The following is a 72089-nucleotide window of genomic DNA, read 5'->3' as shown; positions in this document are numbered from 1 at the left end:
AGAAAGATGTGAGACTAACCTGTTAATCTCGTAGTGAAGATACACTGGCGGACTGATGGTGCTGCCTTTTCAAATGAACACCCTCTATGGTATCCACACGAACGTCTTCTATCCTTCTAGAGTGCTAGCTCTTTTGAGGATGGATAGATTATGTGCTCTATGTTCTACAATCTTTTAGACTGAGTTTTCTCAAAACTTTTTCAACCAACCTACTCAATCTGTAGAAGGAGTATTTATAGGCCTCAGTCTTTTTATTTTCCCATAACTCTTTTCCTAAAAGAGTTGTGCTTAGAACCCACTATCACAATCTCACAGATACTCAAATATCTTTATGTGATAGAGTCCTTTATCTGTAACACTTACAGATAGACTGCAGATCTTTTAAATATTATTATCTCATAATAATAAATTATTATTATTAATAATAATAACACTTATTATTATTAATTATATTAATAATTAATATTAATAATAATATTAATAATAATAACATTTTATTATTATTAATTATACTAATGGGCTTTTAGCCCATTAATATAGCACATCAACAACGTTCTTGTGTGTGACCCAATAGGCTCATATTAATTGGCAATAGGCCCAGTCCAACAAGGCCTATAAGTCATAAGTGGCCTCTAGCAAGACATTATGACTACCCAACTAATATGAGGATCAATAGTCCGATAAAGCCTATTAAATAGAACATGTATTAATCCCTTTGTCTCACGATATCTAGTTTGAACATAAGTCATGGTCAATGTCAAACTTATAATGTTCAAACTTATGATTTCTCGATCTCTAAGTAGACTGATAAATTCAAATTATATTGATCACACTATCAATTCATTTGAGCACGGCCATGCATTTCTCAGTCTCACTTATCGAGGGGCCCAGAAGATATCTCTCTCATAGAGAGGGACAAATCCTATCTTGATTGTTCATTTTCCTCTACATAATTTCTATTATGCTCAATCATAACCTTTATGATTGTCCGATTAAAGACAACGTTTGATTATGTCAAAACATAACAGTCCTTATGTTGGAAACTATGACAATCTCAAGTCAAAGGATTAAGACATAACTACTTTGAGATTCACTTATGACAATGACCCATGTAGTGATCTCAATGCGGGTCCATCCAATACTTTGTTCTCTAACAAGTATTTATGATTATTGATTTATATCAACATATACATAATCATCTCATGATTATCAATCAATAATCATACTAGTTATATTTTATTATTATCAACATAATAATAAGTAACCAGGGATGATAATCATTATTATGTAACATGCAAACAAATAATAATGATAAAAACCTCTTTTATTTATAACAAAAATGACATACAAAAAGGTACAAGATTATGGCCTAGGGCATATACACTAACAATCTCCCACTTGCACTAGGCCTAATTATACAAGTATCTAATACCCGTAGACCTAGTGTGCTGATCATGCTTGACCTGTGAAAGAGGCTTGGTCAGTGGATTTGCAATGTTGTCATTTGTGTCTACTTTGCATATTTTGATATCTCCTCTGAATAAGGTGATATCGCCTGAGTATAATTTTAGATCTCTAGTGAGATCTGGGCTCCTTTGCCTATGCTATGGCACCGTTATTACCATAATAAAGGTCCACAGGATTTGCAATGCTGAGAACCATTCCCACCTCTGAGATGGATTCCTTCAACCAGACTGCCTTTTTAGCTGCATCTGATGCTGCTATATACTCAGCTTTTATTGTAGAATCTGCTATATACTCAGCTTTTTAGCTGCATCCGGCGGCCAAACCTGCATGCAAACCTCTACCACGTTCGGCGGCCGAACATGGGCTTCGAAGGCAGCAAAACCATGCAACTTTCGACGGCCGAACCTCTCTTTCGGCGGCCGAACCTGGCCAACGCGCCCTTGGTCTTTTCTCTTCAAAACTCAAATCCTTTCATTCAAAACCATAAAACACTTAAAAACCTTTTAGAAAACCTTTCTCTTTTACCCTTCTAGGAACCTCCGACATCCTCGAATTCCAGATTCCAACGGAAATCCCGCCGGAAAGTAAGAATTTTGATGCCGGCGTCTAGCCGAGTATTACAAGAACTCAGGTTCGGCAGCCGAAGGAACTTTCGGCCGTCGAAGGAACTTTCGGCCGTCGAACCTGCCTGTGGTAGCATGTTTCGGCTGCCGAACCCTGCCCCCGAAAGTTGGACTTTCGGCTCTGGATGGGAGTTTCGGCTGCCGAACCTACCGCCGAATATGCATGAGTTTTGGATCTGGAGGGAACTTTCGGCTGCCGAAGGTGCCGCCGAAGGTGCCCTGTCTAGCCTTCCTTTGCTTGTTTTGCATGAATATTTTGGGGTATTTTAGGGGGTTTTTGGGGAGTTGTTTAGAGTCATGTTAGTCTTTGTTTGATCCCTCATTTGAGTCCACCTGTGTAGGTTCGGACCCGAGGAACCGAGGCCCCCAGCAATGAGATTAGCTTCTCCAGAGTCAGTCTGAGGTGGGTAGAACAGAACTATGCTTTTAAATTAATGAAACTTTTAGCATGATCATGCATCACAAATGCCATATTATTATAGGTTGTTTGTATTAGAATTCATGAATATGTTGCATTGCATAATATGATGATGATGTGGATGGATATTGGATGATCCTTAGCCCTCAATATGAGATGAGATGACATGATATGATATGATACGGTATGAAAGTCCAGTGGGACCCATTCTACGTTCGCTGGCACAGTATAAAAGAAAGACCAGGACCCATTCTACGTTCTGGCACCTTGGAATGTTATGTTTAAGTGAAAGACCAGGACCCATTCTACGTTCTGGCATGATTAGATATGTAGAGGGCTATAGGTGACAAGTCCATCCTTGATGTGACTTGCTGTGATGTGATGCATTTCATGATGGCATGTTTTACTTAACAATTTTTAGTTCTGCTCACTGGGCTCTAGTAGCTCACCCCATTCTCTTAATCTCCCAGGTTTGCAGGTGCGGGCTAGACCAGGAAGTCACCAGGATTAGAAGTCATGTTTTATGTAATAGCTAGATGTGGACATGTATTGTAAAATGTTATAATATGATGTAATGTAAAGAATTGTATTGAGGATAGAGTTGTGCTTGGCCCTAGTGTATGTTAATCCCCTTTTGGTACATGATCTTTTTAATGAAATGTTTTAATGATATTTATATAAACCAAGCTTAATATATGATATGTCACCCCATTGGAGCATTTGATGAGGGCTCCAGTGTGGGGTTTATGTTGTTGAGTTGTGCATGCACAGGGTAAGCTTGGTGAATGAAAAAAAAAGTTTAAAATTTTTTATGTATATGTATGATCATGTATGGGATTTAACAGGTATACAGGAGGTATGTTAGGGTTGCTACGGGTCCCGGCGGCCTTAAGTCGATCTGGATCCTAGCGCCGGTAGCGGTCCGGTTTTCGGGTCGTTACATTTGCAGCTGGAGGGCCATGTTTTCAAGTTCTTAGTTTGACAAAGAGGTTCGAGGCATGGTTCCAGTTGAGCTCAGTGAGGGGTTTAATAATGCAGGTGACGGGTTTACTGGTGTTATTGGGTTGGAAAATGAGAACAGTGGACTCTCCTAGGTCGAGCTCAGATCATTTTGAGTGATTCTTGTATGGTTTTCACCAAGGTTTGCTATGTGTATCTCAGTGGGTGAATAAGAATGAGAACTCTGGTGATGATAAGATATCCTTCGTTCTCACAGACGGCACCAATTAATGTCTAAGATCTGAGAATGGGTCTAGGCTCATGTATTTTTTGGAAAGCTTAGTTTCTATTTCTCCCTCGTTCCCCTTTTATTTTCCTTCTTTTTGTCTTTTTAGGTGTGTAACCGCCATCCTGTGCCCGTATCCCTCTGCCATATTCACGCTAGCAGCATGTACGAACATACTGTGTCCTTTCCTCTTGTCAGACGACTATTTAATTTCATTCGGCGCCACTTGGACATGATCTCGGGCATCGCGGGCTCTGTCTTTCCACATAGGCTAATGAACATTTAGGTTAAAATGACTTGGGCCAGTTCAAGTCCTCTTCGCCTTGCAAGGATAGGCCCTGAACTGGTGAATGGGTCTATCACCGCTTATTGAGCCCTCGTTTAGCCAGGGCCCAATTCTTTTTTATTAAGTTACCTCAGGTCATGCATCCAGAGCCCCCGCGGTCATCAATTATGTTACAAATTAAGATAATTTATCTAGCCAATATGTGTTATGGTATTTAACATGGGATAAGTTGTGCTCTACACTATAAAAATGGATATTTTATGGATTATAATTTTGATATATTCTCTCCATTTGAAATTAAGAATTTTGTGAGAATTCAATTCAATTAAATTCTTTTCTTGTAAAATTCTTGTTTGAAATAAATTTTTTTTTATCATGTATGAAAATAAAATCACGAATGATTTTATAAGAATTTATTTAAATTTTTTTAATGTAAAATCATTCATGCCAAATGATAGGATTGTGATTTGTGAGTGTGAGAGAAGCTCACCATTGGTTAGATTTCATTTGTTTTGCCAGTCAGGTGATTTTTTTCCGGATTGATCTGTTCCAGTTTAGAATTGGACTCCATAGTGTTGATTTATTACATTAGGCTTTTTAGTTGGGCCTTAGTCGGGGACCGGAAACCCCAGACTTACTAGCTTTTAAAGGCATTAAATCAGCCCGCATCCTATCGAGAATTAACTAATTTTTTTTTTTAAGATTTTAAAATTAAGGCTCCATTTATCTGATGAAAAATATTTTTTAATTATTTAAAATATTTAAAAAAATTAGTTTTTATTTTTTAAAAAACTATATTTTTTAACAAGATAATTTTTTTTATTATTTAATTTTAATTTAAAAAATAAATTTATTAATAAATTTATATATAAAAGTTTTAATAAAAATTAAAAAAAGTGAAAAATAACTTTTTATTTTCAAAATGAGTATAATTTTTTTTATGAGGAAAATATTTTTAATTAATTAAATTTTTTGAGCATTCTCAAATGTATAAAAATATGAAAAATATTTTTTTAAAAAATATTTAACGTGAAACAAATGAAACTTTAATCAATAAAAAAATATTTTTTAATTAAAAAAATTAAGTTATTTAAGAGAAATAATTTTCTTCTTATAAAAAAAAAGTCTTTTTATAAAACAAATTTATAAAAAGTCATATTCAGTTAATATCTTTATATATAAATTTATTAAGATATCTAAAAAATTAAATAATAAAAAATAAATTATTTTATTAAAAATATTTTTTTAAAAAATATTTTCTATATATAAATTATTTTCGCAAACTGGCTTAAAATTGATAAATTAATCTCTCAATTCTCATGTAAGAGATTAATCACTAACTGTTATTTTCAAAACTCCAATTTTCTTGAAGTAAATCACTTTGTCTAATAGAAAAATCAATTTTAGAGTCTAACAAAAATTTACAATCATTCAAAATTAAATTCCTATATAAGATAATTTGGTAAAAATGCTTCTCATTCTTTTTTATCTCTCAAAGCATAAGTCATTAAAGTCTAACGAACAAAGACACAAAAGAGAACTTCTACGAGAAAAAAGTCACGAAAGAGAACTTATATGAGATAAAACTCGAATAAGATTTCAAAACTAACGTCGTTGTTATGATTTCAAAAAACCATAATAATTAGTAAACATACATTGAACATTACCTTCCGAAACAACTGAATCAATAAAATTTGAAGAAAAGCCAACCATAGAAACAGACCCATGACTCTTCCGAAAGGCCTCCTCTTAATTCTTGTCTATTGACTGGAAAGCAACCATCAAAATGTAAAAAATTATGAAAAAATTCTATATAAAAACTAAACTAAGAGCTTTTGTTTCCATAAAAAATAAAATGTTCAACTTGTAACTAGAAATCAAATCCTTGAATACAATAACTGTCCAAGGATTGCCGTCATAAATCTGCTAAAGAGGTCTGCATATTCTGAAAATTGATTGGATTGTATGTGAAAAATATCCCCACGATACAGAAATCATAAGTGACGATCGAAATATTTTTGGAGTTCTTAATAGAAACAACATCTTTTTTTTATTCGATATTTAATTGAGGCAAATCATTTTTCATGTAGAATGGAAAAAAGAAGTTAGATTTAAAAAAGAGATAAAAACGAAAGTAAATCATAAAAAGACCACAAAGAAAAATTTAAGTTGAAAGTTATTCTATCAGAGCATTTTAATAATTAATTAAATATTATATCTATTAATATAAATTAATAAATTTAATTAAGTATTTTAATTTTCATAAATTAAATTTTCGACATTGGTTAAATTATATTTACATACATCCTTATGGTGTTCTATATTTTTTTTTATAAAAATAAACTTTATTAAATTATTAAATAATATTAAAAATTGAATAAAAATAAGTGCAGTGTTGTAAATTATTTGAATATTTTATTAGGATTCAAGTCTAACAATTTAACAACATATTAAATATTTTATTTATTTATTTTTTTTAATAAAAATTTAAATTTTATATTAATATAGGCTTATTTAATTCTTAATAAAAATATATGAATTTAATTAAAATTATATTCAAATAATTAAATTGATTGTGACATTGTAAATTAATTCAATTGATTGTGACTCATCGATTCACGACGAATCACACAGATACGAAAATCTGACCAAATCGCTTTGATTATTGATGGGTCAATTTGCTATCGGGTTTAATTAAAGCTTGATCCATTACTGCCCGGGTCAACCGAGTCAACTTGATGGGTCATTTTAATTTTCACAATTAGGGATGGCAGCCGGGTGGGTTTTCACGGGTACCCGATCCGCCCAAACCCTATTAGGACGGATTTAGGTTTTTACAAAACGGATTTGGGCGGATTCGGGTTTGAAAAATTTTACCCGTCTCCGATTCGGGTAGGGTTCGGGATTAGGTGATCGGATACCCGTTACGCGAACCCGATTAATTATACTAACAAAACTAGCTCTAATTCCTAATTTATTTTTTCATTTTACTATTTCCTTTCTTCGTCTACGTCTCTCTCTCTCCCTCGCTTTCCTTCCCATAGTTCTCAATCACGCCTCTCCCCCACTTCACTGACGACTGCCGGCAGCCCAGTCATCACCGACGACGTCTCCTTTCTCTCCCCAGTCGACGATAAATCTTCTCTCTTCCCCGTCAGCAATATCTCCTTCTCTCTCTCCAGCGGCGACATCTCCGACTTTCCAGTTGAAGACAACTCTTCCCTCTGCCCGGTCGGCGTCGTCATATCTCCTTCTCTCTCCCCAGTCGGGTGAAATCTACTCTTTTCGATTTTCGATTTACGCTTCTCTCCCCGCACTTCACTGACGCTAGAGACAATCCTTCTCTCCTCAATCGGCGACATCTGCTTTGACTATAACTCTCTTCAGGTTTTAAGATATTTTATGTGTATGTTCTTAAAGAATTTTATAATTTATGAACTATTAATCTGATTATTTGGATATGTTAAAAAATCTAATTATTTGCTATTTGATTAATGTAATACTGTTGATTTTTAAAATTTATGGACAATTAATCTAATTATTTGATTATAAATCATTATTTGCTGGGTTGCTGAGTTGCTGGTTCTTGTCATTGAACATTTCTCCTCCTACTGGGTTGTGCAACTGTTAGATAGTTTATTTGGTTTTATCATTGAATTGAATTAAAAAAAAATATTTGCTGAGTTGCTGGTTTGTATCGTAAAATTAAAATATTAAACGGATTTGGAATGGGTTCGGGAATTGTATATATAATCGGGTTCGGGTTTGGGTACTCTCAATTTTGTGGGTATCTTACCCGTTTACATCCCTATTCACAATATCTCTAATTTTCAGTAATTTTGCGGACGGACGTAGGTATTTAATCAATTTGATTTAAAATTAAATTAAATTAAATTGAATAAATTAAAAATTAAAATTTTAATATTTATATAAATTGAATTGAATTAATTTTAATTAGAAATTAAATTTGAATCGATTTAATTTGGTTCGATTTGATCAGTTTAAATTTTGAATATATTTTTTGTTTTTTATATTTTATTTTAATATTTTAAAATTTAATTGAAATATTAATATTTTAAAAATTTAATTAAAATATTTTAATTTTAATATGATCCAATCTTTTTATATTATTGAAAATAATATATTATTATTATTAATCAGTTTGATTTGATTTATTTTTTTATTAAAATCGAATTAAATTAAAATAACTGAAATTTTTAAAATTAAAAATCAAACGGAACTTAAATGAATAACCATCAACTACTAAGGGAAGAATGGAAAATAAAATATGAGTTGACATAGTATTAATTATTTGCATATGGATATTTAATTTTATTTCAAAAATTATTATAAAAATTCAATTTAATTTAATTTTATTAAATATAAATAAGAAATTTATTAAAATATATAATTTATATAGTGAAAAATTAAGTTTTATTTGTAACAATTTTATTTGTATTAAGATAATAATTTTACTATAGAAATAAGACCCAATACATTTATGCAAATTCCTTGATAATCTATGATTTCAGACAAGGTGCTTCTGAGACTGCTGCTTTGCTTCCAAGCTCAACTCAAAGCTGCTGCAATTGCTATCCTTATATCTATACCACTTAGCAAACGTTAAGAAATAGCCAAAGTTGACAACTCCTAAAGCAGCAATCATGTAATAAAATCTATCCAATTTCCCCTTATTAAGATCCTCAGCCAACCAATCCTCACCTGGAGATCTTGCTGTGATATGATGCACAATTGAAACAAGAAAACCACTGACATAACTCGAACCTGCAATTCCAAGAAATAAGAAAGAACCAGCAACACTTCTCATATTTTCTGGGAACTGCTTGTAATAAAATTCCATCTGGCCAATGGAGTTAAAGGCCTCGGTTAGCCCTGCAAGCGTCAGCTGAGGGGCGAGCCACAAAGCAGACATGGATGATATGGCTCCTCCTTTAGGTGCAGTGCCTAGTGTTAACGTTGTAAGAGCCAAATGCCTTCTTCTCTCTTCAACAACAGCAGAAACAAGCATGGTGATGATTGAGAGAACAATTCCGATACCCATTCTCTGGAGGATTGTTATTCCACCTTCTTTTCCGGTGAGCTTCCGACAAGAGGGAACTAGGATTCTGTCGTAAATGGGTATCCAGATTGTGAGGCTGAGCATTGAAAAGACTATAAATGAAGCAGCAGGGACCTGAAAGCCAGTGTTGCCAAGTCTTCTGTCTGATTGAAGAGCTTGGAAAACAACATATGTTTGTTGCTGAATTATTGCCACAAAGTAAATTATGGCTGATGCCCATATTGGGATCACTCTTAGGACACATTTTGCTTCTTCCACTTGTTGGATACTGCAAAGTTTCCATGGGTTGGCAGCTGAGCCATTGAAATTGATTTGGTCTTCACTAGTTGTAATTGCAGACTTGGAAAGCCACCTGTTGGAATATTTAGATATTAGCAAAGACAAGTATGGACAGAGTTTTACCCATCAGGACTCCAAAACCATTTACTCTGAGAAGCTCTATACTTCGTCAAGAAGTCAGTCACCCAAAATTCTTGTATATCGGATTTGAAAAAACATTAAAACGTCCAAGTGTGTATGAGTTTCCTTTTACCTGAATTGATTGGTGTAGAGAAGCCTGGAATTGATAGAATTGGCCGGAATATAATCGAAAAGGGAAAGAGCAGGGTTGTCAGGAAGATCTAGCCTTCGCTTCTTAGCAGCAGCAACTAGTACTTGCAGCAAACTAGTGATAGGGCTACCTTCTGGTTTCACTTTGACATAAAGTTTTGAACCCAAGAAGAAAAGTGCACAGGACATGAACATTAAACAAGCCGGAATGGCTAACCCAATAGTCCAGCTTATATTTGATTGGATATAGACAATGAAGGTAGCAGATATCATCATAGCAAATGTGAAGGTGAAATAATACCAATTGAAGAAGCTATTGATGCCTTGCTTCCCAGATTCAGTAGCTGGATTGAACTGGTCAGCTCCAAAGGCTAAGTTACAGGGCCTGATGCCTCCAGCTCCAAGGACTAGAAACCCAAATCCACTTAGTAGAAAGGCAAATTGGCAAGCTGTTGGTTCAACACATGTGCCACTTTGTTTTGCATCACATTTTGGTGGGTGTAATTTGGAGATTGCTGCTGTGAGAGTTAGTACTGTCATCCCCTTGAAAATGAAAAAAAGGTTGAAGAAATTCTCAATTAGGCATATTTTCCCCATCTAATAGAAAAACAAAATTTCTAATACTATGATTGGATTTATAAGTTTGAATCCATGTATTGGTATTTAATCAACTTGTTTGTTTGAGATATTCAAAAGAATATCGAAAATCAAATCTTTAAACTAAAATAATTGAAACGACAAATACTATCTTTTTAAATTTAGCATAGTTTAATCTAGCGATTTCACATATATCTCGTTTGATCCAAGTTCGAGTCTATCACTCTTCCAATCTAGTGGTTTAAGATAATCGCTCACGCTCATAACTATATTAGAGGGTGACATATTTACGAGAGGTCAAATATGGGTGGAGAGACTTTGATACCATATTAAATTTGGGTCATGTTTAACTCACTAAAAAACTAACTCAAGAGCGAGAAGTGCATAAGACCCTTGTAAGTAAGGATACATTACCTTGTCCCAAACTGAGGTGGGATTCAACAAAATGACTAAAGAAAAAGTGATAAAAGGATGAAATTAAAGAAAAGTACCAAAAGAGAACAGATGGAAGCAAAGGCCAAACTCTTGTATCTTCCAAAGTAAGAATCTGAAAGAAAAGCACCAACTAATGGTGCAACATTACTAGTTCCATTGAAGACATTAATAAGCAAAGTAGCTGTTATATTCTTCATATTAAACACACTTGTGAGATAAACCAATAGATTTGCCAGTGTCCCAATTGTTCCCAGCTTCTCAAAAGTCTCATTTCCTGTCAAAGTTTAACAAATTTTCAAAATCTCTTACAAACAAGAACATGGGTATGAGAAAATTTCAATAAAATACCTATAATAAATGGCATGGCTTTAATTCCTCTGTACTTGATCCCATCTTCAGCAGTTGATGGAGCTGATTTTTCTTCCTTGTCTTCCATGGATGTTGTGAAAATTCAAAGTTTAGGACAGAACTTTGATAGTGAAGATGTTGTTGTGAAGATTGTAATATATATAAAAGAAGAGTCCTGAATTCATGGGTTACTTCCTGTCTGGTTCCTGCTAAATGAGAAAGCTACACTCTCATTCTCAAATAATAATTGCTTTAAAAGTCATACTTTTTATAGAAAGATTACTATCCCCTAAATTTTTAAGAAATTTACTAATTTATCCCTATTTTAAAGTCACTTAATTCAAGTGATTCTTATACTTTATACTGTTTAGAATCTATAATTTTAACTATATGTATTATTAATTAGTATCTATAGTTTTAAATATTTATTGTATACAGTGATAAATTTGTGACTCGACGAGTTCGACAAGAAAGGAGATGGAGAAAAAAAATATCATCAAAGATGGCTCGTCCACAGGTATTAATACTCTGACCATATTAGGATGTTCTGACAAACGTTCTCTCGAATTGGACGGTGACATACTGTGATATAGATGGACTATCTGAATATAATATATTAAGTTTATTACAACAAATGACTATGACAGCTAATGCATATAAAACCCAGTCTTTTGCTTCAGATAGAGCAATAGCTGAGATTATTATAGCAGGTTTTACGGGACAGTTAAAAGGTTGGTGGGATTACCACTTAATTGATTAAGAACAGTTAGACATATTAAATTCAATTCAGGTAAATAGTGAAGGAGAACCAATATTAAATGAATTAGGGGAAACTATTCAATATGCAGCATCAACATTAATTTTAACTATTTCATTACATTTTATAGGAGGTCCGTCCCATTTAAAAGATAAAAATGCTGAATTATTAAGTAATTTAAAATGTAAAAAATTAAGGAATTTTCAGTATTATAAAACCACATTTTTTACTAGATTAATTTTAAGGGAAGACTCAAACCAAGACTTTTGGAAGGAAAAGTTTTTAGCTGGACTTCCTTATTTTCTAGGAGAAAATGTAAGAAACAATATAAAACAACAATATGGAAATTCGATACCTTATAATAAACTAACATATGGACAATTGGTAAGTATAATCTAAAAAGAAGGTTTACAGTTTTGTTATGATTTAAAATTGCAAAGAACATTAAAGTATGAGATGCATAAAATTAGACAAGAATTAGGGTCTTTTTGTAAACAGTTTGATTATGGAATAGATCAAGATAAAAAATGTAATGGTCAATGTTCAAAGGATAAACCTAGAAAATACCATAAAAAGAACTAATATTATAAAAAACGATATATTAATAAACCAAGCAAAGAAGAACTTTATAATAAAAAGAAAAGTTATAAACCTTACAAGAAATATAGGAAGAAGAGCCTAGTAAATAAAATCCAGAATAAAAAATCATTTAAAGATTTAACATGTTATAATTGTGGACAAAAAAGTCATACATCTAAATTTTGTAAGTTTAATAAAAAACTAAATGAGTTAAGATTAGATGAAGAGATAGTAAATAAAATTCAGGAATTATATATAGACTCAAAAAATTCAACATCAGAACTAATAGGAAGTGAGAACCAGATAGATGAGTTAGGGACTAGCTCGTCGGAAAAATCAATAAGTGTACTAACTAAAAAAAAAAACTATAAAACTATAAAACCCAAGCCCATCAAACCTAAAATCAAGCCCATCAAATCTAAAGAAATGGATATAGGAATCAAGCCCATCAGATCTAAGGAAAGAGGTGATTGACTTAATTCCTGTATCCATTTCTTTAGATCTGATGGGCTTGATTTTAGGTTTGATGGGCTTGGGTTTTGTGGTTTTATAGTTTTTTTTATATATATATATATATATATATATGTATATATGTATGTATATATTTGATGCGATATAACAACTGTCCAAAATAAGTCATGAGCTGCCGCCATAAGATAGGGTCACATGGCAAGTGTCTGATAAACTGATACGCAGTCCTACCCGTAGAAAGGAAGACTCAGACACCATAACACCTAGTTCTTCATCAAGACTCGCCCTCTCTTGAATAAGATGAAACTTCATAGAAAATTACCATTAGCAGACACAATCTAGTTGTAATAGACTCCGGTATTGGAATTCCTATCGTCCGGTGGAATCTCGGATGTCGGAAGCCTCTAGTAGGGTAGAAACATGTTTTCATAAAATGTTTTAAAGTATTTCACGGTTTTTAGTATGAAAATTTAATGAGTTTTTGCATGAAAAGTCTTTGGAGGAAAACCCAGGTTCGGCCGCCGAAAGTCAAGTTCGGCCGCCGAACATGCATGCGTTTTGGAGGCACGTTAGGCCCCCGAAAGCATGAGTGAGGGAAGCCCAGGTTCGGCCGCCGAAAGTCAAGTTCGGCCGCCGAACATGGCATGCATGCGGAGGCACTTTCGGCCCCCGAACGTGGCCTGGCCAGCCACCTATAAAAGGGTCCCTTAGGTCCGCACGGGCGAGCTTTTTCTCCCCCGTTGTCGGCCATGGTGAGTCTCCGCCACCCCTCCCTCGATCTTGAGTGTTTTCCTTAGATCTTCCATGATTTTCACGGGTTTTAACTTCTGTTTTGAAGATCTGTGAGTAAAGAGCAAGTTTTGGGTACTTGGAGGTTCAAAGAGCTCAATCTCTCCATCTCCAAGCTAGGATCGCCTTCCCTCTCGTTTCTTCAAGAGGTAAGCTCGGACCCACCCCTTGTTATGTGTTTTAAACAAGCATTAAGTTGTTTTATGGGTAGAGATGCATATTTAGGCTTGTTGATGAGTTTATGGGTTTTGATGTTTTGATGAACAATGTATGTTGATTTTTGTGTGTTTGAAGTGTTGTAGTTGGGGAATTTGCTAGTTTGAGACCCCTAGGTGTAATGTATGGTATGTATGCATGTTTTAGAACTAGTTTATGCATGATTGGTGAGTTTGGAGGCTAAAATGCACAAAGGAGCCAAGTTTCTGCCCTTTGGCAGAAACCAGGTTCGGCAGCCGAAGGCACTTTCGGCCGCCGAACATGGTTAGTGAGGCAGGCCTTTCGGCTGCCGAAGTTGCCCCCGAAAAGAGACTTTCGTCTCTGTCTGGGACTTTCGGCCGCCGAAGGTGCCGCCGAACATGCATGAGTTTCGCCTCTGTCTGGGAGTTTCGACCGCCGAAGGTGCCGCCGAACCTGCCTGACTTTCGACTCTGGAGGGACTTTCGGCCGCCGAACCTGCCGCCGAAAGTGCCCTGTCCAGCCATTTCTTGCATGTTTTTATGTAATTGTTTTATGATGTTTTAGGGGGTTTTTGGGGAGTATATTAGAGTTATGTTTATGTATGTTTGGTCCCTCATTGGAGTCCACCTGTGTAGGTTCGGACCCGAGGAACCGAGGACCCCAGCAGTGAGTCAGCTGCTACAGAGTTGTCAGAGCTAGCCAGAGGTGAGTGGAATAAACCTTAAGTTTTAAAATAAATGAAATATGAGTTTTGAGCATGATCCATGCATCATGAATGCCATGAGATATAGTAGGTTGTTTGCATTAGTATTCACGAATATGTTGCATTGCATTTATGATGTTGATGTGGATTGGTTATTGGATGATCCTTTAGTCCTCATATGGCATGATGATGTTACGGCATGATATGGTATGGAAGTCCAGGTTGTACCCATTCTACGTCCCTGGCACGATGTAAGAGGAAGTCCAGGTTGTACCCATTCTACGTCCCTGGCACAGTTGGACTGTATGATATGTTATGTTAAGAGAAAGACCGGTTGTACCCATTCTACGTCCCGACACAGTTGGACTATGTAGAGGACTATTGGTGACAATACCATCCGAGATGTGATTTGTTGTGATGTGTTGCATTACATAATGGCATGAGATTTTTAAATATATGATTTCACTATTCTGCTCACTGGGCTTTGTAGCTCACCCCTCTCCCCTAACCCCAGATGTGCAGGTACAGGGTAGACCAGGAGGTTAGCCAGAGTTTTGAAGTATGTTTATGTAATAGTTAGATTGTGGACATGACAATTGTACTATGATGTAATGTATGAGATTTCAGTATGTTATGTAGTGAGGTATATTGAGGTTATAGATGTGCTTGACCCTATGAGTATTGTAATCCCTTTTGATACATGATCTATAGAAATGTTTTATAATGTTCATGAAAGCCAACTCATCTCATGTTGTATCGCCCGTTGGGGCATTGATGAGATCCCACAGAGGGATCATGATTATGATCATGACTTTGTACATGTATGTTCAGATTGAGTTGGATGTTTAAAAAAAAAGTTTAAAATTTTTATGCATGTTGTTGATCGTGTATGGGATTATACAGGTTTACAGGTTATATGTCAGCCTTGCTACGGGTCCCGGCGGCCTTAAGTCGACCCGGATCCTAGCGCAGGTAGCGGTCCGATTTTCGGGTCGTTACAGAATGGTATCAGAGCCCTAGGTTCATAGGATCGGACCTAGAGTGTCGGACTCATAGATGTTTTAGAAGGTCAAGCACAATAGGAAGATCATGTCCACTAGGATAAGATGATGAGTCCTGTCTTGTATTATGATGTGAAATGCCATGATTATATGCATGTGCATTAATGATATGCTATGCTATGTGATGTATGTGATGAGGGTTCATGTGTGCCCACATGAACCATATGATGCTAATGCTTGCTTGATGTGTGCTGTTTCTCAGAAAACAGGATGAGAGGAACTCGTCGATCTGCACGATTGACTGGAGTACCACCTGAGGATGAGGGCACGAGCGCCCGTCCTCCTACATTGCCTAGGGCAATGTCTTGTAGAGCCAATAGAGAGAGAGTGTCAAGGGACCCTAGAAGGTCTTTTGATGCTAGCAGAAGGGGGACAGATAGAGGAGGAAGTTCTTCAGATGTGAGGGAGGTTATGGAAGAGGATCAGAGGAGGGATGGGAACCTGGATGTGAGCATGGAGGAAGAAGGGACAGGGGAATCTCAGGGAGGCGTTCAGGCCTCGGGGTATGGTTTTCCACCCCATTATCCACCCTTCCCACAGGGTTCAGGGTATCCGGTGGGAGGTACATCGGATTACTCCAGCTTTAACCCCTACCCTACCTACATGCCTTATCCACCTTTCTATCCACCTTACACACAGTACCCAGCATATCCACCCTCACCCTTCTATCCAAACCCGGCAAACCCCACCTCAGGGGAATGCTGCACCTCCACCTCCACCACCTACAGAACCAGCAGCCCCAGTTACTCAACCTCCTAGACCTAGCTCAGCTGATGGGAGCAAGGTAAAGATGACATATTACCTCAAGCTAGATGCTCCCAAATACAAGTCAGGGGATGACCCCTTTGAATATCTGAGAGTGGTGAAGACAATAACTGATGAGCTAGGGGCAAGTTGTAACGACCCCAAAAAGGACCGTCACCGGCGCTAGGATTCAGGTCGGCTTAAGGCCGCCAGAACCCGTAGCAACCCTGCTATACTCTCTGTGTACCTGTAAACCTCATACATGATCATACATTTTCTGTGAAAATAAAACTCTTTGCTGAACCAAGGCTTAACCTGTGCATGCACTATCTCTGTACTCTGTACTCATGTACTCTGTACTCTGTATCCCTGACTAGAGCTTGCTCTAGATGGGTTCACTCATACCTGTTAAGCCTGGTTTTCACATACAGGAAAACATATATACATATACAGATCATGTACAACACATACATCACTAGGTCAAGCAACAACTATTACATCTCTTTAATATTACATGTCCACTCTAAGCTATTACAGATCTCTTTACTTTTCCTGTACTCTGCTGGACTGTCCCTGTACACTGTACACTGAACCTGCAAAACTGGGGTTAAGGGAATGGGATGAGCTCTATAGCCCAGTGAGTAGAACAGTAAAACATCTCAGTAAAATATGATCTCATGGAATGCACCATATCACAGACAAGCCACATCAAGAGTAAACCTGTCACCACATAGTCCCAGTAACTCTGTGCCAGGGCGTAGAATCGAGCACCTGGTCTTCCTGTCATATATGTATATGTGTATATAACACCTGTGAACTTACCATTGCCAGGGCGTAGTCAAAGGCTCCTGGACTTTGCTATATACCTGCCAGGGCGTAGTCAAAGGCTCCTGGTCTTTGCTATACGTGCCAGGGCGTAGTCAAAGGCTCCTGGTCTTCCTGTCTGAGACTATTGGATCATTCAGCATTTACTCACATCATCAAATAACAATGCAATGCAACATATTCGTGACTACTAATGCAATCAACCTATGGCATAAACATGATGCATGAGATATGCTAAAAACAGTTTGTGGTTCAATTAAAAGTCATAAGTTTAGTTCCACTCACCTCTGGCTATCTGGACTGACTGACTCTGCAAGCTCTGAAACTCTGGAGCAGTACTCACTGCTGCTCTCTCTGGTTCCTCTGGTCTGTACCTATACAGATGGACTCAAATGAGGGACCAAACTAACTTATCAATACCTCTATTAAACTCCCCAAGAATCCCCTGAAACTCACTCAACTAACCATGCAAAGCATGCAAAAGAAAAGCTGGACAGAACACTTTCGGCGGCAGGTTCGGCGGCCGAATGTCCTCTCCAGAGACGAAACTCAAGCACCTTCGGCGGCCGAATCCCCCAAACAGAGCCGAACATGCAAAAACACTCGGGGGCAAGCTGTGGCAACTAAGTCACCATGCAGGAGGTTCGGCGGCCGAATGAACTTTCGGCTGCTGAACCTGAGTTCATCCAGAACTCAGTTTCAACGGCAAACCATCTCCTTCTTTCCTTCAACTTCTCAAACCATGCAACCGTCACCTCCTCAACATATATATACTCATGTATATGATCACAGGGGTCCAAAACTAGCTAATAACCCCAAACAACAAACAAACATAACACATAAACATATATACATGCATAACTCATCAAAAACACTACTTCTCACTTAAACATGCATCTCTCTCCCTTAACTTCCATAAAACCTTCAGACAACACATAAACAGGTTTTTTAGATCTTCCCTTACCTCTATAAACAGGAAGATGCATGTACTGAACAAGGGAAACAGATCAACTCTTCTTTACCCTCACAAACTCTTCAAAGCTCACTTTTCTTCAAACCCTTCAAAACTTGGTAAATGAGCAAACTCCTGCATGAGCTGCTCAAAACGCTTGCAGATGAGTCATAGAAGACGTGGCTAATTCATGGCAAGAATCTGAGGCCAACATCTGTCAAAAGCCATGACTCAGCTTGGCTGGCCAACTCATCGTCGGCTGCCCAATCACATGCAAGACCATGCAACGTTCGGGGGCCGAACGTCCCTTCGGAAGCCAAACACTTTCGGCGGCCGAACTTACTTTCGGCGGCCGAACTTGGCTCAACTGCCTTGGTTCATTTCAACTCAAAACTCACTTCCCTTAACCTTAAAACATTTAAACACATCATAACACCTCGTAACACATAATCCTACCCTTTTTAGAATTTCGACACCCCGAATTCCACCAGACAACAGGAATTCCGGTGCCGGACTCTAGCCGGGTATTACATTCTCCCCTCCTTAAGAACATTCGTCCTCGGATGTTCCTAAAACAACTAACAAAACACAATACAAAATACAAGGAGGAAACTAACCTCAAAACAAATATGGATACTGCTGGAGCATAGACTCCCGCGTCTCCCATGTGCACTCTTCTAGATTATGGTGGTTCCATAAAACTTTCACCATCGGAATCTCCTTGTTCCTTAGCTGTCTGATCTGCGTGTCCAGAATCCGCACTGGCTGCTCTATATAGGTGAGATCTGTATGAATCTCCACCTCAGGCTCACTTAGTACCTGATTCGGATCTGACACAAACTGTCGTAGCATAGAAACATGAAAAACCGGGTGAATCCTCTCCATCGAAGCAGGTAAATCCAGCTTATACGACACATTTCCGATCCTCTGCAACACCTCAAAGGGTCCAATGTACCGTGGAGCTAATTTACCCTTCTTCCCAAAACGAACCACTCCTTTCATTGGAGACACTTTCAGCAATACCCAATTACCCTCCTGGAACTCTAACTGCTTTCTACGCACGTCTGCATAACTTTTCTGTCTACTTTGAGCTGTTCTGATTCTCTCTCTGATCATGGGCACCATTCTACTGGTAATGTCTACTAACTCTGGCCCTGCAAGAGCTTTCTCTCCTACCTCTTCCCAGCAAACAGGGGATCTGCACTTCCGCCCATATAATGCTTCATAAGGAGCCATCCCGATGCTCGCATGATGGCTGTTATTGTAGGCAAACTCCACCAAAGGTAGATGCTGCCTCCAAGAACCGCCAAAGTCTAACACACATAGTCGAAGCATATCCTCTATGGTCTGGATGGTCCTTTCTGACTGGCCATCAGTCTGTGGGTGGAAAGCAGTACTAAACTCCAATCTCGTGCCCATCGCACTTTGCAGACTCCGCCAAAAGCGGGAGGTAAACTGAGGTCCTCTGTCTGACACTATAGCTACTGGAACTCCATGTAATCTCACTATCTCATCCAGATAGACCTGTGCCAGCTTATCCACAGAATAGTTACTCCGTACTGGAAGAAAATGAGCAGATTTTGTGAGTCTGTCCACAATCACCCATATCGAGTCTATCCTGTTGGACGCTACTGGTAAACCCACTACAAAATCCATGGCTATGTTTTCCCATTTCCACTCTGGAATCGGTAATGGGTTAAGCATTCCGGCTGGTTTTTGATGCTCTAATTTCACCCTCTGACAAACCTCACAGGCTGTCACGAACTGCGCCACTTCTTTCTTCATGGCTGGCCACCAATAGATCCTTTTCAGATCCTGATACATCTTGGTGGCTCCTGGGTGAACACTATACCTCACATTATGAGCTTCCCCCATAATGTCTTCCTTCACACTGCCCCTATCTGGTACACAAAGTCGACTCCCATAGCGAAGGATCCCTTTACTGTCAAATCTGAACTCTACACTATTGCCTAACTGAACAGTCCTGGCAATTTTCATCAACTCAGGGTCCTCATGCTGTCTCTGAGCTATCTGCTCCAGAAACACAGGTGTCACTCTCATCTGTGCTATCAACGCACCTGTACCAGACAACTCTAACTGTAATCCCTCGTCAAAGAGCTTATAAAGCTCCATCACAACCGGTCTCCGCTCTGCTGCTATATGGGATAAACTGCCTAGTGACTTCCGGCTTAGGGCGTCTGCGACAACATTTGCCTTACCCGGATGATACTGGATCTTACAATCATAATCACTGAGCAATTCGACCCACCTTCTCTGCCGCAAATTCAGCTCTCTTTGACTTAAGATGTACTGTAAACTCTTGTGATCGGTGAAGATCTCGCATTTAACTCCGTAGAGGTAATGCCGCCACATCTTAAGTGCAAAGATAACTGCTGCCATCTCTAGGTCATGGGTAGGGTAATTTAACTCGTGCTTCTTCAACTGTCTAGAAGCATAAGCTATTACTCTATCACTCTGCATCAAAACACAACCCAATCCCACTCGAGATGCATCACAGAACACTGTGAAGGCTTCATTACTCACAGGCAGAGCTAACACTGGTGCTGTTGTCAATCTCCTTTTGAGCTCCTCAAAGCTCTCTTCACACTGGTCTGACCAGATAAACTTCTGGTTCTTCTGAGTCAATTTGGTCATAGGAGCTGCTATCTTTGAGAAGTTCTGAACGAACCTCCTGTAGTAACCTGCCAGTCCCAGAAAGCTTTTAATCTCAGTCACTGTAGTGGGTCTGGGCCAGTTAGCTACAGCCTCTATCTTCTTGGGGTCTACCTCAATACCCTCTGCTGATACCACATGTCCCAAGAAGGCAATGCTCCGTAACCAAAACTCACACTTCGAGAACTTGGCATATAAACCATGCTCTCTCAGTGTCTGCAAAACGATCCTCAGATGCTGGGCATGCTCCTCTGCATCTCTGGAATACACTAAGATATCATCGATAAACACAATGACAAAGTGATCCAGAAACTCACTGAATACCCTGTTCATGAGATCCATAAATGCTGCAGGGGCGTTAGTCAACCCGAACGGCATCATTAAGAACTCATAATGCCCATATCTGGTCCGAAAAGCTGTCTTAGGCACATCTGCCTCTCTGACTCTCAACTGATGATACCCGGATCTCAGATCTATTTTCGAAAAACAACCTGCTCCAGCTAGCTGGTCAAATAGATCATCAATCCGCGGTAAGGGATACCTATTCTTGATAGTGACCTTGTTCAACTGTCTGTAGTCGATACAAAGTCTAAGGGATCCATCCTTCTTTCTGACAAAGAGCACTGGAGCACCCCAAGGTGAGGTACTAGGGCGGATGAAACCCTTATCTACCAAGTCCTGCAACTGTGCTTTCAACTCTGTTAACTCAGCTGGCGCCATCCTGTAGGGAGGAATAGAGATAGGTCTGGTACCTGGTAGTAATTCAATTTCAAACCCTATCTCCCTATCAGGTGGTAGTCCTGGCAAATCGTCTGGGAACACATCGAGAAACTCTCGGACTACTGGTACTGTGGCTGGTTCCCTCACCTGACTGTCTAGCTCTCTCACATGAGCTAGAAACCCCTGACAACCCCTCCTAAGCAAACGACGAGCCTGAAGGGCTGAAATCATACCTCTGGGTGTACCTCTCCTGTCTCCTCTGAAGACACACTCTGACCCATCCTGGTCTCTGAGACTCACTAGCTTCTCTCGACAGTCCAACGTAGCACTATATGCAGATAGCCAATCCATCCCTAGAATGACATCAAAATCTGTCAAGTCTAGAACCACAAGGTCAGCTGGAAGGCATCTACCCTCAATAAACACTGGACTGAAACGACAGACTGACACTGCCACTGATGGGTCACATCTAGGTCCACTGACCCAGAGAGGATACTCTAACTCAGAACTGATCAAACCCAATCGCTCTATGGCTCTCGAAGCAATAAAGGAATGAGAAGCACCGGGGTCCATCAAAGCATACACATCTGAACACCCAATGATGAGATTACCTGACACCACTGTGTTCGACGTGTTAGCCTCCTCCTGTGTCACTGTGAAAATCCGTGCTGGGGCTACCGGATTTCCACCTCGGGAACCTGCTGCTGAAGTAGAGGCTACCCCTCTCCCTCTACCTCTGCCACTAGTCTGAGGCATGACTGGAGCTGCTGGCCGTACAACTGGCTGTACCACACTGCCTGAACTCATCTGCTGGGATGGTGCAAAAGTCATCTGCGGACAATCCCGAGCAATATGCCCTTCCTATCCACATCGAAAAAAAGCCGTAGATCCCAACCGACAAACTTCGCCATGTGGTTTTCCGCATCGTCTGCAGACTGGAGCTGTGCCAGAGCTTGAGCCACTACCTATTCCCAGACCTGACTTGACTTTACTCCAGAACCCTTTCCTTGTTCCTCTCGCTCTATCCCATCTCTTATTACTTGGTATGGGGCTTTCAAACCCGAAGCCTGTGCCGTTGACTGTTTCTGAATCTTGGCACTAGCTTCCATTTTCCTGGCTGCGTCTACTATCGAGTGAAAACTCTCCTTCTCAGCTGGAAGGATCAAGGAAGCATACCTAGGATGCAATCTCATCGTATATCTCCTTGCTTTCTTCTAATCAGTATCATAGGCTTGACCCACGTACTGAAGCAGATCCAGGAACTTATCTGTGAATTCATCAACACTCATCTCGTCTGTCTGTCTCAACTGTTCAAATTCAATTACTTTCATCTCCCTCGAACTGTCAGGAAAAGCCCACCCTGCAAACTCATTGGCGAACTCTCCCCATGACATGCTGTCCATTCTAGGCTCCACATAATTCTTAAACCATTCTCTGGCTTTCTTGCATTTAAATGTGAAACCTGCCATCTCAATGGCTCTCCTATCATCTGCTCCCAACTCACTGGTTATCATTCTAACTGCTCTAAGGTAATCAAATGGATCATCTCCCTCAAATACTCCGTCATTTGGACTTTACCTCCAGAGGAGCTAGGTTCATGTCTGTCACCAACAGGGGCTACTGGTTCATTTGGTTCATTTGGCTCTAGGTGTGCTGCACTTGGATGCATAGGGGAAGATGGATACATAGGATATGGTGGATATGATGGGTAATAGTGAGGATATGGCATATATGGCATGTATGTAGGATATGGGTCAAATCGAGAGTACTCCGACATCCCCTCCATCGGATACTCTGGCTCCTGAAACAAGGATGGATAACCAAAACCTGAGGCCTGAGCACCTCCCTGCGACTCTCCCATACCTTCCTCAAAACTGCCTATACCCATGCTGTCATCTCTAGACGGATCAATCTCCATAGCTTCCCTCCTTTCCTCTGAGCTTCCTCCCCTAACTGTTCCTCTTCTGCTCTCGTCGACAGACCTTCTAGGGTCTATTGACGTACCTTCCCTGCTAGATCTCTGAGACCTTGCCCTTGGCAATGCAGGAGGACGAGCAGCTGGTCTCTCATTCTCTGGTGGGACTCCAGTCAATCGAGCTGATCGACGAGTTCCTCGCATCTTTACTCTGGAAACACAACATATAACATACCACTTTAGCACATAAACATCACATATCAAACAGACACATACAACACTCATGGCATATCATAGCATAGCAGATAGGACTCAAGACCCTAACCTAGTGGACATGATTTCCTATTGTGCTTGACCACTTCTAACCTGTCTGAGCCCAACACTGTCTCTATAGGTCCGATCATGTGAACCTAGGGCTCTGATACCAATCTGTAACGACCCCAAAAAGACCGTCACCGGCGCTAGGATTCAGGTCGGCTTAAGGCCGCCAGAACCCGTAGCAAGCCTGCTATACTCTCTGTGTACCTGTAAACCTCATACATGATCATACATTTTCTGTGAAAATAAAACTCTTTGCTGAACCAAGGCTTAACCTGTGCATGCACTATCTCTGTACTCTGTACTCATGTACTCTGTACTCTGTATGCCTGACTAGAGCTTGCTCTAGATGGGTTCACTCATACCTGTTAAGCCTGGTTTTCACATACAGGAAAACATATATACATATACAGATCATGTACAACACATACATCACTAGGTCAAGCAACAACTATTACATCTCTTTAATATTACATGTCCACTCTAAGCTATTACAGATCTCTTTACTTTTCCTGTACTCTGCTGGACTGTCCCTGTACACTGTACACTGAACCTGCAAAACTGGGGTTAAGGGAATGGGATGAGCTCTATAGCCCAGTGAGTAGAATAGTAAAACATCTCAGTAAAATATGATCTCATGGAATGCACCATATCACAGACAAGCCACATCAAGAGTAACCTGTCACCACATAGTCCCAGTAACTCTGTGCCAGGGCGTAGAATCGAGCACCTGGTCTTCCTGTCATATATGTATATGTGTATATAACACCTGTGAACTTACCATTGCCAGGGCGTAGTCAAAGGCTCCTGGACTTTGCTATATACCTGCCAGGGCGTAGTCAAAGGCTCCTGGTCTTTGCTATACGTGCCAGGCGTAGTCAAAGGCTCCTGGTCTTCCTGTCTGAGACTATTGGATCATTCAGCATTTACTCACATCATCAAATAACAATGCAATGCAACATATTCGTGACTACTAATGCAATCAACCTATGGCATAAACATGATGCATGAGATATGCTAAAAAAGTTTGTGGTTCAATTAAAAGTCATAAGTTTAGTTCCACTCACCTCTGGCTATCTGGACTGACTGACTCTGCAGGCTCTGAAACTGTGGAGCAGTACTCACTGCTGCTCTCTCTGGTTCCTCTGGTCTGTACCTATACAGATGGACTCAAATGAGGGACCAAACTAACTATCAATACCTCTATTAAACTCCCCAGAATCCCCTGAAACTCACTCAACTAACCATGCAAAGCATGCAAAGAAAAAGCTGGACAGAACACTTTCGGCGGCAGGTTCGGCGGCCGAATGTCCTCTCCAGAGACGAAACTCAAGCACCTTCGGCGGCACCTTCGGCGGCCGAATCCCCCAAACAGAGCCGAACATGCAAAAACACTCGGGGGCAAGCTGTGGCAACTAAGTCACCATGCAGGAGGTTCGGCGGCCGAATGAACTTTCGGCTGCCGAACCTGAGTTCATCCAGAACTCAGTTTCAACGGCAAACCATCTCCTTCTTTCCTTCAACTTCTCAAACCATGCAACCGTCACCTCCTCAACATACATATACTCATGTATATGATCACAGGGTCCAAAACTAGCTAATAACCCCAAACAACAAAACAAACATAACACATAAACATATATACATGCATAACTCATCAAAACACTACTTCTCACTTAAACATGCATCTCTCTCCCTTAACTTCCATAAAACCTTCAGACAACACATAAACAGGTTTTTTAGATCTTCCCTTACCTCTATAAACAGGAAGATGCACGTACTGAACAAGGGAAACGGATCAACTCTCTTTTTACCCTCACAAACTCTTCAAAGCTCACTTTTCTTCAAACCCTTCAAAACTTGGTAATGAGCAAACTCCTGCATGAGCTGCTCAAAACGCTTGCAGATGAGTCATAGAAGACGTGGCTAATTCATGGCAAGAATCTGAGGCCAACATCTGTCAAAAGCCATGACTCAGCTTGGCTGGCCAACTCATCGTCGGCTGCCCAATCACATGCAAGACCATGCAACGTTCGGGGCCGAACGTCCCTTCGGAAGCCAAACACTTTCGGCGGCCGAACTTACTTTCGGCGGCCGAACTTGGCTCAACTGCCTTGGTTCATTTCAACTCAAAACTCACTTCCCTTAACCTTAAAACATTTAAACACATCATAACACCTCGTAACACATAATCCTACTACCTTTTTAGAATTTCGACACCCCGAATTCCACCAGACAACAGGAATTCCGGTGCCGGACTCTAGCCGGGTATTACACAAGTGACAGCAGGGCCATTCAGATGGCAGGTTCACTTTAAAGTGCAAGAAGGCACGGGAATGGTTCAAGTGTTATGTGGACCCGAGACTAGATGGTATGACATGGGAGGAATTTGCGAATGAGTTCGCTGGATGGGCTTTTCCAGACAGTTCCAGAGAACTGAAGATGATTGAGTTTGAGCAACTGAGGCAGTCAGACACATGGGTGTAGAGGAGTTCACGGATAAATTCTTGGAGCTATTGCCTTTTTCAGGGCAAGCTCTAGATACAGATACGAAGAAAGCCAAGAAAGGTATGTTATGAAGCTGCATTCCAGGTACTCCTCGTTGATTCAGTCAGCCGAGAGAGAAAGTTTCCACACTGTGGTGGATATGGCTCGAAGATGGAGGCAGTGCTATAGTTTGAGGGGTCAGTGAAGCAGTCAGTGACCCAGTCTTCAGGGGTTAAGACCCCAGGCAGTCTCTCTTTCCCAGAGTTCAGGTAAGAAGAGGTGGGATAACACCACCAGGAAGTCGAAGAAGAATAAGTTTTGGAACAAGTTGAAATCCGGTCTGGGATTTGGCGGTGGCTCGAGCTCAGGCTCAGATGGTACATAAGTTCAGAGATGTGGAAGACCACACAGGGGAGTGTGTCGAGCTGGGACTAATACCTGTTTCAGATGTGGACAGGAGGGACTCATAGCTCGGGTCCTAGAGCGCCTTTTATGGCCAGCCCCAGCAGACAGCTTCTGGTAGTGTGGCACAGCCAGCAGTTCCAGCCACAACCCTCAGAGCTGGCAGAGGTAAGAGGGAGAGGGGCAGCCTCTTTCTTCTGGTTCCCGAGGTGAAGGTCCATCAGCTCCAGCCAGGATCTTCACCATGACACAGCAGGAGGCTAACACATCCAACACCGTGGTGTCAGGTAATCTCGTCATTGGGTGTTCTGATGTGTATGCATTAATGGACCCGGGTGCATCTCATTCATTTATTGCTCCGAGAGCCGTTGAGAGGTTGGGTCTGATAGTCTCTGGGTTAAGAGTGTCCCCTATGGTCAGTGACCCAAGTGTGACCCGTCGTGGCAGTGTCAGTCTGCCAGTACAGTCCAGTTTTTGTTGAGGGAAGATGCCTCTCCGCCGACCTTGTGGTTCTAGATTTGACAGACTTTGACGTCATTCTTAGGGATGGATTGGCTATCTACCATGGTGCTACCTTGGACTGTAGGGACAGGTAGTCAGGTTCAGAGATCAGAACGGGTCAGAGGTCGTCTTCAGAGGAGACATGAGGGGCACACCTAGAGGTCTGATATCAGCTCTTCAGGCTCGTAGGTTGCTTAGGAAGGGATGTCAGGGGTACTTAGCTCATGTGAGAGAGCTAGACAGTCAGGTCAGGGAGCCGGCCTCGGTGCCAGTTGTCAGAGAGTTTCAGGATGTCTTCCAGATGAGCTTCCAGGTTTACACCTGCTAGGGAGATAGAGTTCGAGATAGAGTTAGTGCCTGGAACCCGACCGATCTCTATCCCTCCATACAGGATGGCTCCAGCCGAGTTAAAGGAGTTGAAGAGCAGTTGCAAGAGCTGGTAGAAAAGGGTTTCATCCGACAGAGTACCTCACCTTGGGGTGCTCCGGTCTTGTTTGTGAGGAAGAAGGATGGATCCTTAGACTTTGTATCGACTCAGGCAGTTGAACAAAGTCACTACCAAGAATAGGTAACCCCTGCCAAGATCGATGATCTATGGACCAGCTAGCAGGAGCGGGTTGTTTCTCCAAATAGATCTAAATCGGGGTACCATTAGCTAAGGATAAGGGATGAAGACGTGCCGAAGACAGCTTTCAGACCAGATATGGGCATTTTGAGTTCCTTGTAAATGCCGTTCGGGTTAACCAACGCCCCTGCAGCATTCATGGATCTCATGAACAGAGTGTTTAGTCAGTACCTGGATCACTTCGTTATTGTCTTCATAGATGATATCTTGGTGTATTCCAGGGATGCAGAGGAGCATGCCCATCATCTGCGGTTGGTCCTTGCAGACTTTGAGGGAACATGGCTTGTATGCCAAGTCTCTAAATGTGAGTTCTGGCTGAGGAGCATTTCATTCTTGGGGCATGTAGTGTCAGAGAATGGGATAGGGGTAGACCCAAGAAGACAGAAAACTGTGGCTAACTGGCCTAGACCCACTTCCGTGACGGAGATCAGGAGTTTCTTGGGTTTGGCAGGTTACTACAGGAAGTTTCGTTCAGGACTTCTCAAGGATAGCAACTCCTCTGACCAGACTAACCAGGAAGAATCAGAAGTTTCTGTGGACCGACCAGTGCGAAGAGGTTTTTGAAGAGCTTAAGAAGAGGTTGACTTCAGCACCAGTTTTAGCTCTGCCATCCAGTGATGAGGACTTTACAGTCTTTTGTGATGCGTTCCGTGTGGGACTGGGTTGTGTACTGATGCAGAAGGAGAGGGTGATCGCTTATGCTTCTAGGCAGCTAAAGAAGCATGAGTTGAATTACCCCACACATGACTGGAGATGGCAGCAGTAATCTTTGCCTCAAATGTGGAGGCACTACCTCTATGGGGTTAAATGTGAGATCTTCACAGATCATAAAAGCCTGCAGTACATCTTTGAGTCAGAAGGATCTTGAATCTGAGGCAGAGGAGATGGGTGGAGCTGCTGAGTGACTATGATTGCAAGATTCAGTATCATCCGGGTAAGGCATGTTGTGGCAGACGCCCTAAGCCGGAAGTCACTAAGCAGTCTATCCCACATATCGGCAGAGAGGAGGCCAGTGGTGAAGGAGTTCTCAAGCTTATTGAGGAAGGTCTAACAGATGGAGTTATCGGTACAAGGTGCCTTGGTGGCCCAGATGAGATGGCACCCGTGTTTCTGGAGCAGTGTGGCTCAGAAACAGCATGAGGACCCGGAGTTAGTGAAGATTGCCAGGACTGTTCAGTCAGGCAACGATAGCGAGTTCAGATTCGACAGCAAGGGGATCCTCCGCTATGGAGCAGACTATGTGTACCAGATGACATCGGGCTAAAAGGAGACAATATGAGGGAGGCTCATAATGCAAGATACAGCATTCACCCCGGAGCCACCAAGATGTATCAAGATCTAAAGAAGGTTTATTGGTGGCCAGCTATGAAGAAAGAAGTGGCACAGTTCGTGTCAGCCTGCGAAGTGTGTCAGAGGGTGAAGCTGGAAACATCAGAAGGATATCTTAGTATATTCTAGGAATGCAGAGGAGCATGCCTATCATCTGCGGATAGTATTGCAGACCTTGAGGGAGCATGGCTTGTATGCCAAGTTCTCCAAGTGTGAGTTCTGGTTAAGGAACATTTCTTTCTCGGGGCATGTTGTGTCAGATCAAGGCATTGAAGTAGACCCCAAGAAGATAGAGGTTGTAGCTAGCTGGCCTAGACCCACTTCAGTGATAGAGGTTAAGAGTTTTCTGGGTTTGGCAGGCTATTACAGGAGATTCGTTCAGGACTTCTCGAAGATTGCTGCTCCTATGACCAGATTAATGAAGAAGAATCAGACTTTTGTGTGGTCTGACCAATGTGAAGAAATTTTTGAAGAGCTCAAGAAAAGGTTGACTTCAGCACCGGTATTAGCTCTGCCTATCAGCAATACAGACTTCACAGTGTTTTGTGATGCGTCCCGAGTGGGACTGGGTTGTGTGTTGATGCAGAATGAGAGGGTAATTGCTTATGCTTCTAGACAGTTGAAGAAGCATGAGATGAATTATCCTACACATGACCTCGAGATGGCAGCTGTGATCTTTGCAGTCAAGATGTGGAGGCATTACCTTTATGGGGTTAAATGTGAGATCTTCACAGCTCATAAAAGCTTGTAGTACATCTTGAGTCAGAGAGAGTTGAATTTGAGGCAGAGGAGATGGGTAGAACTACTTAGTGACTATGATTGTACGATTCAGTACCATCCGGGTAAGGCAAATATTGTGGCAGATGCCCTAAGCCGGAAATCATTTGGCAGTTTGTCCCACATTGCAGTAGAGAGAAGACCGGTGGTGAGAGAATTCTATAAGCTCCTTGATGAGGGGTTGCAGTTAGAGTTATCTGGTACAGGTGCATTGATCGCTCAGATGAGAGTAACGCCTGTGTTTCTAGAGCAGGTGGCTCAAAAATAGCACGAGGACCCAGAGTTTGTAAAAATTACTAGGACTGTTCAGTCAAGCAGCAATGGTGAGTTCAGATTTGATAACAAAGGGATCCTCCATTATGGAACCAGGTTATGTGTACTAGATGATGTGAGCCTAAAAGGAGACATTATGAGGGAAGCTCATAGTGCCAGGTACAGTGTTCACCCGGGAGCCACCAAGATGTACCAGGATTTGAAACGAGTTTATTGGTGGCCAGCCATGAAAAGAGAGGTGGCACAGTTCGTGTCAGCTTGCGAAGTATGTCAGAGGGTGAAGCTGGAATATCAGAAGCCGGCTGGAATGCTTAACCCACTGCCGATTCCAGAGTGGAAATGGGAGAATATCGCTATGGATTTTGTAGTGGGGTTACCGGCAGCGTCGAACAGACTAGACTCCATATGGGTGATTGTGGACAGACTGACCAAATCTGCTCATTTCATCCCTGTCAAGAGTGGCTACTCTGTAGACAAGTTGGCCCAGGTGTTTGTTGATGAGGTGGTCAGGTTGCATGGGGCTCCTGTTTCAATTGTGTCTGATAGAGGACCCCAGTTCACCTCCAGGTTTTGGCGGAGTCTGCAGAATGCGATGGGCACAAGGTTGGACTTTAGCACTGCTTTCCATCCACAGACTGACGGACAGTCAGAGAGGACCATCCAGACTATTGAAGATATGCTCAGAATGTGTGTGCTAGATTTTGGAGGTACTTGGAGCAACATCTACCTTTGGTGGAGTTTGCCTACAATAACAGCTATCATACTAGCATAGGGATGTTTCCATATGAAGCTCTTTATGGGAGGAAGTGCAGGTCACCTGTTTGCTGGGAAGAAGTTGGAGAGAGGTCCTTAGCTGGGCCTGAGTTGATTGAAATCACCAGCAGGGTAGTCCCTATGATCAGAGAAAGAATCAAAACTGTTGTAAGTCGGCAGAAAAGCTATGAAGATGTTCGCAGGAAGCAGCTAGAGTTTCAGGAAGGAGAGTTGGTGTTGCTTAAAGTGTCTCCAATGAAAGGGGTGGTTCGTTTTGGGAAGAAAGGTAAATTAGCTCCACGGTACATCGGACCCTTCGAGATCTTGCAGAAGATTGGAAATGTATCGTATAAGTTAGATTTACCTGCTTCTATGGAAAGAATCCATTCGGTTTTCCATGTTTCTATGCTACGAAAGTTCGTGTCAGATCCGGGCAAGGTTTTTAGTGAGCCTGATGTACGGATCCTTGGTGATCTCACCTATATAGAGCAGCCAGTGCGGATTATAGACACGCAGATCCGAAAGCTGAGAAACAAGGAAATTCCGATGCTGAAAGTCCTTTGGAACCACCACAATATCGAAGAATGTACCTGGGAGACGCGGGAGTCTATGCTCCAGCAATACCCTTATCTCTTTTAAGGTTAGTTTTTGCTGTTTCTTATGTGCCTTATGTGTTTATGTGTTTATGTTCTTCCTTTGCTTAGGTTAGTTGAGGAACATTCGGGGACGAATGTTCTTAAGGGGGGAGAATGTAATACCCGGCTAGATCCCGGCATCAGAATTTCTACTTTCCGGCGGAATTTCCGTTGGAATCCGGGATTCATAGATGTCGGAGCCTTCCAAAGGGGTAAAACAAAGGTTTTTGCAAAATGTTTTTACATGTGTTTATGTTTTTGAGTAAGAAAATTGAGTTTTGAAAAGGAAAAGACCAAGAAAGCAATTGCCAGGTTCGGCCGCCGAAAGTGAAGATTCAGCCGCCGAAAGTTGCATGCTTTTGCTGCCCCTGAATCCCCACTTCGGCTGCCGAAGGTGGTGGAGGTTTGCATGCAGCTTTGGCCGCCGAAAGGGAGTCGGTTGGCCACCTATAAAAGCCTCTTTGACCGGAAATAGAGTGTGCTTTCACTCTCTTTTCGTGCAAAGGTAGGTTTTTTTCTTCCTTTGGTTGTTTTCATCTTGTTCTTCCAAATCATGCAAGCTTTAATGAGTTTTTACCTTGGCTTTTGAAGGTTTGAGCAAAAGAAGGCAAAGTTGAAAGACTTGGAGATTTTGGATTGTTTTCCTCCACATCTCTGAGTTAGGACCATCAATCCTCTCGATCTTCAAGAGGTAAGCATGAATCCTCACCTCCCCTTCTGTTTTAAGCATGTTTTAAAGGGTTTAAGAGAGTTTTATGGCATGTTTAGAGTAGATCTAAAAGTTGGAGTATATGTTGCTCATATGCTATATGAGATGCTATGATGTTGTTTGAGGAGTTTGAACTAGTTTTTAAGCTTCTATATGCATGGATAAGGGTATATGCATGGTTATGAGAGGTTGGTTGCATGTTGAGAATGTGTGGTAAGGTTTTGGAGGCTGATTATGCATGTTTGACCCGAGTTCTGCCTTCTTGGAGAACTCAGGTTCGGCCGCCGAAGCAAGGTTCGGCCGCCGAACCCCTTATGGAGGCTGTTTTGGCCGCCTAAACTCGCCCCTTGAAGGTTTGAACTTTCGGCTCTGGCGGGAGTTTCGGCCGCCGAACATGCCGCCGAAGGTGGGTGACTTTCGGCTCTGGAAGGTCTTTCAGCCCCCGAACCTTGCCCCCGAAAGTTTAGACTTTCAGATCTGGAAGGGACTTTCGGTCGCCGAAGGTGCCGCCGAAAGTGCATGAGTTTCGGATCTGGAGAGGGGTTTCGGCCGCCGAAGGTGCCGCCGAAAGACCCCTGTCCAGCCTTCCTTTGCCTATTTTTCCATGCATGTTTGAGATGTTTTAGGGGGGGTTTTTGGGGGAATGTTTAGAGTTATGCTAGTGTATGTCGGTACCTCATTTGAGTCCACCTGTGTAGGTTCGGACCCGAGGAACCAAGGAGGCCCTCAGTGTTAGCTGGTTCAGAGGTATTCCAGTGTCTACTAGAGGTGAGTGGAACTAAACTATGTTTTAAATTCAATGCAAAGTTTTAGCATGACTCATGCATCATCAATGCTATGGATATACGAGGTTATATTGCATTAGAACTCATGAATATGTTGCATTGCATTATATGTTCTTAATGTGGATGGATGTTGGATGATCCTTTAGTCCTTGAGGGAAGTCCAGAGGCCCATTCTACGCCCTGGCATGATAGATGAGAAAGTCCAGAGGCCCATGCTATGCCCTGGGACCATGTAAGAGAAAGACCAGAGGCCCATTCTATGCCACTGGCATGATGGCATATCATGTTATGTTATTGTTATGTTATGAAAAAGACCAGGAGCCCATGCTACGCCCTGGCTCTATGGTATGTGTGAGGACTATTGGTGACAAGTTCATCCTTGCTATGTCTTGTTTGTGATGTGGTGCATTTCATGGAGGCATGTTTTATTGATTTAGTGCTCTACTCACTGGGCTCTAGTAGCTCACCCCTCTCCTTAACCCCCAGGTTTGCAGGGCCAGAGATAGAACGGGATAACTACAGGAGTAAAGTTATGTAATAGTTCAATAATGGACATGTATTGTAAAATGATATAAAGTCATGTAATGTATATTGGTGATAGAGTTGTGCTTGGCCCTAGAGCTGGTTATTTCCTTTTGTACATGATCTGTATATTATTATGCTTTATAATGATATATGTTGAGGACCAAGCTTAATGTATGAAATGATGACCCAACTAGAGCATTTGATGAGGGCTCTAGTATGGGGTTATATGTTTCCAGAGTTAATGTGCATGCACAGGTTAAGCTTGGTAGATGTAAAGTTTCAAATTTTTTATAGAAATTGTTGACCATGTATGGGATTTACCAGGTTTACAGAATGCATAGCAGGCTTGCTACGGGTCCTGGCGGCCTTAAGCCGATCTGGATCCTAGCGCCGATAGCGGTCCAGTCTCCGGGTCGTTACAGGTTTAGCTCAAAATGGTACCAATATCTAAGTTTAGATTTAATTCAAAACTTTATGTAATTTGCTATGTTATTTAAATCCAGGTTTATTACTTAAATACCTCCTAAAAAGCTCTCCTCTGGCATGCGGGAGATCCACCAAGGAGAGGGCAAATCTTTAAGGAGCTTTATCTCACGGTTTAATGCAGAAGCAATACAAGTGGAGGAGTTGAATCACGAGATAGCATATGAAGCATTGAAAAAAGAAACATGCAACATCAAGTTCATGGACTCTCTAATTAAGAACCTAGTCACTACATACCAATAGCTAGTGGATGAAGCCTAAAAGTACATCAGGTTAGATGATGAAGTCTGTAATACCCGGCTAGACCCCGGTATCGGAATTCCTACGTTCCGGCGGATTTTCCGTTGGAAGTCGGGATTCGAGGATGTCGGAGCTTGCCCTAAGGGTAGAAGAAAGGTTTTTAAGATGTTTTTAAGTGTTTTTATCATGTTTGCATGTTTTGAGTTAAGAAAATTGAGTTTTGAAATGAAAAGGCCAAGGGGACAAAAAACCAGGTTCGGCCGCCGAAGGTGAAGTTCGGCCGCCGAAAGTTGCATGGTTTCGCATGCACGTTAGGCCGCCGAAGGAAGAGTCGGTTGGCCACTACAAAAGCCCCTTTGCCCGAGACTTGAGTGGTAAACACTCTGTTTTTGGGTCAAAGGTAGGTTCACGCTCTCCTTGGTGTGATTTTTCATGTTTTCCTCAAATCTTGCATGGTTTAACTTGCTTTGAGCTTTGTTTTAGAGTTTTGAGCAAAAGGAAGCAAAGTTGAGCACTTGGAGAATTTGATTGAGTTTTCCCCCATCTCCAAGCTTGGATCATCAATCCTCTAGTTCTTCAAGAGGTAAGCATGGATCCTCACCTCCCCTTATGTTTAAAGCAAGTTTTAGAAGTTTTGGAGAGGTTTATGGCATGTTTTGGGGTATAAGCATGAGTTTGAGCATATGTTGCTCATATGAGTTTTGTTGTTGTTTTTGAGGCTTGAACTAGTTTTTAGGCCTCTATATGCATGAGATATGTTATATGTTAGTTGAGAAGTGTTGGTATGCATGTTATGGGTGTTTGATAGGATTTTGGAGGCTGAGAGCATGAGTTGTGCTCGGATTCTGCCTTTCTGGAGAATCCAGGTTCGGCCGCCGAAGCAAGGTTCGGCCGCCGAACCCCTTGTGGAGGCAGTTTCGGCTGCCAAACCTTGCCCCCGAAAGCTAGGCTTTTGGGTGAGAAAGGAGCTTTCGGCCGCCGAAAGAGGGAGTTCGGCCGCCGAAAGTGCATGAGTTTTGTCTCTGGATGAGACTTTCGGCCGCCGAAGGTGCCGCCGAACATGCATGAGTTTCGTCTCTGGAGGGAGGTTTCGGCCGCCGAACCAGCCGCCGAAAGTGCCCAGTCCAGCCTTCTTTTGCCCATTTTTCTATGCATGCCTATGATGTTTTAGAGGGGTTTTGGGGAGATAGTAGGAGTTATGTTTAAGTAAGTTTGGTCCTCATTTGAGTCCACCTGTGTAGGTACGGACCCGAGAGACCAAGGAGGCCCACAGAGTTAGAGTTACAGAGACTGCTCAGCAGTTGACAGAGGTGAGTGGAACAGAACTTTATTTTAAAAGGTAAGAACTGTTTTAGCATGATTCATGCATCATTAATGCCATGTTTATGTAGGATGCTTTGCATTAGTATTCACCAAGTTGATGCATTGCATTATTACTTGTATATGTGGATTGGACCGAGGCGATCTCAATAGCCCATAAGTCTGTCATTATTGTATGTCCTGTGTGAGCTCCTTTGGGGCCGGGCATTTACCTTTCGGCCGCCGAAAGTGCATGAGTTTCGTCTCTGGATGAGACTTTCGGCCGCCGAAGGTGCCGCCGAACATGCATGAGTTTCGTCTCTGGAGGGAGGTTTCGGCCGCCGAACCAGCCGCCGAAAGTGCCCAGTCCAGCCTTCTTTTGCCCATTTTTCTATGCATGCCTATGATGTTTTAGAGGGGTTTTGGGGAGATAGTAGGAGTTATGTTTAAGTAAGTTTGGTCCTCATTTGAGTCCACCTGTGTAGGTACGGACCCGAGAGACCAAGGAGGCCCACAGAGTTAGAGTTACAGAGACTGCTCAGCAGTTGACAGAGGTGAGTGGAACAGAACTTTATTTTAAAAGGTAAGAACTGTTTTAGCATGATTCATGCATCATTAATGCCATGTTTATGTAGGATGCTTTGCATTAGTATTCACCAAGTTGATGCATTGCATTATTACTTGTATATGTGGATTGGACCGAGGCGATCTCAATAGCCCATAAGTCTGTCATTATTGTATGTCCTGTGTGAGCTCCTTTGGGGCCGGGCATTTACCTTGGATGAGTCCTGTGAGAGCCCTTATAGGGTCGGGCACCATGAGTAGTTAGTGAAAGACCTGTGTGAGCTCCTTTGGGGGCCGGGCACTGACAGAGGGAGTTTTGGGATCATGTCCAATCCGAGATGTGAAATGTTTGTGCAGTGATGCATCATATGATAGCATGTTTTAAATGTGATTTTTTATAGATTCCGCTCACTGGGCTTTAGCAGCTCATCCCTCTCCCTAACCCCATTTTTTTAGGGCCTCAGAGAAGAGAAAGAGAAAGAGATAGCAAGGGTAAAAGGCATATGTAATAGTATAGAATAGTGGACATGATAATGATGTACAGTACAGAGTTTATGTAATGTATAGAAATGATGTAATAGTAAGTTATATAGTGAGTTATAGAATTGTGCTTGGCCCTAGTGCTTGTTATCCCTTTGCACATGATCCTTTTATGTTATATATGATTGAGATAATGTTGCGATGATGATGAGCTAAGTTTGGTGCATGGTAGTCTTTCTATCTCTGTAGTCACTGTATGGTACCATAGCAGGTATCACTCTTCGAGTGCATACAGACAGAGCATGCATAGTCCAGCCTTAGTGGCAGTATACAGAAAGAAAAGATAGTCAAGCAAAGAAAAAAAAAAAAAAAGAGAAGTAAATAACAGTTTTAAGCTTAAGTATGATCATGTATGGGATTTATCAGGTACACAGAGTTGACAGTAGGCTTACTACGGGTCCCGGCGGCCTTAAGCCGATCTGGATCCTAGTGCCGGTGATGGTCCGGTAAGCGGGCTGTTACAAAGTCCAAGCATTGAGAGAAGACAAAAGGATGAGCTAAAAATAAAACCAAAAGCCAAAGAGACGAGGATATGAAGGAGACCACAGAAGTTATCTAGTCTCCCGAAGAAGGGATGATCAAAGTAAGAATTATACTCTATTGAATGACTCACGAACATGCATTCTAATGTGGATCAGGACGAACAATAAGAAAGTCAGATGGCCTCCCAAGCTTAATCCAGAGAGACCCAAAAGGCGAGATAGGATAAAGTACTACCATTTTCACAAGGATCATGGATATACAATAGAGGAGTGTCGACAAGACGAGATCGGGAGGCTAATAAGGGATGACACACTTTGAAAGTTTGCCAGAAAGAATAGAGAAGAAAGGAGGTCCGAACCCGAGGTAATAACTCCTGAAACTACCTTTGACCGTGAACTTGTAGAGGTTATTCATGTAATTGTAGAAGGACCCAACAATGGTAAAATCAATGAATTGTAGAAGATGTCCTAAGTATTCAACAGAAGATTCAGGTCATGTGTCTCTAATGTAGGAGACTTAATACTCAAAGGGACGAATATAACAAGCGGTAGTGCTGTGGTAAGTTAGGCAAAAACTAAAAAGGACGATTCATGGTCTTGAAGGTTATTTGTCCAAGAGTCTTACAAGCTGGTCAAGTTAGATGGTCGAGTTATTCCCCACTCCTATAACATTTGTAATATGAGAAAATTTTATTAATAACAGTTAACGATATATTTTTTCATATGTTGTGTTCTTTAGTGACAAGAAATGTTGAGATTGCATTCTTCAAAAAAGATTAAAGAGCATTCATTGAACGCCACAAGGTGGGAATCCATCAGGCCATAATTCGAGTGTTAATCCTACTAAACAAGGCATCTTATGCTATGCCATAAGGTGGAAATCCATCAGGCCATAATCTCGGTGTTAATCTCACTAAACAAGACATTTTATGCCAGGCCACAAGATAGGAATCCTTAGGCTAAATTCGGATGTTAGTCCAGCTAAATAAGGCATCTTATGCCAGGCCACTAGGTGGGAATCCATCACGCCATAATCCGGGTGTTAGTCCTGCTAAAACAAGGCGTCCTATGCCCAAGCTACAAGATAGGAACCCATCATGCCATAATCTGGGTGTTAGTCCCGCTAAACGAGGCATCTTATGCCAGGCCACAAGGTGGGAATCCATTAGGCCACAAGGTGGGAATCCATTAGACCACAAGGTAGGAATCCATTAGGCCACATGACCAGGTGTTAGTCCCGCTAATCAAGGCATCTTGGATCAAGCCACAAGGTGGGTTCTGCCAAGCAATAATCTGAGTGTTAGTCCCTCTAAACAAGGCATTTCATGTCTAGGCCACAAGGCGAGTTCCGTCAGGCCATAATTTGGGTGTTAGTCCCTCTAAATAAGGTATTTCATGCCTAGGCCACGAGATGAGTGTTAGCCAGGCCACACGACCGGATTATAGTCCTATTTTACAAAAAAGTTTCTAAGACATTTCATGCCCAGGCACGAGGAGAGTAACTGCCTGGCGAGTCTTTGGGCGATAGTCCCATAAGACTAAGATAAGTTTCTGCCAAAAATCACCTCAAGACGAGTATCCACCAAGCGAGTCTTTAAGCGATAGTCCCAAAAGACTAAGTCAAGTTGCTGCCAAAAAGCACTTCAAAGTGGGTATCCGCTAGGCTAACAACTGGGTGTCAATCCCGATTAATGAAATTCTTATTCAGTCATTATCATGATCGAATGTTAAGTTTGGTTTATTATTTCCAAGTTATTTATTTCATAGCCACGAGGGAGGTATCCGCTAGGAGAGTCACAAGGCGGGGGGTAAGTCCCATTGAAAAGTTTAAAGTTATCTCATGGCAAAAAGCAGAGGTTGTCAGATGCTTGGGTGGGTGTTATTCTCTTAGCCAATTTTTTAAATGATTATGTAAGTCTTGATTAGACAAGGGTCCAGGACAAGTCAGTAAAGATAATGGCAATATATGCAAAAGATATATTTTTATTATAAAAGATTACATGGAAAGAGGGACATCTTCAGTTTCTTCCTCCTAAGTCTCCATTACATCAGTATTTCTATATCTACTACATTTCTTACGAAGACCCAGTCGATGGAATTTTCCTCAGACTATCCCTCCTCCTCGTGCTCGTTCTCATCTTTCTTCCCCTCAAGAAAGATGTTATCTGTCCAAGCAAAGTCTGTAGAAGGAAACCATTTTACTAGCTCCTTTCTAACCAAGTCTTGACCCTCGAAGAACATCTCCCCTCCTCCAGCCACCGTTTCTTGAAGTTTTACTTCTAATTCAGTAATCTTGGTAGAAGCGGCGCAGGCCCCCTCGGCCTGAGACGCATAATATTTTCATAGAGGTCATCGGTCTTGACCTTATTCAATCGATGAGTCTCCGAGCCTTAGAGCACTCTTAGTGATTAGAATAGACAAGTGAGGCTCCACGAGAAGGGAAGTGGAATGGGTCAGAGCCAATGACAGGTGCTGGATACCCCGGGGCCATGTGGCTCCATCAACTCCTTCTTGCAAAGCATCGGTTTGAGTAGGGGCCGCAGGAGGAGTATCCCTTATAGAAGACTCAGGCTGATTGGGAGCCAATTATTCAAACGTAGGAAGGGGAGGAGGAGGAGGAGAAGGAAGCATGATTATCTCCTCTACCTGGTGAGCCCATTTCGGAGGTAGAATGTATGCTCTAGCAACAGCTTTTCCCTTGTAGGCAGCACGAGCTGTCTCAACAAACTTGTTCTTCTTTCCAGCCATATCTGCACAGAACAAAATGTGAGTAAGGCAATTTTAAAAACAAAGAAAGTCGAAAGGAAAAGATACCCTGCTCTGAAGCACGGGAAGTGTTTTTCCGAGGGCTATGAAGACTGGGCAGGTGAAGAGCCCAAGCTCGTTCCACCTAAAAATGGCTCTGCTAGGACAAGATGGCATTCCTCACTACTACATTAATATCTACCCTCTTGGACGAAGCCATTCTTTGAAGAAAGTCCAAAACCTCTCCCTCGTCCCTTTGTGGCTAGGCTCCATCTTTTCTCAACTCTACATATACGTTTCAGTTGGTACAGAGAGGACCAAAACCTCCGAATACTCTATGACGAAGGACAAAAACTTATTCTTTCAGCACTTCAAGGATGAGGGTATCCGGTCGAAGAGTGTTTGGCATTTCTTTCCACTAAAGAACTAGAACTCTTCATTCTTTCTCATACCCAGCTAGTACAGTTAGGAGAAGAGAGCTACGCTCGTGTCAATATTTTTGTTAGAGCAGAAAAACTGGAACCCCACCAAAATCCTCCAGTTGTTGGGGTGTAATTGGGCAACCGACAGCTTGTGAAAGCGGAGGACTTTAATAAAAAAATGGGTCCATGGGAAATCAAAGACCTACCTTCAGCTATTCTTCATAGACCATAATGGTGTCCTCAGTAGGGATCTGGTCATCCATGTGAACGCTCAGAGATGGAGCGAAGACGCGGAAGATTTCTCAAGAGATTTGATATTTGTTGTGAAGACGTTCTATATCTCTCTCTGTTAGTATGGAAGGAATGTCACTGATTAGGCTACCTTCACTTTGATGAGCCACCTCAATGGAACAATAGAAGCTGGGGTGCGGATGGAGCAGTCGAAGGAGGAGCTTAAGGCGACACTTTTACCGGGAGAAAGAGAAGAAGATGAAGTATTTCTATTCATTTTAAAAGAAATAACAAATAGAAATTACCTTGAAAGTAAGGAAGTGTGAGCGAAAAAGAGGAAAGACCGAGTCTTTTCTAAAGCAAAGATATAAGTTGTGAGCAAAAGTGATATTTGGAGGAGAAGAAAGGTTCTTATATGGCGGTTTCGATAATAAGCTGTAAATGCGACGCGAGGAACCAGGCAGTCATCATTGATGGGCAGGAGTAGGCGAAGCGATATGAGTAGGAAAAGACCAATCTAAAAAAGCCACATGTCTTGGATCGTGAAAACAACTGTCACCTTCGAATATGAAGAATCGAAGACCAGCGAGAGGACATCTGATGTTATACAATAATTACCAAAGTAAGCTATGAGTTGTCATCATAAGATAGGGCCACGTGGCAAGGATCCGATAAATCGGTATATGGTCCCATCCGTGCAAAAAAAGACCCGGATACCATTGCACCCGATTCTTCATAAAGGCTCGTTCTCTCCTGAATAGGTAGAGTTTTCACATAAGATTACCATTAGTAGTCAGATCTCCATTACGCTTATAATCACGGAATCCCCGACCGATTAGCCAGTGAGATCCCTTATCAATTAGCCAGTTACATCATCGTCGGATTTTCAGAAAATGCTATAATTACCTTTATTTTCTTACAATATAAAATCTAACGATCAAAGAGACAAAATGACGCAATTCTTACACAACTATTCTTGAGTTCAAAGCATTGCATTACATTCATTCTTCTCTTCAACTTACTGACTTGAGCATTAGAGTGGCTGCCGTAGGCGTCAACCACCCCACATTCTCTTTCTTATAGGTAAATCAATCACAACACAACTCTATTTCCAGTAACATTACAAAGTATATGAAATATATCTTTAAACTTTTTTTTTTTTATGTATATTTAACTTATATATTATCACAAGAATTAATTTAATTCATTTACCTTTGCAGGATTACGAGGGGAAAGAAACTGATTCATGAATTTTAAGTAATTTATGTATTAAGATAAATGATCCATGAACTATTAATAAATTTATATGTATGAACTTTGGTATCCCGCATTGGTAACTTTTTAGTATAATATATTATTAAGAAGAGATTAATGTATAAGCATAATTTTTTATTAATAATTATAATATTTAGAGATTAATTTGTAAAAAAATTTAAAGTTTAAATCAAGGAATAATTTCATTAGTCTAATAAAACTTCAAGGATCAAATTTAAATATATAGAGATTAATTTGTAGATTTTATTAAAGATTAAATTGCAATTTATCAACAATATTTAATAGTATTTAAAAAAAGTCTCACTTTTGCTAATCGTATGAAACTATATAATTATTTTATTACAAATTAAATTATAGAAATTTATCTGAAAATTCGTTAAACAACAAAGTAATTTTTTATTATAGTTTTCTCAATTTTAAATTCTTACTTAAAGATTTATAAAGTCAAAGAATATATGATATATAAATAATATAAGACTACAAAAATAATCATTAAATTAAAACAGATGAAAAAAAAGCTCGTAAAATAACAAAGTATAAGTAGGTCAATTGGAAAATTACATGAGAGTTGATATTACTTGTTTTATCTGCATGTCTAAAATAAAAAATTAATCCCATTTTATCCAAATCTTTGAAATTCAGCTCATTTATATCCCTTTTTATGAGTTAATCTTGCGTGAGAAAGACTCACTCAAAAAGAGCGTTAATTTTAATAAAAAAAAGTTATAAAAAAAAAAAAGATACGAGAGAAAAAAAATTTTGTTGCCTCCATTCTTCTTCTTCATTTGCTGAACTTAACTAATCTTAATTATTTTTACTATCAACGACAAAATCTATCATATAATTCCTTTTTCTTTTCTTTGCTTGCACACTTGAATTTTCAATAGTTCTAGTAAAATCTTCAATCTTCTATTCACATCCAAAATATAAAGAATCTCTTCACCAACACAATTCATATTTAGTTTGCATTACCTATAAAATCCATTTAAAAGCTTGATGCATATAAATCTGAAATCCAAATCGATCTAATGATCCATAAGATGATAAATAAAGAAAAAAAAATGAGTAAGAAGCAGAATAAGATATCAATTAATTAAATATTTTAATGAAAAAACTTATCATTTGATTGTTAAATTATTAATTAATTTTTTGTATTAATGATATTTTAAATTTTTTTATAATATTTAATAATCAAAATTAATAGAAAAATTAATTAGTAAATATTTTTAAATATTAACAATATTTTAATATATTTAAATATTAAAAATATTTTAATATATTTTTTAAAATTAAAAAATTAATTAAAAAGTTTTTTCATAAAAATCAAATAATAACTTTTCCTTTATTAGTTTTTTTTTTTTTTTAAGAAAGAAAATACAAGCCTACAGTACACACCACGATAACGGAAACAAACAAGCAACATCTCGAGTCAACCACACCGATACATACCATCAGGTGGATCATCTGAATAGAATATTCAATAAAAAATAATTCAAACTATAAATATATTGATATATATTTATAAAACTCTAATGATTACTTAATTTACTAATAATTAATAATTTAATTTATAATAATAATCGTTTATAATATTTAAATTTTGAAATTAAAATTCAGTTTATATTTTTCATATTAAAAATTTTTATCCTTAAATTTAAATTAGTTTAAACATACATATTAATTATCGTAATAATCATATTATTATTATTTTTATTATAAGAATAAATTAATATTTAATTTTTAAATATAAAAAAATTACTAATTAGTCTTTCGATTCTAAAAAAATATATTAAAATATTATTAATATTTTAAAAAATCTATATAGTTAATTTTAACTATTAACTATTATAAAAAAATTTAAAATATTCTTAATATTGAAAAATATTAAGAATTAATTAATAAATTTTTTAAAAATTTAAGAGATTAACTAATAAATTTTTTTAAAATTATAAAAATTAAATAATAAAATATTTAACAATAAAATTAATTAAAAAATTAAATAATAAATATTTTAAATAAAATATTTTAATATATTTTTTAAAATTAAAAAATTAATCAGTCAATTTTTTTCACGTTATAAAACTAAATAATAATTTTTCTTTATTATAATAAGGGAGAGATTCTTCCTTAACGTGTCTCCATGTCCTGCTTACTTATCTGATCATCATGCGCAGCACTGATTAATTTATTTTGCATTTTTTATAGCAAATATTTATTTTTTTTAATGTATTATATCTATTTTCGTGTCTGAATTATTAAGTAACCTTCCTTCCGACACTTGAAAGCCAATTAATAAAGAAAACTTGTAAGTGAAACAAAATAAAAACACATATTATTCAAGCCACAGATAAGCTTATATATATAAATAGAAGATCATGCATCCATTTGCAATTCACAGAAGACTTAATCTTCTCCCAAACAGCTCTCAATAACAATTGAAGCACAGATTCGTGAAGATGGAGAGCAAGGGAAAGAAGAGAATGGCTGTATTGGTAGGGTGCAATTATCCAAAAACAAAGAACGAGTTGCATGGCTGCATTAACGACGTCGTAGCCATGAGAGATGTGCTTATCAACCGATTTGGGTTCCAGCCTGCCCATGTCCAGCTCCTTACAGATGCACCTGGGTCCTCTTCCTCTCCACCGCTAGTGATGCCTACTGGTGCGAACATAAAGAAGGCTCTTGATCAGATGGTTGATGAGGCTCAACCAGGAGATGTCCTCTATTTTCATTACAGTGGACATGGAACTAGAATCCCTTCGTTGAAGCCAGGCCATCCGTTTAGACAGGATGAGGCTATTGTCCCCTGTGACTTCAATCTCATCACAGGTTTCTTACTCTTTTTTATTTGTTTGTTTATTTTATTTGTCCAATTTACTGGTTGCTACTTTTATATGGAAAAATTATCACCGGCCATATACAGATATGGACTTCCGGCAACTAGTGAACCGGCTACCAAAGGGAACGAGCTTCACAATTCTATCAGATTCATGCCACAGTGGAGGTCTCATTGACAAAGAGAAAGAACAAATTGGACCAAACTCACTAATAAAATCTAATGCAAACAAGCAAATCTCTCACAAACCTAAAGCCATCCCGTATGAATCCATACTCCAACACTTGACATCTCTCACAGGCATAAACACAACTGACATTGGAACTCATTTGCTAGAGTGCTTTGGAGCCAATGCCAGCTTAAGCTTCAGAATCCCAATGCTTGAATTAGACAATTTTCTTCAAGTGTTGAAGTCTGATGAGGGGATTCTGCTAAGTGGGTGTCAAGCAAATGAGACTTCTGCTGATATGAACCCAGTTGAGAGTGGGGGAAAAGCTTATGGAGCATTTAGCAATGCAGTGCAAATGGTGTTGAAAGAGCATTCAGGTGAATTGATCAGCAATAGGCAGTTGGTGATGATGGCTAGACAAGTGTTGGAGGTTCAAGGGTTTGAGCAGCATCCTTGCTTGTATTGCAGTGATGAGAATGCTGATGCTGTTTTCTTGTGGCAGCCAGAAAGCCAGAGCCAATGCTAGCTTATGTTTGTGTATGATGCTCTTGTTGTGTTTATTGCTCCATGGCAATTGCTTTGTTGAATTAATAATTGCTTTGCAATAATTAATAAAATTGGCAATATTTAATATTGTCAATTCATTTACCTTTTTTATAATTAATTTTATTGAAATTTAAAATTTTCAATATTATAAAAGACCAATAACCAATGCAATATTTATATTTAGTGATCGAACACAATATTTATATGGCACTACCTTTATGGAGTTAAATGTGAGATATTCACAGATCATAAAAGCCTACAGTACATCCTGAGTCAGAGAGAGTGTAATCTGAGACAGAGAAGATGGGTAGAACTGCTTAGTGACTATGATTGCAAGATTCAGTACCATCCGGGTAAGGCGAATGTTGTGGCAGATGCCCTAAGCCGGAAATCACTTGGCAGTTTGTCTCATATCACAGCAGAGAGGAGATCGGTGGTGAGAGAGTTCTACAAGCTCATTAATGAAGGTTTGCAGTTGGAGTTGTCTGGTACAGGTGCTTTGATAGCCCAGATGAGGGTGACACCTGTGTTTCTAGAGCAGGTGGCTCAGAAACAGCACGAGGACCCAGAGTTAGTGAAGATTGCCAGGACTGTTCAGTCAGGCAAGAATGAAGAGTTCAGATTTGACAGCAAGGGGATCCTCCGCTATGGGAACAGATTGTGTGTACTAGATGACGTGGGTCTGAAGGGAGACATTATGAGAGAGGCTCATAATGCCAGGTACAGTGTTCACCCTGGGGCCACCAAAATGTATCAGGATCTGAAAAGAGTCTATTGGTGGCCAGCTATGAAAAGAGAAGTGGCACAGTTTGTGTCAGCCTGCGAGGTATGTCAGAGGGTGAAGCTGGAACATCAGAAGTCGGCTGGAATGCTTAACCCACTGCTGATTCCAGAGTGGAAATAGGAGAATATCGCTATGGACTTCGTGGTGGGGTTACCGGCGACGTCCAACAGATTGGACTCCATATGGGTGATTGTGGACAGACTGACCAAATCTGCTCACTTCATCCCTGTCAGGAGTGGCTATTCTGTGGACAAGTTGGCGCAGGTGTATGTTGAGGAGGTTGTCAGGTTGCATGGGACTCCCATTTCAATAGTGTCTGATAAAGGACCCCAGTTCACCTCCAGGTTTTGGCGGAGTCTGCAGAATGCTATGGGTACCAGGCTAGACTTCAGCACTGCTTTCCATCCTCAGACAGACGGACAATCAGAGAGGACCATCCAGACAATAGAAGATATGCTCAGGATGTGTGTGCTAGATTTTGGCGGTTCTTGGAGGCAGTATCTACCTTTGGTGGAGTTTGCCTACAATAACAGCTATTATTGTAATACTCGGCTAGAGTCCAGTATCGGAATTCCTGTCGTCCGGTGGAATCCAGGATGTCGGAATTCTCTAGACGGGTAGGATTTATGTTTGTCTAAAGTCATGTAGGATGTTTTAATGTTTAAATTTAAATGCAATGAGTTTTGAAAGAAAAGAACCAAGGCAGAAAAGCCAGGTTCGGCCGCCGAAGGTGAAAGTTCGGCCGCCGAACATGCATGGCTTTCGGTTTCACGTGTGGCCGCCGAAGGTGGTCTGGCCAGCCACCTATAAAAGGCCCTCAGTCGGTTGAAAGGATAAGTATTGCCGTTTTCTTTCACTTTCTGAGGTGAGACCCTGTCCTCCTGAAGGTTTCTTCATGTTTTCATTACATCTTGCAAAGATTTGATTGAGTTTTATATTCTTTTGAAGGTTTTGAGTTAAAAACACAAAGTTGTGCATTTTAGAGAGTTTGAAGGAGAGTTGCTCCAAAACTCCATGTTAGGATCGTTCATCTTCTTGGTTTCAAGAGGTAAGTGAAGATCCTGAACTTGTTTTTATGATTTCTGAAGGTTTTATGAGGTTTTGGGAGAGAGTTGCATGATTAGGGTAAAAGAGAGTGTTTTTGATGATTTTGTGAGAAAAGCTTGTATATGTGTTATATGTTTTGTGTTGTTGGGGTTTTAAGGTAGTTTCTGACCCCTTTGAGCATATACTTGGGTGTAGGGATGTAAACGGGTAGGGTACCAGCAAAATTGAGAGTATCCAAACCCGAACCTGATTATATATACAATTCCCGAACCCGTTCCAAACCCATTTAATATTTTAATTTTACTATCCGAACCCGTCCCAAACCCGTTTAACAATACCCGCACAATACCTGAACCCGATACAAACCAGCAACTCATCAACTCAGCAAATAATTTTTTTAATTCAATTCAATGACAAAACCAAATAAACTATCTAACAGTTGCACAACCCAGTAGGAGGAGAAATGTTCAATGACAAGAACCAGCAACTCAGCAACCCAGCAAATAATGATTTATAATCAAATAATTAGATTAATTGTCCATAAATTTTAAAAATCAACAATATTACATTAATCAAATAGCAAATAATTATATTTTTTAACATATCCAAATAATTAGATTAATAGTTCATAAATTATAAAATTCTTTAAGAACATACACATAAAAGATTTTAAAACCTGAAGAGAGTTCTAGTCAAAGCAGATGTCGCCGATTGAGGAGAGAAGGGTTGTCTCTAGCGTCAGTGAAGTGCAGGGGAGAAAAGCGTAAATCGAAAAGAGTAGATTTCACCCGACTGGGGAGAGAGAAGGAGATATCGCCGATGCCGATCGGGCAGAGGGAAGAGTTGTCTTCAACTGGAAAGTCGAAGATGTCGCCGCTGGAGAGAGGGAAGAAGATATTGCTGACGGGGGAGAGAGAAGATTTATCGTCGACTGGGGAGAGAAAGGAGACGTCGCCGGTGATGACTGGGCTGCCGGCAGTCGTCAGTGAAGTGGAGGAGAGGCGTGACTGAGAACTATTGGAAGGGAAGACGTAGACGAAGAGAGGAAAGAGTAAAATGAAAAAATAAATTAGGGATTAGGGTTAGTTTTGTTAGTATAGTTAATCGGGTTCGGGTAACAGGTATTCGATCACCTAATCCCGAACCCTACCCGAATCCGAGACGGGTAAAATTTTTCAAACCCGAATCCGCCCAAATCCATTTTGTAAAAACCCAAATCCGTCCTAATAGGGTTTGGACGGATCGGGTACCCGTGAAAACCCGCCTGCCTGCCATCCCTACTTGGGTGTATGCATGTTGAGGAGTTGAGGTGTTTGAGTTGGAGGAAGATTGGTGCATTTTGGCGTGAGGCAGAGCAAGGTTCTGCCTTGCTGATGAACCCAGCTTCGGCCGCCGAAGAATGATTCGGCCGCCGAATGTGCTGAGGAGGTGGCTTCGGTTGCCTAAGCTTGCCACCGAGCCTTTGGACTTTCGGCTCTGGAGGGGAGTTTCGGCCGCCGAAGATGCCCCCGAAGGTTAGAGACTTTCGTCTCTGGAGTGCCTTTCAGCCCCCGAAAGGGTTCGGCTGCCTAAAGTAGAGATTCGGCCTCCGAAGGTGCATGAGTTTCGGCTCTGGAGAGGACTTTCGGCCGCCGAACCTGCCGCCGAAAGTGTTCTGTCCAGCCTTCCTTTGCATGCTTTGCATGGATGTTTGAGTGAGTGTTAGGGGATTCTTGGGGAGTTTAATAGAGTTGTGCATAAGCTAGTTTGGTCCCTCATTTGAGTCCATCTGTGTAGGCACAGACCAGAGGAACCAGAGAGAGCAGCAGTGAGTACTGCTCCAGAGTTTACAGAGCCTGCAGAGTCAGTCCAGATAGCCAGAGGTGAGTGGAACTAAACTTACTACTCGATTTAATTGAGACATTGAATGCTTTGAGCATATTTCATGCATCATGATTATGCAATAGGGTGAGTGCATTAGAATCCACAAAGATGTTGCATTGCATACTTATTTATTGATGTGGATGAATGCTGAATGATCCAATAGTTCCAGACAGGAAGTCCAGGACCCCATTCTACGGCCTGGCAGGTATAGGAAAGTCCAAGTGCCCAGTCTACGCCCTGGCAGGTATAGTAAAGACCAGGTGCCCAGTCTACGCCCTGGCAAATGGTAAGTACAGGTGTTATATACACGTATACATATACAGTACAGGAAGACCAGGACCCCATTCTACGGCCTGGCACGGCACAGGTACTGGGACTATGTGGTGACAGATTTACCCTTGATGTGGGTTGTCTGTGATATGATGCATTCCATAAGATTATGTTTTAATGATTTGTTTTACTATTCTACTCACTGGGCTATAGAGCTCATCCCACTCCCTTAACCCCAGTCTTGCAGGTTCAGTGTACAATGTACAGGGAAAGTCCAGCAGAGTACAGGAAGATAGAAGAGTTTTGTAATAGCATATTATGGACATGTACGATTAAAGAGATGTAACAGTTGTGTATAAAGTTAGAAGTGTGCTTGACTTAGTTATTTTTGTGTTGTAAATCTTTGTATACATGGTCTGTTTATATAACTGTTTTACAGAGTATGTGAAAAACCAGGCTTAACAGGTATGAATTAACCCATCTAGAGCAAGCTCTAGTCAGGGGTACAGAGTACAGAGATAGTGCATGCACAGGTTAAGTCTTGGTCCAGAGAAAAGTTTTTATTTTCACAGAAAATGTATGACCATGTATGAGATTTTACAGGTACTCAGAGAGTATAGCAGGCTTGCTCCGGGTTTTGGCAGCCTTAAGCCGATTTGAATCCTAGCGCCGGTGACGGTCCATTTTGGGGTCGTTACAATTATGCTAGCATAGGGATGGCTCCCTATGAAGCTTTGTATGGAAGGAAGTGCAGGTCACCTGTCTGCTGGGAGGAAGTTGGAGAAAAGGCCTTGGCAGGGCCTGAGCTAGTAGAGATCACCAGCAGAGTAGTACCAATTATCAGAGAAAGGATCAAGACTGCTGTAAGCAGGCAAAAGAGTTATGCAGATATCCGTAGAAGACAAGTAGAGTTTGAGGAGGGGGATTTAGTATTGCTCAAGGTGTCTCCTATGAAAGGGGTGATTCAGTTTGGGAAGAAAGGTAAGCTAGTTCCACGGTACATCGGGCCCTTCGAGATATTGCAAAAGATTGGGAATGTATCGTAAAAGTTGGACTTACCTGCTTCAATGGAGAGAATCCATCCGGTTTTCCATGTTTCCATGTTAAGGAAATTCGTGTCAGATCCGGACAAGGTTCTTAGTGAGTCTGATGTAGAGATCCTAGAAAATCTCACCTATATTGAGCAGTTAGTACGGATCTTAGACACTCATATCAGAAAGTTGAGGAACAAGGAAATCCCGATGGTGAAAGTCCTTTGGAATCACCACAACATCGAGGAGTGTACCTGGGAGACACGGGAGTCTATGCTCCAGCAATATCCTCATCTCTTCTAAGGTTAGTGATATGTGTTTTGTTGTGTGTTTATGTTTTATGCTATGCTATACTTGTTTGGTGAACACTCGGGGATGAATGTTCTTAAGGGGGGGAATGTAATACCCGGCTAGACTCCGGTATCGGAATTCCTACCGTCCGGTAGAATCTCGGATGTCGAAAACCTTTAGAAGGGTAAAATCATGTTTTTATAAAATGTTTCCAAGTATTTTATGATTTTAAGTAAGAAAGAAATTGAGTTTTGAAGGAAAATGACCATAGAGGGAAACCCAGGTTCGGCCGCCGAACTTGCATGAGTTTTGGAAGCACCTTAGGCTTCCGAAGGTGGCCTGGCCAGCCCCTATAAGAAGCTCTATGGCCGAAAATGGGTGAGTTTCTTCCCCATTTCCGGCCAGAGGTGAGTCCATGCCCTCCCATGGTTGATTTTGATGATTTCCCTCAAATCTTTCAAGTTTTAACAAGTGTTTACTTGGTTTTTGAAGTTTTTGGAACTAAGATCAAGTTGTAGAGCTTGGAGATCCAAGGAGCTAGATTTCTCCTACCTCTAAGTTAAGGATCGTTTCTCCTCTCGATCTTCAAGAGGTAAGCTTAGATCCTACCCTTCTTGTATGTTTTAAGCAAGTTTTATGATGGTTTAGGGGGTAGAGATGCATGTTGGGGTTGGTTGGTTGTTGATAGGATTTATGTTGAGTTTGTGGATAATGTATGTTATATGTGTTGTTGTTGGGGTTTAGGATAGTTTGAGACCCCTATAAGCTTGTTTGCATGTGTATGCATGTTGTAGAATAGCTAAATGCATGATTGGAAGAGTTTAGGAGGCAATGTGCATAGAATGGCTGAGTTCTGCCACTTAGGGAGTGTAACGACCTGGAATCTACTCTGATACCAATCTGTAACGACTCGGAAATCGGACCGCCACCGGCACTAGGATCCAGATCGGCTTAAGGCCGCCGGGACCTGTAGCAAGCTTGCTATACACTCTGTGTACCTGATAAATCCCATACATGATCAAACATTTCCATAAAACTTTAAAACTTTTCTTTCATCTACCAGGCTTAACCTAAGTATGCTCTGCCAACACTCTGTGATACCAATCTGAAACAGCCCTTTGGGCCTACACCAGTAAACATCTTCCGCTTTGGGTCAAGGGATTTAAACCCTGTCTTCCCAAAACGCATCCACCAGAGTAGCACAGTACACCACTGTGACCCAGGCTCTGATACCACTCTGCAACTGTAACCATAAAATCCCTTACTGGAGCCCTCATCAAATGCTCCAGTTGGGTCAACATATCATATGTTAAGCCTGTTTCAACACATTTCTCATCAAGAAACATAAAACAGGATCCATGTACAAAGGGATTATCCATACACTAGGGCCAAGCACTATACTATAACTCTGAATACATTACATGTCATAACATGTCTGTACAACAAAACTTAGCATTACATCAAGATACATGTCCACTACACATCTATTACATAAACATAACCAAAGTCACAACCATAGCCCTGCTCTTACTCTTGCTAACTCTGATCTTCTCTGTGGCCCTGAAAACATGGGGGTTAAGGAATGGGGTGAGCTAAAAAGCCCAGTGAGCAGAACACATAAAAACATTAAAAACATATGCACTCATGGAATGCATCACATCACAATAAATCACATCACGGATGGACATGACCTCAAAACTCCCTCTGTCGGTGACCGGCCCCTAAAGGAGCTCACACAGGACTTATCTACACATAATGTCTGGCCCCCAAAGGAGCTCACACAGGACTTTCAATCATGATAGCTCTTGGGCTATTGAGATCGCCTTGGTCCATCCACATCAACAGTAAATAATGCAATGCGTCATCTTCGTGAATACAAATGCAATGCATTACAACCTAACATATACATAGCATTCATGATGCATGGAACATGCTAAAACATTCATTAAAAACATAGGTTAGTTCCACTCACCTCTAGCAACTGCTGGGCTAACTCTGAACCAGCTAACTCTAAGGGCCACCTTGGTTCCTCGGTCCAATCCTACACAGGAGGACTCAAATGAGATACAACTCTAACATAACTCTAAACATAGCTAGAAACATCTCCCCAAAAACCCCCTAAAACATCATAAACATGCATGGAAAAATGGGCAAAGGAAGGCTGGACAGGGGTCTTTCGGCGGCAGGTTCGGTGGCCGAACACCCTCTCCAGAGACGAAACTTGGGTACTTTCGGCAGCACCTTCGGCGGCCGAAAGTCCCTTCCAGATCCGAAAGTCTAACTTTCGGAGGCAAGGTTCGGGGACTGAAAGACCTTCCAAAGCCGAAAGTCACCCACCTTCGGCGGCATGTTCGGCGGCCGAACCTCCTCTCCAGAGACGAAAGTCCCAACTTTCGGGGGCAAGGTTAGGCGGCCAAAACAGCCTCCTTAAGGGGTTCGGCGGCCGAACCTGAGTTCTCCAAAGAGGCAGAACCCAGATCAACCTCACGTCTCCAGCCTCCAAAACCTCTCCACAACATGCACAACTCCCCCACAAGTTCTCAAACACATGCATATACACTTATTCATGCATATAGGGGTTTAGAACTAGCTAAAAACCCCAAAAACAACACATATACACAAGAATGGCTTATGATCAACATAAACCCTATTCATGCAACTCATGCAAAACTCATGCAAACCTAACCCTTTTCCCTCATAAAACTCATTTAAAACATCATAAAAGCCAAGGATCTACACTTACCTCTTGAAGATCAAGAGTTGGTGCAACCCAAACTTGAAGATATGGAGAATCCAAGCTCCAAAGTCTCCAAGCTCCACCTCCTTGCTCCAAGCTCACAACTCTTCAACACAAGGAGAAAACTCATGAAAACCTTAAAGGATTTGAAGAAAAACCATGAAACAACCCAAGGAGAGCATGAACTCACCTTAGCCCAAGAATGGAGAGAAAACTCCCCCTTTTTCCGGACAAAGGGCCTTTTATAAGCGGCTTGGTCAACCATTTCCGGCAGCCAAACCTGCATGCAAACCTCTACCACGTTCGGCGGCCGAACATGGGCTTCGGAGGCAGCAAAACCATGCAACTTTCGGCGGCCGAACCTGGCCAACGCGTCCTTGGTCTTTTCTCTTCAAAACTCAAATCCTTTCATTCAAAACCATAAAACACTTAAAAACCTTTTAGAAAACCTTTCTCTTTTACCCTTCTAGGAACCTCCGACATCCTCGAATTCCAGATTCCAACGGAAATCCCGCCGGAAAGTAAGAATTCCGATGCCGGTGTCTAGCCGGGTATTACAATCTCCCCCCTTACAAAACATTCGTCCCCGAATGTTCTTCCTCTATCACATGCATACTATAGCCATAACATAACACATAACATAACATTAACACATAGCACATAAAAGTGACACGGTACTACTTGAGTAAAACTCACGGTCTCCCAAACACACTAAACACACTGAGGTGATTCTAAGGGACTTCCACCATCGGTATTTCCTATTCTTCAACTCTGCGTGTCTATGATCCGCTCTAGCTGCTCTATACAGGTAAGATCCCCCGAGATCTCCACCTCTGGTTCATAAAGAACCTCACTCGGATCCGATACGAACTTTCAAGAAAACATGGAAAAACCAGATGGCTCTCCTGCCCATAACGAATCACCCTCTCTAAAGGAGACACCTCCAGCAATATCTCAACGTCTCTTAAACCGCAACAGCTTCCGCTGTGCACTCTGATCCTTGCCCTTCTCTCTTCACTGCTACACTATACTAGCTCTAACGTGCAACAGGTAGTACCCGGATTTCAGATCTATCTAGGAACACAACCAGCTCCTGCTAGCTGATCCAATAGATCATCAATCCTAAGTGGGAATACCTGTCCTTGGTAGTGACCTTGTTCAACGGCTTACAGTCGCTACAAAGTCTTAAGGATCCATCCTTCTTTTCCCACAATAACACTGGAGCAATCCAGGGTGAGGTACTAGGTCGAATAAAACCCTTGTCTACCAAGTCTCACCACTACTCTACTACTACCTCAACTCTGCAGGTGCCATCCTGTAGGGAAGAATAGAAATGGTTCTGAGTCCAGACACCACTCCTATCCCAAACTCTATCTCCCTGACAGGTGGTAAACCTGACAGCTCGTCTAGGAAAAATATCTAAGAACTCTCTAGCTACGGGCACTGAGGCTGATTCCCTGACCTGACTGCTACGCTCTCCAACAAGAGCTAGGAACCCTCTGACAACCTTTCCTGAGCAAACTACAAGCCTGAAGGGCTGACCTCAAACCTCTAGACACCTCTACTCTGTCCCCTCCAAGGACAACTCTAATCCATCCAGCTCTCTGAACTCTCCTACCTTGTCTCTGCAGACCCAGGTAGTACCACGAGTAGCTAGCCAATCCACCCCTAGAATGACATCAAACAGTCACTCTAGAACCACTAGGTCAGCTGGAAGGCATCTACTCACAACAAATACTGAACTAAACTGGCAGACTGACTCTGCCACCGATGGATCACACTTAGGTCCACTGACCCAAAGAGAATACTCTAAACCCAGAAGCTATCAACCCACCCTCTCTACGGCACTCACAGCACAAGGAAAGAGAAACACCAGGGTCCAAAGAACAGCACAAACATCCAAACATCCATAAGTGAACGTACCTGACGTCACCGTGTTCGATGTGTTAGCCTCCTGCTAAATCAGGGTGAAGATCCGAGCCAAAGCTGACGGACCTTCTCTGCAGGAACCTACCAAAGAAAAGGCAAACCCTTTCCTTCTGCCTCAACCACTGCCCTGAAACATGGCCAGAGCTACTGGCTGAGCCACACTACCTGAAGTCGTCCGCTGGGACTGTGCCAACCAGGGCCGCAGTAGGACACTCATATGCCATGTGCCCCTCCTGCTCGCATCTATAACATGCCATAGTCCTATATCGACAGACTCCCTCGTGTAGACTCCACACCTCATGCATCCAGAACTATCTGAACCGGAGCTCCACGACCACCTAATCCCAGACCGGACTGAAACCTCTACCTGAACTTACTCTTAGTTCTATCTCACTTACTCCTCTTATAGGGGATGCATTCTGAGATGAGAGATCAACTCTCCCTGTACCCGAGGTCATGAAACCCGAGGTCAGAGCACCTCTTAGCAACTCACTTAAGCCCTTCTCTGGCACACTAACCTCTAGCTACTAACTCCTCTCTGAACATCTAACTACTCTCTCTCTCTAACCATCTAACTTTGCTACTCTCACAACCTCTAACATCTAGGATCCAGTCTTCCTCTGACTGCATCAAAGACCTCTTAGGGTCCTTTGATGTACCCTCTCTGCTGATGCTACACTACTGCGCTCTAGGCAGAACAGGAGAAAAAGTATCTATACCTTTCCTCTCGAGCGAAACTCCTGTCAATCACGTAAATCAACGAGTACCTCGCATCCTGCTTGCTAAGAAAAGAGCACACTCACAGAAACCATAGCATCACATAGCCCATGCGGTCACACATGAACTCACATCAAACATAGCATCACATAACATAGCATCATATGGTCCAAGTGAAAACACATGAACCCAAATCACATACATAGCATATCAAGGATGAACTTGGCACTAATAGCCCTCTACATAGCATAACCTCTGTGCCAGGGGTGATTAAGCCACACCTGGTCTTCTCTTACTTTGTGCCAGGATACACCTGGTCTTCTCTGCTCATATCATATCATCACATATGATACTGAGGGCTAGAGGATCATCCAATATCATCCACACCGCACATGCATAAAATCATGGCAGTACATATCAGCATACAAGACAGGACTCCACATCCTATCCTAGTGGACATGATTTTACCTATTGTGCTTGCTGGCCCTACCAAAACCACTTTTTGATACCAAAACCTCTTTCCGATGTGGGATACCTCGATCCCTGAGCGTCTTCGCTCAGCACACCGTACTCACGAGGCCCAAAGCTCTGATACCAATCTGTAACGACCTGAAATCCGCTCTGATACCAATCTGTAATGACCCGAAAACCGGACCGCCACCGGCACTAGGATCCAGATCGGCTTAAGGCTGCCGGGACCCATAGCAAGCCTGCTATACACTCTGTGTACCTGATAAATCCCATACATGATCAAACATTTCCATAAAACTTTAAAATTTTTCTTTCATCTACCAGGCTTAACCTAAGCATGCTCTGCCAACACTCTGTGATACCAATCTGAAACAGCCCTCTGGGCCTACACCAGTGAACATCTTCCGCTTTGGGTCAAGGGATTTAAACCCTGTCTTCCCAAAATACATCCACCAGAGTAGCACAGTGCACCACTGTGACCCAGGCTCTGGTACCACTCTGCAACTGTAACCATAAAACCCCTTACTGGAGCCCTCATCAAATGCTCCAGTTGAGTCAACATATCATATGTTAAGCCTGGTTCAACACAATTCTCATCAAGAAATATAAAACAGGATCCATGTACAAAGGGATTATCCATACACTAGGGCCAAGCACTATACTATAACTCTGAATACATTACATGTCATAACATGTCTGTACAACAAAACCTAACATTACATCAAGATACATGTCCACTACACATCTATTACATAAACATAACCAAAGCCACAACCATAGCCCTGCTCTTACTCTTGCTAACTCTGATCTTCTTTGTGGCCCTAAAAACATGGAGGTTAAGGAATGGGGTGAGCTAAAAAGCCCAGTGAGCAGAACACATAAAAACATTAAAAACATATGCACTCATGGAATGCATCACATCACAATAATCACATCACGGATGGACATGACCTCAAAACTCCCTCTGTCGGTGCCCGGCCCCCAAAGGAGCTCACACAGGTCTTGTTAGGAAATCCGTAGATTAATAGCAATCTAATTGCGCAGCGGAAAAATAAAATTTTGGATTTCCTTTCCCAGAATCCGAGTGCTCCGTTTAAATCATAAGAAAGATGTGAGACTAACCTGTTAATCTCGTAGTGAAGATACACTGGCGGACTGATGGTGCTGCCTTTTCAAACGAACACCCTCTATGGTATCCACACGAACGTCTTCTATCCTTCTAGAGTGCTAGCTCTTTTGAGGATGGATAGATTATGTGCTCTATGTTCTACAATCTTTTAGACTGAGTTTTCTCAAAACTTTTTCAACCAACCTACTCAATCTGTAGAAGGAGTATTTATAGGCCTCAGTCTTTTTATTTTCCCATAACTCTTTTCCTAAAAGAGTTGTGCTTAGAACCCACTATCACAATCTCACAGATACTCAAATATCTTTATGTGATAGAGTCCTTTATCTGTAACACTTACAGATAGACTGCAGATCTTTTAAATATTATTATCTCATAATAATAAATTATTATTATTAATAATAATAACACTTATTATTATTAATTATATTAATAATTAATATTAATAATAATATTAATAATAATAACATTTTATTATTATTAATTATACTAATGGGCTTTTAGCCCATTAATATAGCACATCAACAACGTTCTTGTGTGTGACCCAATAGGCTCATATTAATTGGCAATAGGCCCAGTCCAACAAGGCCTATAAGTCATAAGTGGCCTCTAGCAAGACATTATGACTACCCAACTAATATGAGGATCAATAGTCCGATAAAGCCTATTAAATAGAACATGTATTAATCCCTTTGTCTCACGATATCTAGTTTGAACATAAGTCATGGTCAATGTCAAACTTATAATGTTCAAACTTATGATTTCTCGATCTCTAAGTAGACTGATAAATTCAAATTATATTGATCACACTATCAATTCATTTGAGCACGGCCATGCATTTCTCAGTCTCACTTATCGAGGGGCCCAGAAGATATCTCTCTCATAGAGAGGGACAAATCCTATCTTGATTGTTCATTTTCCTCTACATAATTTCTATTATGCTCAATCATAACCTTTATGATTGTCCGATTAAAGACAACGTTTGATTATGTCAAAACATAACAGTCCTTATGTTGGAAACTATGACAATCTCAAGTCAAAGGATTAAGACATAACTACTTTGAGATTCACTTATGACAATGACCCATGTAGTGATCTCAATGCGGGTCCATCCAATACTTTGTTCTCTAACAAGTATTTATGATTATTGATTTATATCAACATATACATAATCATCTCATGATTATCAATCAATAATCATACTAGTTATATTTTATTATTATCAACATAATAATAAGTAACCAGGGATGATAATCATTATTATGTAACATGCAAACAAATAATAATGATAAAAACCTCTTTTATTTATAACAAAAATGACATACAAAAAGGTACAAGATTATGGCCTAGGGCATATACACTAACAATCTCCCACTTGCACTAGGCCTAATTATACAAGTATCTAATACCCGTAGACCTAGTGTGCTGATCATGCTTGACCTGTGAAAGAGGCTTGGTCAGTGGATTTGCAATGTTGTCATTTGTGTCTACTTTGCATATTTTGATATCTCCTCTGAATAAGGTGATATCGCCTGAGTATAATTTTAGATCTCTAGTGAGATCTGGGCTCCTTTGCCTATGCTATGGCACCGTTATTACCATAATAAAGGTCCACAGGATTTGCAATGCTGAGAACCATTCCCACCTCTGAGATGGATTCCTTCAACCAGACTGCCTTTTTAGCTGCATCTGATGCTGCTATATACTCAGCTTTTATTGTAGAATCTGCTATAGTGCTCTGCTTGGAACTTTTCCAACTAACAATTCCACCATTTAAATTGAATACGAATCCTGACTGCGATCTGAAGTCATCTATGTCGGTTTGGAAACTAGCATCTGTGTAACCACTTACAACTAGCTCGTCTTCCAATCCTCCATAAACTAGGAATGCATCCTTAGTCCTTCTAAGGTACTTTAGGATATTCTTAACAGCTGTCCAGTGACTTTCACCGGGATCTGTCTGATATCTTCTTGTTGTGCTCAAGGCATATGAGACGTCTGGTCTAGTACATAACATGGCATACATGATAGATCCAGCAGCAGAAGCATAAGGGATCTTATTCATCTGTTCTCGCTCATCAGATGTCATAGGACATTGATTCTTGCTGAGATGAATACCATGAGACATGGGCAAGAATCCTCTTTTGGAATCTTGCATGCTGAACCTTTTCAGCACCTTGTCAATATAAGTACTTTGACTCAGACCTATTATCCTCTTGGATCTATCCCTATAGATCTTAATACCAAGGATATATGCGGCCTCACCTAAGTCCTTCATTGAAAAAGAATTCCCAAACCAAGTCTTAACCTTTTGCAAGGTAGGGATATCATTTCCAATGATTAATATGTCATCCACATATAGGACTAGAAACACAACTGCACTCCCACTAACCTTCTTGTAAACACAAGGTTCATCTTCATCAATGAGTAAAGGTTCACGATTATCAGTCATGAGAAATCCATATCTCTCAGGCTGATGACGTGTCCTATCAGATGTGCATGGGACTTGTGTCACCCTTTCAGTTTCCACAACTGTTTGTGGTTCTGAAAGTGGTTCTATCGGCGGTTCAATGCTCTTTTGTGGTGCTTTAGTTTTCTCAAGTCGCACTATACTCCCATTGAATCTCTGAGAGATAAATTCCTTTTCCAAAAAGGTACCATTTCGAGCAACAAACACTTTGTTCTTTGAGGGAGTATAGAAGTAGTATCCTTTGATTTCATTAGGATACCCCACAAAATTGCACTTGATAGATTTTGGAGCTAGCTTATCTGAAATTGGACGTTTCACATAAGCTACACAACCCCAAATTTTAAGGAAAGACAAACTGAGCATTTTCCCAGTCCATAACTCATATGGTGTCTTTTCACTGCTTTCGATGGTACTCGGTTTAGAATGAATACAACTGTTTCCAAAGCATAACCCCAAAACTATAAAGGGAAATCTGTTTGACTCATCATAGATCGAACCATATCTAATAAAGTTTGAATTCTCCTTTCAAAAATACCATTCCATTGTGGAGTTCCTGGAGGAGTTAATTGTGAAACAATTCCACAGTTTTTAAGATGTTCATCAAACTCTTGGCTCAAATATTCACCACCTCGATCAGATCGAAGCATCTTAATAGTTCTACCAAGTTGATTTTTTTACTTCATTTTGAAAAGTTCTAAACATTTCAAAAGATTCATGCTTATGTTTCATTAGGTAGACATAGCCATACCTATTGAAATCATCAATGAATGTAATGAAGTACTGATAACCTCCCCTAGCACTAATGCTTAGTGGGCCACATACATCTGTATGTATTAAGCCCAATAAGTCTGAAGCCCTTTGACTTTGTCCAGTAAAAGGGTCCTTTGTCATCTTACCTAGCAAACAAGATTCACAATTTTCAAATGATTCAAAATCAAATGAATCTAATAAACCATCTTTATGGAGCTTAGATATGCGATTCTCATTTATATGGCTAAGACGACAGTGCCATAAATATGTTGGGTTTAACTCATTTGGCTTAGTTTTCTTAGAAGTTATGTTATAGATATTGTTGTCTCTAGAATCATCTAGATTAAGGACATAAAGGTCATCATATGAATTTGCAATACAATAAAGCAAATCATCTTTATTAATGGAGCATTTCTTATTCTTAATAAGAAATGAAAAACCTTCATCGTCCAAAACAGAAACTGAAATAATATTCCTACTCAAAATAGGAACATAAAAGCAATTATTCAGAACTAGCAAAGGCCCATTGGGCAACACAAGTTCATATGTCCCTACAGCTATGGCAGCAACTCTTGCTCCATTGCTTACACGTAGGTCCACTTCGCCCTTTTTCAGTTTTCTACTCCTTTTGAGACTCTGCGCATTTGTACAAATGTGAGAACCATATTCGATATCTAATACCCATGAAGTAGAAATAGATAAATTAAAATCTATAACATAAATACCCGAAGTCGTAGTCTCACTACTCTTCTTCTTCTTGCACTCATCCAAATAGAGTTTGCAATTTCTCTTCCAATGCCCTGGTTCCTTGCAATGGAAGCAAATTCCTTCCTTAGGAACTATTTCCTTAGGAACTTTTGCCTTGGATTGCCATTTAGGCTTGCCTCGTCCCTTAGGCCCATTACCACCTTTAGACTTGGGCTTCCCCTTATTTTTCATGGGCTTACCCTTATTGACATTTAAAATTTGGGTAGACCTTTTCTTGATATTTACCTCAGCTGTTTTTAGCATCCCATGCAACTCAGGAATGAATTTCTCCATATTGTTCATGTTATAGTTCATGACAAACTGAGAAAAACTGCCAGGTAAAGAATGTAGGATCAAATCCGTGGAGAGTTCTAAACTCAGAGGATAGCCAAGCCTAGCAAGGTGATCAATGTAGCCTTTCATCTTTAAAACATGAGCACTAACTGAATCACCTTCAGCCATTTTGCAATCATGCAATGCGATGGTGGTTTCATACCTGTCCTGCCTAGCTTGTTGTTGGAAAGCCTGTTTGAGATGGACACTCATCTCATAGGCCTCAAGGTGCTCCAGATCCTTCTGAAGTTCTGGGCACATAGTTGCCAACATAAGACATCCAATGTCATTAGAATCATCCATATGCTTCTTATGCTTGTTCTTAACAGCATTAGTAGCATAAGCAGGAGGTGGTTCAGGGACAGCTTCATCAAGCACGTAGGACTTTTTCTCTTGCTTGAGAACAATTCTCAAGTTTCTAAACCAGTCAATAAAATTAGTCCCATTTTCTTTCAGTTTATCCTTCTCAAGGATGGATCGCAGTGATAAGGTGGAATTGTTATTAGCAGCCATAATAATCTACAAAAATATGCAAATATAATTAATTTAATAAACAAATTAATATTGAGGTGATAATAATCTCCCACTAAAATATAACCCTCAAAATAATAATATTTTAGCGGGCTAAAATCCATATTTCACCTAATTCTAAGTCAGCTTTGGCATGACGCTTAGAATTAAGTTATTTAGGTAGGTAACCCCTTACCAATTACATCTAATGTAACTCTTAAATTATGAGGTATTGACATCATATGTCAAATGCATGTTATACCTCATCTAATGCCTTAGGCCCAAAACCGTTTTGATAGCCTAATTAAGCTCAACCAAAATTAAATAAATGAGTAACCATTACTCATCCTACCTTACTAGGATAATCCTAATGCACTTTGCTTTGGCAAAACCTGCATTTTGGTGATCTTAGTCTTGATAGGTTTTTAATATATGGGTGGCATTAAAACTTAAAATTTTAGAGTGAGGGTTTAACTTTTAATTTTAATTATTTTGTCTTGCATATATATATTATATTATAGTATCTCATACTAATATATGACAAAATAATAAAATATAGTCATTTAAATCTCATTTAAAGACTAAAAATAATAATAAAATATAGTCATTTAAATCTAATTTAAAGACTAAAAAAAATAATTTTAAAATATAGTCATCTAAATCTAATTTAAAGACTAATAATTTTAAAATTTATTTTCTTATTATTATTATTATTTTAAATTTTAATTCCAGGGGCATATTTGTAATTGCAGCATCTTCTTCTTCCTCCAGCTCCTGCCCGAAGGTTCAGAAGCCCGCCGGACGCTCCGGCCGTCGCTGCCCCCACCTTCGCGCGACTCACCGGTGGGCGAACCACCGGTGCACGCCCCTCCGGCGCGCGAGGCGCGCCAGTGCACGACCCTTGGTCGCGCGATCCTGTGGTCGCACGACACCCGGGGCTCGCGGCCTTCCGGGGAGCGCCGCCCTCCGGGCGCGCTACCCCTTGGGTCGCGCGACCCTCTGGGTGCCGCGACCCACAGGTCGCGCGACCACTCGGGTTGCGCGACTCGCGCAACCCACTGGGAGGTCGCTCGCGCAGCCCTTCCAAGGGCAATCCTCCGGTCGTGCAATCTGCCGCTGTGCACGGCCTCCTGCTATCAACGCATCGTGCATGCGTGGTCCTGGGTTCACGATGACAGTGTTCATCATGAACCCAAGCTGCAGTTTTTTTTTTTTTTATTAATTGTTGTTGTTTTAATTTTAACAATTAAAATATAAAACAACGAATCAAAACAATTTTGATTCTAGATCCAAAAAGAAAAATTTTAATTTAATTTTTCTAACAATCTTAACGATCCAATCATTCATTCATAAATTTAACCATAATTATCATGCCATTCTAATAAATATATATCGCATATATAATTTCAATCATGGCATAATTAATTTAAACGAAAAGCACAGGTAGGCTCTGATACCACTGTTGGGAAATCCGTAGATTAATAGCAATCTAATTGCGCAGCGGAAAAATAAAATTTTGGATTTCCTTTCCCAGAATCCGAGTGCTCCGTTTAAATCATAAGAAAGATGTGAGACTAACCTGTTAATCTCGTAGTGAAGATACACTGGCGGACTGATGGTGCTGCCTTTTCAAATGAACACCCTCTATGGTATCCACACGAACGTCTTCTATCCTTCTAGAGTGCTAGCTCTTTTGAGGATGGATAGATTATGTGCTCTATGTTCTACAATCTTTTAGACTGAGTTTTCTCAAAACTTTTTCAACCAACCTACTCAATCTGTAGAAGGAGTATTTATAGGCCTCAGTCTTTTTATTTTCCCATAACTCTTTTCCTAAAAGAGTTGTGCTTAGAACCCACTATCACAATCTCACAGATACTCAAATATCTTTATGTGATAGAGTCCTTTATCTGTAACACTTACAGATAGACTGCAGATCTTTTAAATATTATTATCTCATAATAATAAATTATTATTATTAATAATAATAACACTTATTATTATTAATTATATTAATAATTAATATTAATAATAATATTAATAATAATAACATTTTATTATTATTAATTATACTAATGGGCTTTTAGCCCATTAATATAGCACATCAACAACGTTCTTGTGTGTGACCCAATAGGCTCATATTAATTGGCAATAGGCCCAGTCCAACAAGGCCTATAAGTCATAAGTGGCCTCTAGCAAGACATTATGACTACCCAACTAATATGAGGATCAATAGTCCGATAAAGCCTATTAAATAGAACATGTATTAATCCCTTTGTCTCACGATATCTAGTTTGAACATAAGTCATGGTCAATGTCAAACTTATAATGTTCAAACTTATGATTTCTCGATCTCTAAGTAGACTGATAAATTCAAATTATATTGATCACACTATCAATTCATTTGAGCACGGCCATGCATTTCTCAGTCTCACTTATCGAGGGGCCCAGAAGATATCTCTCTCATAGAGAGGGACAAATCCTATCTTGATTGTTCATTTTCCTCTACATAATTTCTATTATGCTCAATCATAACCTTTATGATTGTCCGATTAAAGACAACGTTTGATTATGTCAAAACATAACAGTCCTTATGTTGGAAACTATGACAATCTCAAGTCAAAGGATTAAGACATAACTACTTTGAGATTCACTTATGACAATGACCCATGTAGTGATCTCAATGCGGGTCCATCCAATACTTTGTTCTCTAACAAGTATTTATGATTATTGATTTATATCAACATATACATAATCATCTCATGATTATCAATCAATAATCATACTAGTTATATTTTATTATTATCAACATAATAATAAGTAACCAGGGATGATAATCATTATTATGTAACATGCAAACAAATAATAATGATAAAAACCTCTTTTATTTATAACAAAAATGACATACAAAAAGGTACAAGATTATGGCCTAGGGCATATACACTAACAATCTCCCACTTGCACTAGGCCTAATTATACAAGTATCTAATACCCGTAGACCTAGTGTGCTGATCATGCTTGACCTGTGAAAGAGGCTTGGTCAGTGGATTTGCAATGTTGTCATTTGTGTCTACTTTGCATATTTTGATATCTCCTCTGAATAAGGTGATATCGCCTGAGTATAATTTTAGATCTCTAGTGAGATCTGGGCTCCTTTGCCTATGCTATGGCACCGTTATTACCATAATAAAGGTCCACAGGATTTGCAATGCTGAGAACCATTCCCACCTCTGAGATGGATTCCTTCAACCAGACTGCCTTTTTAGCTGCATCTGATGCTGCTATATACTCAGCTTTTATTGTAGAATCTGCTATATACTCAGCTTTTTAGCTGCATCCGGCGGCCAAACCTGCATGCAAACCTCTACCACGTTCGGCGGCCGAACATGGGCTTCGAAGGCAGCAAAACCATGCAACTTTCGACGGCCGAACCTCTCTTTCGGCGGCCGAACCTGGCCAACGCGCCCTTGGTCTTTTCTCTTCAAAACTCAAATCCTTTCATTCAAAACCATAAAACACTTAAAAACCTTTTAGAAAACCTTTCTCTTTTACCCTTCTAGGAACCTCCGACATCCTCGAATTCCAGATTCCAACGGAAATCCCGCCGGAAAGTAAGAATTTTGATGCCGGCGTCTAGCCGAGTATTACAAGAACTCAGGTTCGGCAGCCGAAGGAACTTTCGGCCGTCGAAGGAACTTTCGGCCGTCGAACCTGCCTGTGGTAGCATGTTTCGGCTGCCGAACCCTGCCCCCGAAAGTTGGACTTTCGGCTCTGGATGGGAGTTTCGGCTGCCGAACCTACCGCCGAATATGCATGAGTTTTGGATCTGGAGGGAACTTTCGGCTGCCGAAGGTGCCGCCGAAGGTGCCCTGTCTAGCCTTCCTTTGCTTGTTTTGCATGAATATTTTGGGGTATTTTAGGGGGTTTTTGGGGAGTTGTTTAGAGTCATGTTAGTCTTTGTTTGATCCCTCATTTGAGTCCACCTGTGTAGGTTCGGACCCGAGGAACCGAGGCCCCCAGCAATGAGATTAGCTTCTCCAGAGTCAGTCTGAGGTGGGTAGAACAGAACTATGCTTTTAAATTAATGAAACTTTTAGCATGATCATGCATCACAAATGCCATATTATTATAGGTTGTTTGTATTAGAATTCATGAATATGTTGCATTGCATAATATGATGATGATGTGGATGGATATTGGATGATCCTTAGCCCTCAATATGAGATGAGATGACATGATATGATATGATACGGTATGAAAGTCCAGTGGGACCCATTCTACGTTCGCTGGCACAGTATAAAAGAAAGACCAGGACCCATTCTACGTTCTGGCACCTTGGAATGTTATGTTTAAGTGAAAGACCAGGACCCATTCTACGTTCTGGCATGATTAGATATGTAGAGGGCTATAGGTGACAAGTCCATCCTTGATGTGACTTGCTGTGATGTGATGCATTTCATGATGGCATGTTTTACTTAACAATTTTTAGTTCTGCTCACTGGGCTCTAGTAGCTCACCCCATTCTCTTAATCTCCCAGGTTTGCAGGTGCGGGCTAGACCAGGAAGTCACCAGGATTAGAAGTCATGTTTTATGTAATAGCTAGATGTGGACATGTATTGTAAAATGTTATAATATGATGTAATGTAAAGAATTGTATTGAGGATAGAGTTGTGCTTGGCCCTAGTGTATGTTAATCCCCTTTTGGTACATGATCTTTTTAATGAAATGTTTTAATGATATTTATATAAACCAAGCTTAATATATGATATGTCACCCCATTGGAGCATTTGATGAGGGCTCCAGTGTGGGGTTTATGTTGTTGAGTTGTGCATGCACAGGGTAAGCTTGGTGAATGAAAAAAAAAGTTTAAAATTTTTTATGTATATGTATGATCATGTATGGGATTTAACAGGTATACAGGAGGTATGTTAGGGTTGCTACGGGTCCCGGCGGCCTTAAGTCGATCTGGATCCTAGCGCCGGTAGCGGTCCGGTTTTCGGGTCGTTACATTTGCAGCTGGAGGGCCATGTTTTCAAGTTCTTAGTTTGACAAAGAGGTTCGAGGCATGGTTCCAGTTGAGCTCAGTGAGGGGTTTAATAATGCAGGTGACGGGTTTACTGGTGTTATTGGGTTGGAAAATGAGAACAGTGGACTCTCCTAGGTCGAGCTCAGATCATTTTGAGTGATTCTTGTATGGTTTTCACCAAGGTTTGCTATGTGTATCTCAGTGGGTGAATAAGAATGAGAACTCTGGTGATGATAAGATATCCTTCGTTCTCACAGACGGCACCAATTAATGTCTAAGATCTGAGAATGGGTCTAGGCTCATGTATTTTTTGGAAAGCTTAGTTTCTATTTCTCCCTCGTTCCCCTTTTATTTTCCTTCTTTTTGTCTTTTTAGGTGTGTAACCGCCATCCTGTGCCCGTATCCCTCTGCCATATTCACGCTAGCAGCATGTACGAACATACTGTGTCCTTTCCTCTTGTCAGACGACTATTTAATTTCATTCGGCGCCACTTGGACATGATCTCGGGCATCGCGGGCTCTGTCTTTCCACATAGGCTAATGAACATTTAGGTTAAAATGACTTGGGCCAGTTCAAGTCCTCTTCGCCTTGCAAGGATAGGCCCTGAACTGGTGAATGGGTCTATCACCGCTTATTGAGCCCTCGTTTAGCCAGGGCCCAATTCTTTTTTATTAAGTTACCTCAGGTCATGCATCCAGAGCCCCCGCGGTCATCAATTATGTTACAAATTAAGATAATTTATCTAGCCAATATGTGTTATGGTATTTAACATGGGATAAGTTGTGCTCTACACTATAAAAATGGATATTTTATGGATTATAATTTTGATATATTCTCTCCATTTGAAATTAAGAATTTTGTGAGAATTCAATTCAATTAAATTCTTTTCTTGTAAAATTCTTGTTTGAAATAAATTTTTTTTTATCATGTATGAAAATAAAATCACGAATGATTTTATAAGAATTTATTTAAATTTTTTTAATGTAAAATCATTCATGCCAAATGATAGGATTGTGATTTGTGAGTGTGAGAGAAGCTCACCATTGGTTAGATTTCATTTGTTTTGCCAGTCAGGTGATTTTTTTCCGGATTGATCTGTTCCAGTTTAGAATTGGACTCCATAGTGTTGATTTATTACATTAGGCTTTTTAGTTGGGCCTTAGTCGGGGACCGGAAACCCCAGACTTACTAGCTTTTAAAGGCATTAAATCAGCCCGCATCCTATCGAGAATTAACTAATTTTTTTTTTTAAGATTTTAAAATTAAGGCTCCATTTATCTGATGAAAAATATTTTTTAATTATTTAAAATATTTAAAAAAATTAGTTTTTATTTTTTAAAAAACTATATTTTTTAACAAGATAATTTTTTTTATTATTTAATTTTAATTTAAAAAATAAATTTATTAATAAATTTATATATAAAAGTTTTAATAAAAATTAAAAAAAGTGAAAAATAACTTTTTATTTTCAAAATGAGTATAATTTTTTTTATGAGGAAAATATTTTTAATTAATTAAATTTTTTGAGCATTCTCAAATGTATAAAAATATGAAAAATATTTTTTTAAAAAATATTTAACGTGAAACAAATGAAACTTTAATCAATAAAAAAATATTTTTTAATTAAAAAAATTAAGTTATTTAAGAGAAATAATTTTCTTCTTATAAAAAAAAAGTCTTTTTATAAAACAAATTTATAAAAAGTCATATTCAGTTAATATCTTTATATATAAATTTATTAAGATATCTAAAAAATTAAATAATAAAAAATAAATTATTTTATTAAAAATATTTTTTTAAAAAATATTTTCTATATATAAATTATTTTCGCAAACTGGCTTAAAATTGATAAATTAATCTCTCAATTCTCATGTAAGAGATTAATCACTAACTGTTATTTTCAAAACTCCAATTTTCTTGAAGTAAATCACTTTGTCTAATAGAAAAATCAATTTTAGAGTCTAACAAAAATTTACAATCATTCAAAATTAAATTCCTATATAAGATAATTTGGTAAAAATGCTTCTCATTCTTTTTTATCTCTCAAAGCATAAGTCATTAAAGTCTAACGAACAAAGACACAAAAGAGAACTTCTACGAGAAAAAAGTCACGAAAGAGAACTTATATGAGATAAAACTCGAATAAGATTTCAAAACTAACGTCGTTGTTATGATTTCAAAAAACCATAATAATTAGTAAACATACATTGAACATTACCTTCCGAAACAACTGAATCAATAAAATTTGAAGAAAAGCCAACCATAGAAACAGACCCATGACTCTTCCGAAAGGCCTCCTCTTAATTCTTGTCTATTGACTGGAAAGCAACCATCAAAATGTAAAAAATTATGAAAAAATTCTATATAAAAACTAAACTAAGAGCTTTTGTTTCCATAAAAAATAAAATGTTCAACTTGTAACTAGAAATCAAATCCTTGAATACAATAACTGTCCAAGGATTGCCGTCATAAATCTGCTAAAGAGGTCTGCATATTCTGAAAATTGATTGGATTGTATGTGAAAAATATCCCCACGATACAGAAATCATAAGTGACGATCGAAATATTTTTGGAGTTCTTAATAGAAACAACATCTTTTTTTTTATTCGATATTTAATTGAGGCAAATCATTTTTCATGTAGAATGGAAAAAAGAAGTTAGATTTAAAAAAGAGATAAAAACGAAAGTAAATCATAAAAAGACCACAAAGAAAAATTTAAGTTGAAAGTTATTCTATCAGAGCATTTTAATAATTAATTAAATATTATATCTATTAATATAAATTAATAAATTTAATTAAGTATTTTAATTTTCATAAATTAAATTTTCGACATTGGTTAAATTATATTTACATACATCCTTATGGTGTTCTATATTTTTTTTTATAAAAATAAACTTTATTAAATTATTAAATAATATTAAAAATTGAATAAAAATAAGTGCAGTGTTGTAAATTATTTGAATATTTTATTAGGATTCAAGTCTAACAATTTAACAACATATTAAATATTTTATTTATTTATTTTTTTTAATAAAAATTTAAATTTTATATTAATATAGGCTTATTTAATTCTTAATAAAAATATATGAATTTAATTAAAATTATATTCAAATAATTAAATTGATTGTGACATTGTAAATTAATTCAATTGATTGTGACTCATCGATTCACGACGAATCACACAGATACGAAAATCTGACCAAATCGCTTTGATTATTGATGGGTCAATTTGCTATCGGGTTTAATTAAAGCTTGATCCATTACTGCCCGGGTCAACCGAGTCAACTTGATGGGTCATTTTAATTTTCACAATTAGGGATGGCAGCCGGGTGGGTTTTCACGGGTACCCGATCCGCCCAAACCCTATTAGGACGGATTTAGGTTTTTACAAAACGGATTTGGGCGGATTCGGGTTTGAAAAATTTTACCCGTCTCCGATTCGGGTAGGGTTCGGGATTAGGTGATCGGATACCCGTTACGCGAACCCGATTAATTATACTAACAAAACTAGCTCTAATTCCTAATTTATTTTTTCATTTTACTATTTCCTTTCTTCGTCTACGTCTCTCTCTCTCCCTCGCTTTCCTTCCCATAGTTCTCAATCACGCCTCTCCCCCACTTCACTGACGACTGCCGGCAGCCCAGTCATCACCGACGACGTCTCCTTTCTCTCCCCAGTCGACGATAAATCTTCTCTCTTCCCCGTCAGCAATATCTCCTTCTCTCTCTCCAGCGGCGACATCTCCGACTTTCCAGTTGAAGACAACTCTTCCCTCTGCCCGGTCGGCGTCGTCATATCTCCTTCTCTCTCCCCAGTCGGGTGAAATCTACTCTTTTCGATTTTCGATTTACGCTTCTCTCCCCGCACTTCACTGACGCTAGAGACAATCCTTCTCTCCTCAATCGGCGACATCTGCTTTGACTATAACTCTCTTCAGGTTTTAAGATATTTTATGTGTATGTTCTTAAAGAATTTTATAATTTATGAACTATTAATCTGATTATTTGGATATGTTAAAAAATCTAATTATTTGCTATTTGATTAATGTAATACTGTTGATTTTTAAAATTTATGGACAATTAATCTAATTATTTGATTATAAATCATTATTTGCTGGGTTGCTGAGTTGCTGGTTCTTGTCATTGAACATTTCTCCTCCTACTGGGTTGTGCAACTGTTAGATAGTTTATTTGGTTTTATCATTGAATTGAATTAAAAAAAAATATTTGCTGAGTTGCTGGTTTGTATCGTAAAATTAAAATATTAAACGGATTTGGAATGGGTTCGGGAATTGTATATATAATCGGGTTCGGGTTTGGGTACTCTCAATTTTGTGGGTATCTTACCCGTTTACATCCCTATTCACAATATCTCTAATTTTCAGTAATTTTGCGGACGGACGTAGGTATTTAATCAATTTGATTTAAAATTAAATTAAATTAAATTGAATAAATTAAAAATTAAAATTTTAATATTTATATAAATTGAATTGAATTAATTTTAATTAGAAATTAAATTTGAATCGATTTAATTTGGTTCGATTTGATCAGTTTAAATTTTGAATATATTTTTTGTTTTTTATATTTTATTTTTAATATTTTAAAATTTAATTGAAATATTAATATTTTAAAAATTTAA

General features: G+C 39.9%; 2 protein-coding genes across 2 annotated transcripts; one reads left to right on the top strand and one right to left on the bottom strand.

The window, feature by feature from the left end:
* Positions 1-8436: 8436 nt before the first annotated feature.
* Positions 8437-11169, bottom strand: LOC122721901 (protein NRT1/ PTR FAMILY 2.10-like). Its single transcript, XM_043950974.1, has 4 exons — positions 11029-11169; positions 10737-10954; positions 9632-10191; positions 8437-9451 (listed from the first exon to the last, which is right to left on the bottom strand). Exons 1-4 carry the CDS (start codon positions 11114-11116, stop codon positions 8548-8550), a joined length of 1770 nt encoding a protein of 589 aa, XP_043806909.1. The 5' UTR covers positions 11117-11169; the 3' UTR covers positions 8437-8547.
* Positions 11170-44193: 33024 nt separating this feature from the next.
* LOC122721985 (metacaspase-9-like) lies at positions 44194-45436 on the top strand. Its single transcript, XM_043951435.1, has 2 exons — positions 44194-44623; positions 44718-45436. Exons 1-2 carry the CDS (start codon positions 44251-44253, stop codon positions 45323-45325), a joined length of 981 nt encoding a protein of 326 aa, XP_043807370.1. The 5' UTR covers positions 44194-44250; the 3' UTR covers positions 45326-45436.
* The last annotated feature ends 26653 nt before the right edge of the window (positions 45437-72089 follow it).

This window comes from Manihot esculenta, chromosome 15, assembly GCF_001659605.2.
Source record: "Manihot esculenta cultivar AM560-2 chromosome 15, M.esculenta_v8, whole genome shotgun sequence".
NCBI classification, from domain to species: domain Eukaryota; kingdom Viridiplantae; phylum Streptophyta; class Magnoliopsida; order Malpighiales; family Euphorbiaceae; genus Manihot; species Manihot esculenta.
The sequence above is the reverse complement of the archived record's forward strand: the minus strand, read 5'-3'. Positions and strand labels throughout refer to the sequence as shown.

What these genes read in the sequence shown, in the direction of transcription:
- LOC122721901 (XM_043950974.1), bottom strand. Translation starts at nt 11,116, where the DNA reads ATGGAAGACAAGGAAGAAAAATCAGCTCCATCAACTGCTGAAGATGGG. An exon ending in AGCCATGCCATTTATTATAG is followed by an intron (nt 10,955 to 11,028) that starts GTATTTTATTGA and finishes AAACTTTGACAG; the next exon opens with GAAATGAGACTTTTGAGAAG. An exon ending in CTCTACACCAATCAATTCAG is followed by an intron (nt 9,452 to 9,631) that starts GTAAAAGGAAAC and finishes ATATTCCAACAG; the next exon opens with GTGGCTTTCCAAGTCTGCAA.
- LOC122721985 (XM_043951435.1), top strand. Translation starts at nt 44,251, where the DNA reads ATGGAGAGCAAGGGAAAGAAGAGAATGGCTGTATTGGTAGGGTGCAAT. An exon ending in TGACTTCAATCTCATCACAG is followed by an intron (nt 44,624 to 44,717) that starts GTTTCTTACTCT and finishes GGCCATATACAG; the next exon opens with ATATGGACTTCCGGCAACTA.